At 32.8% G+C, this 72,089-nt stretch overlaps 1 protein-coding gene across 5 annotated transcripts; it reads left to right on the top strand.

Annotated features, from left to right (window-relative positions):
* The first annotated feature begins 1,346 nt into the window (after positions 1-1,346).
* LOC143225803 (LITAF domain-containing protein-like) lies at positions 1,347-39,310 on the top strand. 5 transcript variants are annotated; one of them, XM_076455834.1, is made up of 5 exons: positions 1,347-2,214; positions 21,370-21,468; positions 23,615-23,668; positions 26,200-26,341; positions 37,943-39,310. In XM_076455834.1, the coding sequence occupies exons 2-5, from the start codon at positions 21,390-21,392 to the stop codon at positions 38,049-38,051; spliced, it is 384 nt and encodes a 127-aa protein (XP_076311949.1). In that variant the 5' UTR covers positions 1,347-2,214; positions 21,370-21,389; the 3' UTR covers positions 38,052-39,310. The 5 variants fall into 5 exon arrangements, with proteins under 5 accessions (XP_076311949.1, XP_076311948.1, XP_076311950.1 ...); XM_076455833.1 differs by having other exon boundaries at positions 1,347-1,688; positions 37,943-39,309; XM_076455835.1 differs by having other exon boundaries at positions 1,347-1,629; positions 37,943-39,309.
* The last annotated feature ends 32,779 nt before the right edge of the window (positions 39,311-72,089 follow it).

Raw genomic sequence — 72,089 nt, forward strand, 5'->3', positions numbered from 1 at the left:
ATTTTGGAAAAAAATGTATCTTCAATTTTAATCTGCAAAATAAATGTGCAAAAGACGTTGATATTTCTTTTGATATAGAGGAAATTAAGACTTTAACCTAAATTTTACAGTTCACTAGGTGAGAGTTTCGAATAAATAATGATTTTGACAATTCATGTGTTGTTGTTTTTTTCAATTTCGCGCAAAGCTATACGAGGGCTAATTTAGTAGTGTAAAATAAGAGGGAAGGTAGCTAGTCATCACCACCCACCGCCAACCCTTGGGCTATTCTTTTACCAACGAATAGTGGGATTGGTTGTACAGTATAATGCTCCCACGGCTGACAGGGCGAGCATGTTTAGTGCGACGGGGATTCGAATCCGCAACCCTCAGATTACGAGCCGAACACATTAACCAATCTGGCCATGCCGGACTCCAATTCATGTGACTTAATTATTTTTTTGAAAAATAGAAGTATACGTAGTTTGTGATGCATCGTTTATCGTTTTCAAGTGGGTGATTATTATTTGTTGCATTTGATGTGGGAATGCCTGAGACTTTCCATATAAAATTGCAAGTCATTTGATTCTGGTATTTTTTTTTTTTTTTTCTGTTTCTTCTTACATTCTTTGATGGATTATTTGAAAGTGCTTGTTGATAACAATATTTAAAAGATAGCATTTGAAATGCAGTTTTGTATGATTTTTAATCTGTGTTGGAAACGTCATCGTTCACACACACACTCACACATATGTATAACACTTGATTTTTACCATTTTTTTTTTACTTTCTGATACAAATAATACGCTAGTTAATGCTTGGATTTTAGTGGAACGATCCTGAAGAAGCTGTAAAGCGAAAAATGTAGTGCCTAATAAAATAAAACCAACAACTTGGTACTATAAGGTCGGGGCCCGGCATGGTCAAGCGTGTTAAGGCGTGCGACTCGTAATCTGAGGGTCGTGGGTTCGCATCCCCATCGTATCAAACATGCTCGCCCTTTCAGCCGTGGGGGCGTTATAATGTGCGGTCAATCCCACTATTCGTTGGTAAAAGAGTAGCCCAAGAGTCGGCGGTGGGTGGTGATGACTAGCTGCCTTCCCTCTAGTCTTACACTGCTAAATTATGGACGGCTAGCGCAGATAGAATCCACAAAGCCCTCGAGTAGCTTTGTGCGAAATTCAAAACAAACTATAAAGTCGTTTATTTTTAGCATTGAAATTTCTTCTATGCTTTAATATGCAATTAAATAACAAATATTTATACTCTGTATTTCTGAATAAAGGGCGTCATAACTGCGACGAAGTTCGAACAAGTATTCAAACTTATGTGTTTTTGTTTTCTTAAAATTTTTTGTAGTAGTAAAGTAAGTTTGGATGGATGACACGTAGTAAAGTGAATCAAACGTAACATTAAAGTTTAGTGAGAGTAGTTGTTGACGTGTGAAATTATTATTATTATAAAGCTTCTTGTGATCGATTAAGTATTATGCATACTAATTTTAATTTTCAGTTATATTGTATAAAACCTTAAATATACCAATTACAATTCAGTCATTTCTTTTGAATTTATATGTTCGAAAGTGTAACGCTGAAGGTAGCTTGTAAATTTCCCTCCCTAAAAATGTGTTAAGCATGTGGATATATACACGTATGTATAATAGTAATAAGTTAAGATCATGGTAATCTGATCACTATAGCTTTTTGGAGGTAAATTATTTAGAATTCAACTTTAAGATAGTGTAATGAGTAATGCGTAATTGTAACATAAATGTATTCACTAATTACGGTGACGTATATGATAGTAATAACAGTAATTTGTACTTTTGTAGTTTTATACGCGTAAGATATAAACTTGTTGTTAAGATAGCATACATACAGTGAAGAAACTATTTCATTATTTAGTCCTTCAGCGTCATTTTAGTTCTAAATTCAAATCTGTCGTTACACACCAACTTTTGAAAAATAAAATTGAACCCGTTCGTTATTTTTCGGAAAATATATTCCAGTCATAAACATCTGTAAATAAAATAGGTGACCCTTAATGTTGCTATTAGCAAGTCATTTCACAAATTAACTGTATTGTTAGAAAACAGTACAAAGAAATAAAAGACATGTTATCTTACCCCTTCACACTAGATAATTCTTTTTTGATTGGAAAACAAGTTAACAAGTCTTATCCGTTATTGAAATCCTTTGAATCATCTTAGTACAGTGAGGATCTGAACCCTTTCTAGTAAGTTAATATCCTTTGTTTGATAATGAGATTAAAACTGCACATAATCTTTCAAGTGAGAGTTTACCAGTGGTTTATAGAGAGAGAGAGAATTACCTCCTTTATCCTAATCAGTATATCTACAAAAGCACACAAAATCGTTTTAGTGTTACTGATAACAGAAGAGAAGTGCTTTGATGGCTTAAGTGCCAATATCCTTTTCTTCAGTCATGCTTCTGAGTGGGTTCCCATGTATTTAAACATGATCCAAGTTATGGCAACCCATCTCTTTCACTATCTACAATTAAAGGTTATTTGTCAGATGTTTGTCAACTTGCCAGTTGATTGAAGTCATAACTTAATATTCTCAATACAGCTAAAAATACCCAAGGCTTTATTTTAACATCATCAGCATAATTTTTAATTATGCACCTATTAACAATGAAAGCACAAGGGATAAAAAAGAATTGGTAAATAATTATAAAAAAATGTTTAAACTTCTGAAAGTAGATTTTTCTTCCTCAGGGACAAAGGCAGGTTGTAGATATTCAGCAGATATTGTGAAAACAGATGATACACATTTCAGGAGAATTGTTACATTTTGAGACTGTGATGTGTATAGTTTAGTTGAATTCTTAGACTATTGTATTACTTATTCTTTAAAAAAATTGAGATGTATTCTAGCTTGCTTACTATTCTTAAAATCTCAAAAGTAAAAAAAGTTAGTTTTATTGTAAGTTTATGTGTGATTCACTCTTGTGGTGCATTGACTTGTTATTGGTTAGCATGTCTAAATACATGTAAATGTATAACATTAGTTGCAAGGTAAATAAGAATAAAACATACAGTGAAAGGAATAATTACAGCAAAGGAAATAAGTATTATGCATATAGGTTTTCTACTAAACTGTAATTATGTAATTCAATAAATGGGGTATTGTAAAAATATTTGTAATAAATTTGATATTTAAATTAAAATAGTTTCAGAATGCAATAAACACAGTGTCACATTAATTGAAAGATTTCTAATTTAACCTTACGTTATTCTATAGTGTATTGACTTGACAAGTTTTTGCTTTTTTAAATACTTCAATGAAAGATTATCAGGGATGTATTTAGAGCAACAGGTGTGCTAGTTGGATCTATAATATAGTTTCCAAGGTAATTGTAAATTTTATACTAAAGATGGGGTCTCTTTAGCAGGCTAAGCAGTTGGATGTTCATACTTAGGTCATGGTGAATAAAATTGGGAACAAACGTACTTTAATATAGCTAGGATTACAATGAGTTTAGGATTAGAGCATGAGTTAAATAACAGTTTAAAAGATAAGTGTCAGATATTTAAGATAAACATAGTTTAAAAATAAGCTTAGTTGTTATTATGCTAATATTAGGAGTATCAGTGTTCTTGTTGAAATGGTAGGCTACAATAATGGGAATTAGTGAAACTGTTAGATTTGGAAAATATTGACAAGAGGAATCATTTTGAAATTCCAGATTACTTTGATTGTCATAACAACTTTAAAAGAGGCCAACTGATAAAACAAATAAGGTTCATTTTCATGAGAAATTGTATGATGAGATCAGGATTGTTATTAATAAGAATACTAATCTAACTGTTACTGGAGATTTAAATTTATATATATATATATATATATATATTTGGATATTTGTAGAGTCAAATAATGAGGGAGAGAATGCTCTTGATGTGATTCAAAATGTTTTTGATGTACCATGTGGTTAGAAAATCATGAGTGGATTTATACCATTTTTTGTTTATTGTGAACCACCATTGGAGATATGGTTGCAAGAGTTAAAGTCAAGAGAGGGATATAAAGGGAAGACTGATCATTGTTTAATTAGGTTTGATGTTTCACAATATGATGAGATGGACCTAGATTTTTGAAACAATTTTTGATAAGGTGCTACACTGTAGGTAAGCTAAGGAGATCATACTGATAATGGTAAGGGAATAAGACCAGTTAAATTGACTTTAATGTGGAAGAAAGCAAAAGCTTATTAGTGCAGTTCTGTTAGACCCTTGTTACCAGTGGAGTGCTTTGAAAGGTCAGAACTTTCATGTTCTGTTTTTTGTTATATAGGTAATGCTGATGAGATAAAAGGTTTGCTTTTAATGACATTAAAATCTTGGGTATTTTTAAATGTATTGGAGACTAAATACAATACTTACATACAGTAAGTAACTTGGATTAGTTGTGAGTTAGATATTTGGAAAAGACCTAATTGTTAAATATGATGATTCCCATATTTACATGAGACAAGAAAACTGTAATATAATTGTACATTGTAACTTAATTCAGCCAATTTATCAGTAGTACTACTAACAGTTACATGCAAAGTACATAGCCTGTAGAATGCTGTGTGAACAGCATTAATTTTTGTCCCTTCAGCTAGGTTTTTATACATTACAGTTCACCATACATGGATGTCATGTTTATAATGCTATGTATATCTAACCATAAAGAACCAATCTGAAACAAACATAATACAGTAGTAAGCTCAACATCAGTTATCATGTGACTAATTGTTGAGTTTTGACATTGTGGTGAAATTTGGATTAGGCCATTTGATATGAAATTTTGAATTTTTAAAGGAAAATATGAAGCAATTATAATCCATATTTAATTTATTTCATAAAAATGAGCTCCTTCAGACTCAATACACTTCTGCTAGTGACTGTAAATTTATAAATGCAATTTTTAAAGAATTTAGATGTTCTTTGATGCAGTGAAATCTTCAAAGGGACTTTTAATGGACCTTTGGTTTACAAACACTTTTCCTTCAACAAAATATACAAATGTTTAAAAAGTGATAATCTGTAGAGAAAAATCTGGTAAATATGGTGGATGAGTTAAAAGTTTCATACTGATGTTCATTTAGTTCTTGGACAGTAATGTGTTAGACATGAAGTCGAGTGTTGTCATGAAGTAGTTTGTGTCCACTGATCGACTGTTGCTGGATAAACATCCAGCAGTTTCCATGACACCTTTTGATGCATAATTTTGAGTTCACAACAGTATTTTTCTTCTGAAATCTTTTCTCTTGGGTTTAAGAATGGATAATGAATCCCACCTGCTGATAACCGTCAAACACTCACCATAAGCTTCTTAGGGTGAAGAGCTGGTTTTGATGCTTCTTCATAATCAAGCCATTGTTTGGATCTTTGTTGATTACCGTAAAGGATTAATTTTTCATCACAGGTGACAACTCTATGGATAAATAGGTCATTTTTGTTGCAAGTAAGGAGTGAGGAACAAATTTCTACTTGTTTGATGGTTTTTCCCATCAATTTGTGAGGTAACCATTTACCAAACTTTTTCACTTTACCAATTGCTTAAAATCTCCAGAAACTGTTGAATAATGAGCATTAAGTTTGTCAACAAGTTCTATCAGTTTGGTGAGTATCTGATTCATATCTTCCTCATTAATAATGGCTGTCTGAGGGCAGTCCTAAGGCCCATTTTCAAGGATTGTGCCACCAGAGCAAAATATCCTAAACCAGTGCTGTGCTGTGTATTTATTAGCTGTGCCATCATAAAATTTATGGTTGATATTATGAGCTGCTCTCATCACATTATGACCAAGCTTGAATTTGTACAACAAAATTACACAAATATCAGTTTTTTACCCATGATGACAAAGATCAATATAAATATGATTTAGTTTCTGAAATAAACAATTTAAAGTGAGCTTGAAATGAACTATGCAGTATTCTGTATTTTATGTTTACAAAGTTATGATAATGTATCTTTTTCAGCTATTTAAAAATCAAGTTTCAAATTTGCACATAAAAATCTGATGTTTCATATGCAACAGCTTGATACTAGTAGCTTAGGCCTTTAAAGAGAAGGCTGTCTGTATAGTTAAATAGTAAGTATTTATTTATGTATAATAGTGATAATTAATGACATACATACATATATATATTTTGTTTGTCAATACATAGCTGCATTCAAAATAACAAATAATGTGACATTGATTCTTCATGTTTATCTTCATGTGTTTCCTCACCAACAAGTGGGTTTCTCGTCATCACTGATGATTCTTCATGTGTTTCCTCACCAAGACAAATTGTTTGTACTTAAACACTAAACATCCAGTTTGTTAGAATGGAAGTGGTGATGCCATTGATTAGAGGACCAATCAATAGTAATTCAAGGGTTGAAAGTGATGGTTACTATCATGGTAGTATGTAGGAGATGTTTGAAGATGATCATATTTTGGTGATAAGCTAAATCTATTTCTTCCTACAAATGATTAATGACATATTATTTGGTAATTTAAGCTTTTGAGTAAGTATATTCATCTTAGACCAGACCATAAAAATTATATCAGTCATTTCTGATGAAAGAAATTTGTTAAATGTTGATCTGATGAATTGGGTTGCTCAGAAGCAAGTATCAGAATCCTTCCAAGTATAATAGCATTACTTACCAGTTATAATTAACTTTTTCAGAGACATTATATACTGGATGGTCAGAAGTTGTAAGTTTGTGTAACAGTGAGTATTTCAGTCATTGATTTGAACTTAGCTTCTGTATCAGTTATTACATTAGAAGATATATTGTGTCAAACAGTTGCCTTACAGGCTAGTAGCTCTGCAATGTGTTTAGTAGTATCTTTTCAGACACGATCACCTCTATTCATTTGATGAAATAATCAACAAACACACAAGTACACTCTTGTCCTTTAGCAGTGCATTATAATGGACTACTACTCATAGCCAATAAACCTTGCTGCTTATTTTGGACAAAATAGGCATAATGAGTCTATCAGCAAGTGGTTGAGAATGTCCAGAAGACTGGCATACTGGACAGCAAACACATCTCTTTATGAGCGTTTGGCTGAACATATAAAAAATGAACAGTAAGAATTTCTTTTAACATATTAAGTGTAAATAAAATGTTAGGATGGAAAAGACCCTTGAGAGACAATAAAGGAAAACTTGTACCTGATGATTATGAAATGTCTGGTTAAATTTTGCTTTCCCCTCAATTTGTACTTATGAAAATCTGAGCAGTATTTCTCATCTTGATAAATTGATAGATAGAAACAAAGTTGAACAAGATTTTTGCATTAATGTTGGGTATGTTAAGAAAAAAAGGTGGTGGAGTTTAAAGATTAATAAGGCTTTTGGACTAGATAACATTTCTTTAATGGTTTTTGAAGGAGAATAAGGATTGGGTATGAAAGCTACTTGCTACTGTTTTATGCAAGTTTTTGGATATTGGTCAGGTGCTAAAGAATTGGAACTTATTTAAAGTCATTCCTCTTTTCAAGAGAGGTAAAAAAATTGTCCCAGTAATTATAAGCCTATTGGTCTTACATCAGTTGTGGAAAAAGTTTTGAAAAGTCTGGTAAAAGGTGAAAGATACTTAAAGTTTAAAACTACTGGATAGTCAACATGGCTTGAGTAAGGGAAAGTCTTAAATTACATATCTTTTAACATTCTCTGAAAATGTTACCACATGTATAGTTGATACTAAAGGAGCAGATTTGGTGTATTTAGATTTTCAGAAAGCCTTTGAAAAAGTGCCACATAAAAGGCTTCTAAAAAAAAAATCTTTATAGGCATGGGTGATAACTAATTGGATAGAAGAATGGCTGAATGAAAGAAAATAGAACAATATTATAAATAGAATTAAATCAAAATGTATTAAGTGGTTACCTCATGGCTCAGTCTTAGTATCCTTGTTCTTTTGACTTGCATCAACAATATAGACAAAGGAAAGGTCAATAAAGTGTTTAAATTTGCTGATGATATTAAGGTGTTTGGCATTGTTAGCTGAGAAAAGGATGCTACTGCTTTACAAAGGGATTTAGATTATTTAATGAGTAAGGCAAATAAATGGCATAGGAGTTTTATTCACAATGAAGAAGGGATCTGATTTAGGTGTTCAAGATTGTAAAGAAATCTGGTAATGTTGATGTTTCATCTTTCTTCATACTAGATGGAGAAAACAGTATGACTAGAAGACACAAATATTAATTTAAGACAGGTAGAAGCCCTCTTCAGCTGAAGCAGTTGTATTTTTCTAAAAGGGTTGTTTGTGTCTGGAATGATTTGCCTTTGGGTGTTACAGAGGCAGTAAAATTGAGTTTAAGAGAAAGTTTGATAATTATATGAGAGGTAAGATTTAAGATTTTTTATTAATTTATGTATTTAATTAATAGTTTGAGCTTAGTTTAGAGGGTGGGATAGCCAAGATGGACCACTTGGTCCCTTTTGTTCCAATTCATTATTTTGTCTATTATGAGGCAACTAAGATCTCTGCTGTACAAAAGGTATTTATTAGCTATTTCAAGATGGTTAGCTAATGAGGTTATCATAATAGTAATTTGTTATTTTTACTCATAAAGATTTTGGAACAAACAAATTTAGGTACACTTGGAGATGGTAAGATAGACTTGTTCCATGTCTAACAACATAAAGATGAGCATTTTGGATATTGTTTATTCCAGAACTTTTATTAATTTGCAGTATAATATACAGTTAATAATAGTTGATATCTGATGGAAGACCATCAAGGAATGCATATAGATGACTGGCTTCTTTTGTTCATTCTGAACTGGAATCTTCACAACATACTTCTGCTACTGATAAAATCAGATTATGTTAGTTGGAGAAATCTTTCCTTTTACCTACCCATTCCAGAAGAACGTGTTGTTTGGAGCAAGATTCTCCCTCTAGTGCTCTGCTTCATAGTTTCACCTCTGAAACAACAACAGTTCTAGTTGGATTTGATTGGATGTAAAATACAAAATTAGCAAATTCCTTCACACAGTCACTTGGATGTCAGGTTTCTGGATGCATGGGCAGTTGTGGATTTTAATATGGGTGCCTATTTGGTAGACCAGTTTGTAGAGTATATAATTCTGTTCAATTTTTGGTGAAGGCAGGGTGGACCCTTCTCTTACCATGGGTCAGAAGTTATAATTTCAGTGCTGCTTAGTTTTGGTGAGGAGTTAACTGACTACATATAGTTCATAGTGTCTTAGCCACTCAATATCTTGGATCACATTTATTTTAGCTTTCCTTGTATATCTGTCTCTATATGGTTCTTATGCAATCTTTCTTCACCAAGATTGAGATTCTGGTATATTATGTTTTGGATTTAAACCCATCCTGTTTTTCTCTCCATTTGGGGTTGACCTCCTCACATTTCCACCTGTGTAACTGATACCTATTTCCATACTGTGTGAAGAGTTATAACTGGTACAGAAGCGGTGCAGTTTTTCTTGTTTGTTCCTTTCTCAGTGGGGATCAAACTTCATGGGAGTTTTTTGGATGCTTTCAGAGGATACTTCTTTCTGTCTTTCACACGTGTTCAATGTGGAATTCTAGCTCTACAGTAATACCCCATTTAGTGCTCAGGAAGGACTCCTCAGAACAGAGTTATAAACAAAGCAGCTATAAACAGGGTCATTTTAATATTACATGTATGGAGATACATAACTGAAGGCATTGTTTTTTCTGAATGAAATACAAGTTCATGAGCTCTCAATCCTGTTTAGTTACAGAGCCATAACATAGAAAATCACACCTTTCCTGCCATGCCCACCTGTAACATCTTCTTCAGGATTCATCAATACATATATAGTTCTCTTTTAGGTTTATTACTATATCAGTTATAACCAACAGACTGGCAAGGTGATTGTTCATTAAATGATGTATTATATTATGTTGTTTTATTTACAGAGATTTGTAGATTGCTTCCTAAGTAAATGTTTTCTTCAAACAAGACTGGTATTGTATAGATGGATAATGTTTTGCTGGTTTGTGTTGTGTTGCTAGAAATTCCTGAAACTTTGTGATACTTATGAGACATTTTCTGCTTTTTGTGTTGTTATTTCATGTTCTTTGTTGCATTAGTTTATTGAATAAAAATTACTTAGTTTACTGTTACCATTAGTATGAGAAAATAGTGTTCAAAAAGTTATGGATTTTCATATTTTTTTCTCACATGGATATTGCTTAAGGTGTAGAGTTCTATAATGAATCGTTTAAAGCCTGCTTCTCAGAGTTTTGTGAGTAATGATAGCTTACTGTATCGGAAGTTATTTTCCTATATTGAAATACTTATAAAGCATACATTTTCAGTATAGAAAAATAATAATGTGCTGTTTTACACATTTTTATTTTTTATTTAATTTTCTATACTTTACAAAATTTGAAAGAAATTTTTAAAAATCAGAATACAGGATTATAAAAGTGTTGTGAAGTAAAAGAATACATATAAAAAAATTTTCTTTAGAAAATGGAACTCTATGAGTTTTTAGTATGGCAGAACATTTCCTTAATCTATCCATATTAATTTCTCTGGCTGTTTCATTTTCTGTTTAAAGTATTGCTAGACCATTTAATCTCTCTTGTCCAAGTATGGAATACAAAAATGTTTTTTATTAACTTAATCTTGAAAATTATTTTTAGCCACTCATCACATTTATGTATAAAGTTGAATTGATTCTTAGAGCAATAAACATATGAAAAGTTTTTTTGATTTGATTTTCACATGCATAAAATAAGACTATCTGGATTTAAACTTTTGAGTATTCAGTGTGCATTTAATATTAATTTAAGTTCTGCACACATTTTCATAACAGATATCCATCTTTTCATTGCTTGTTTATATTTATTTCTAATATGTTATAATTTTTGCAATGCTAAAAATATTGTGGTCAGTTTTTTGAGTCTTTTGATCTAAGTTTTTATCTATTGATATCTGAAATGTTTAATATCCAGTAATTAACACACAATTTAGAGAATGAACTATACACAGAGTTAATTAATATATTTCAACACTTAATTTGTATGTCGTTCACTTTGGTTATATCAAACTAATAATCTATAAAGTGAAAAAAATACCAGCAATGCAGTTGAAATGAGTTAATACACTTTTTGTATTGTGTACACAAGAAAAAATGTTGAGTGTGTTGCAGTAAAGGATTTCATTTTTTATTTTGTGAGATGTTTACTCTGTCACACTGTTGTATTTTATTGTTAGTTTAGCATCTTTAGTTGAGCTAAACATTTGTGTGTGAATAGAGAAGTATTCAAATCATTTGACTGAGTTTGAACTGTTCCAGTTGTAATGGATTTACTGTTATACATTTAGTTTCATGCACATGACACATGACTTATATTGTTGGATGTGTATTGCACAAGTCTCATATCTTCTCTAAATTTGAAGAAGATTCTCAAGAGTAAGAATCAACAATATGTTTTATGAAAACACAAGTGTATTGTCATATACATGCCAAATGAGTATATGAAAACAGTCTATAACAAGACACCAAGAGACAGTAATATAATATTGTTTGGCCCCTGCAGTCAGCATACTATAAGCCTCAGAAGCTATAACTGTTATAAATTTTAATTAATGTGAAAACTACATACATTTGACCAGGAATATTTATAGATTCCAAACATTAACTTTGACATTAATATTTCTGCAAGGATATGTTTTCATTGGGAAAAACTTGAGTATGAAGAATAGAGTTAGCTAGCACTCCCATAAAGTAAAATGTATCTGTGTGTCAACATTAAAAGTAATTTGCACCTTGTGGATGTGAACCTGTAACATTGATAAAATATTCAGTTCCAGACTAGATAAAAGACTGAATGTTGTTTGCAAATATGTAAAACTCTTGTATATAGACCAATCTTTGTAATAAGTGTTATTATAAATTGTATTGTTGTTTGTATATTAAAATATATTTGTGCTAAGAAAGAAAATTGTGTGTGTCAATCTTGTTTGCAAATATTATCAATTTGATACATCTTAACATTTAGTCAACTTCTAAATTAAAACTTCCATCTATTTGAAATTATAATGTGTAATGTACAGAGACTTGTTCAAGATAAATTGTGATATGTAACACAGTGGATTGACCAGTTTGATTGATATTATAACACCATGAAGTTATACATAATAGAATTTTGAATTTAACAAGTGTACTTGCATAAGATTTGGTAAGCTTTTAATAAATATTATAATGTTCCACACAAAAAATAAAATTATAAAGTATTTGTGCAAAAAACGTGCTTATAAATTTCCAAAACCTTTAGTGGGTTAATATAAGTGCAAGGTGAATTGTTTGCTAGAAATGAAAATATATTTATCCTAAAGTTTTTTAATTTAATTTGTCTAACCTCAAAAATCTCCTAAATAAATATCAGTTTTTTCCATAAAAACTTTGTATTTTATCTGTTATTTTCTTTACCCCCAACACTTACTGAAGCAAATCATCAATGAACACTGAGATGAAAAGTTGAAAATTATGAAGTAAAATCAACATTACATTTTTTTTATTAATTGAGAATTTAGGATATTCTCATATCCTCAATTAATGATAAGCAGAAGCTCTGCTCATCAGGCTGGTGTTTGTCTAACTGTAATATTCATACCTCATTGAAAAAAACTTAAAAAGGGAACCTTTTCTAAAAAACGGAATTTTTTTTTGTTGGAAGTACAACATGGGCAAGTATTGGATTGTGGTCTGTAGTCATATGAAACTCATTGCATCAAAATGATTCAAAGTAGACAACTCAATGTTTTCTTAAATTTTACTAATATAAATTGTAATATTTTTATATATGTTAAAAATGGTACTGTCTAAAGAAAAACTAATGTTTTTTTAAGAATTCTGGATTGATTTAGGTGTTTAAGGTTTATAAAGAAACTAATGGTGTTGATGCATCTGTTTTTCATACTTAATGATTACAATGGTAGGACTGTGGGACAAGTATAAATTTTGTCAGAGTGGGAGTCATATTTTGTTAAGAGAGTTTTATTTTTATAACAGAGTGATTGATTTTGGAATGGGTTATCTTCAGATTGTGGTGGATACAGAAAATTTTAAGGGAAGTCTTGATAACTGTTTCAATAAGAAGGGCTCATTAAAGAATATAAAGGCTTAGTTTGAGGGATAGATTAGTATAGATGGAACATTGCATATTTAAAAGCAGCTGGTATGGGTAAAGAAAACACTAGTTGAGGAGTGAACAACGTTTCAACCTTCTTCAGTTATTGTCAGGTTCAAAAATAATGAAAGGTAACTGACCACATGTTTGAAGGTGGTTGTGTAATTGCGTGTAGGAATGTAGAAGGTGTGCTTTGATGTTTGATTATATTTATTAATAAAGGTATAAAAGTGTTCCTTTGTATTGTTTTAGGCTTGAGTTGTAAAAATAAGGCTTCCTTAATTTTGTATTTGTTTATGTTTGTTTCTTTATTTAGTATTTGGGTGTTTTCTATGGTGACTTTGTGTTTATTTGACTTGCAGTGTTCAAAAATGTGGGAAGGTGAGTTTTTGTGTTCTTTGAATCTGGTTTCCATTTTACTACTTGTTTCTCCAATATAGAAGTCGTGGAAGTTATTTCCTTGTATTTGATAAATAATGTTTGTGTTGTGTTTGTCAGTGTAGTTGTTGCACAGTATAGATCTTAGTTTTGTACCTGGTTTTTGAATAAATTTGGTATTAACTGGAATGTTATACGTTGTTGCTAGTTTTTGCCAAATGTTGGTTATTTTTCTGCTGATGTCTGGAATATGGGTCATTCCATGTCAAATCATGCAGATTTTGGAAAATTTTCCAGGTGACCTCTTCAGAATGCCTTGAAAAAATTCACGTGTGCTCACCTACCCATATAATGAAAAATTGCGAAAGATTAGATCAATATCTCTAATAGTTTCTGATCAGAATACAGCCCTGTAAAATTTATTTTTTTTTGGCAAATTCATTTTTCAGGCAACTTTGGCAGCTTAAAGCTGCAAGATTAATGGTGGTAGAAGGCTGAAATTTGCAACACTGACTGAATTTATCTTGCAGAATTCAAAAATGGTCTCAAACCAAGTTTATCTCTCTTAGAATTTTCATAGTGAGGCTGTAAATTCACCTGAAAACCCAAAATCATAAAAAACATTGGTTTATTTAATAAGCTATAGCTCTTAAGACTTAATATGATACAAAGCTGAATGTTTTTTACAAATTTCTGATAACATATCAATTGATAAATCAGCAATTGTTGTAAATAAAAGTCTATTAGATCTGTAAAAAATTTAGTTGCATGCAAATTTTTATGATTTAGCTAAAAATAGTCTTACTTCAAGCCACAGTTTGACCATGTCACCAGTTATTCAGCCTTTTCAGATTTTTACCATATATTCTTACATCTCTGAATATCTATAAAAAAAAAATCAAGGTGGTGTTCAACCTACTTTTTGAGTTATCATTTTTTAAAGTATCCTCTGACCATACATTGTTTACTTAAAAAAAATTCAGTTCAGGTGTGTTTATGAAGTATTTGTACAAAAAACTTGCTTATAAATTTCCAAAACCTTTAGTGGGTTAATTTAAATGCAAGGTGAATTGTTTGGTACAAATGAAAATAATTGTGTGCAAATATATCCATACAATTTTGAAAAAATTATGAATGCCATTGAAATATTCTAATCAGCCTTTACCATATATTCTTACATCTCTGAACATGATCAACAAAAAAATCAAGGCTGTAAAAAGTAATAAATTATCAAATTTTAAGTGTCTCTGATATGTACCATTGGGCAAAGGACCACGTTCAGGGCATTCAGTTCTTTCTTGTCAGTCCTGCAGAATTATGTAAAGTTTGATCTACTTGAGCACTATGAAAAATGCAAAACTGTGGCAGGTATTAGGTCACATCATAGATTTATTCCCCAATTTACCAACAAATTGTATATGAGAAATGATGTGTACACAGTTGTAACTGTTGGTAGTAGCAGTGAAAGTGATGCTGCAGTAGCTCAAATAGGGTCTAATGATTGCAATGACAATTATCAGCCAGGGAAATATGTGGTATGCATATATGGTCATGAACGGTATGTGGAAAACATAAAAGATAGATCAGATGGGCATTCCGATGTGTTGGTGTCATTTATGAAGAAATCAAGAAACGAACTGTTCTCATGGCCTGCAAGGTCACTTAAAGATGAAAGCTGGATTCCTTTCCAACATATTCATTGTCTGATAAGTGCACCTACCGTGCAAGGCAATAGTGCTCGCCACTATGTTCTAAGCCAAAGTGATCTTAACATAATCAAACTTGAATTTCAGAAATTCATTCAAGCTGTCTGAACACAGCAATGTTTATTTGATGTTGTTAAGGCTAATTTATTGCCAAAGCAGTTTTTGAAACATTTCATTGTCACGATTATTGTAGTTTGGTGTGACTATAATCTTTCTCAGTTATCCCCTGTTGTAGCACTGTGCTTTTTGTGTCTGATTTACCTTTGTACTTATTATATTATGAATCTTAAACTCAGCCATATCTACATAACTGTAATGCATACACAATATATTTGCATTGCCATGTGATCTAACTAGTTATACCAGTAAACTTGTTCAGAAATGAATTAATTCTTTCTTGTTTCTTACAACTTTATTATTTAACATTGTGAAAGGCTGGTTAGAATATTTCAGTGGGATTCATAAAATTCTGACAGGTATTTTTCAAAATTGTATGGATATATTTGCATACAGTAACACACCTAAACTGAATTTTTTTTAAAATAAAAACGTATGGTCAAAGCATACTTTCAAAAATTATAACTCAAAAAGTAGGTTGAACACCATCTTGATTTTTTTTTTATAGGTATTCAGAGATGTAAGAATATATGGTAAAAATCTGAAAAGGCTGAATAACTGGTGACATGGTCAAACTGTGGCCTGAAGTAGGGCTATTTTCAGCTAAATCATAAGAAGTTACATGCAACTAACTTTTTTTACAGGAGATCTAATAGACTTTTAATTACAACAATTACTGATTTATCAACTGATATGTTATCGTAAATTTGAAAATAAAATTCAGCTTTGTATCTTAATAAGTCTGAGAGCTATGGCTTATTAAATAAACCAATGTTTTTTACAATTTTGGGTTTTCAGGTGATTTTACAGCCTCACTATGAAAATCTTAAGAGATATAAACTTGGTTTGAGCCCATTTTGAATTTTGTGAGATTAATTCAGTCAGTGTAGCAAATTTCAGTCTTCTACCACCATTACTCTTGCAGCTTTAAGCAGCCAAAGTTGCCCAAAAATGAATTTGCCAAAAAAAAAAAAAAACATTAACTAAATTTTACAGGGCTGTAAATCAGAAACTATTAGAGATTTTGATCTAATCTTTGGCAGTTTTTCATTATATGGGTAGATGAGCACATGTGAATTTTTTCAAGGCATTCTTTGGGGGTCACCTGCAGCCATGATTTGACATGGAATGACCTATACATGGTATGTAGCCATCTTTGGTTTTGTGATTTTTTAAATCGTGGAGTATATTTACTTTTGTTAGTTGATTTTGTATTTTGTTTAGGTGTGTGCATATAATATTTTCTACAGTTTATGGAGGAAATTTGTTGAAGTTGATGAAGTATTGTTTTTTTTTGTCTAATTTGTCGTTAATTTTATCTGGCGAGCATAGTTTTATGGCTGTTTATTTGGTTTCTTAGTATGTTGAGTTTTGTTTCATGTGCTGAGTCACAAGGAATGTGTAGTCCAGTATGGGTGATTGTTTTGGTGGATTCCTGTTTTAAATTTTGTATCTTGGTAAATACATTGCATGGGCATTCTCCAAATATGTAACATCAGCCAGCTTGTTCATCAAAGACTTCTTTAATTTCAAATCTAACTTTAATCAACTTAATCATAAAGCCTTAATGGCCAGTTTCAATGTCATCTCTCTCTTTACAGAAGTCCCAACCACTGAGGCCTGCAAGATAGCCTTAGAACTCTATATCCAAGACCCTAACCCATCGATAGATATTCCCAGCAACCCTCGTAGAATTCACCACAATGAAGACATACTTCATGTTCAACAACCACAACTATATACAAACAAATTGCCTAAGCATGGGCAATCCAGTATCACCAGTTCTAGCCAGTATTTTTATGACACAAATTGAAACACAAGCAATTAACACAGCATTATATCCACCACTATATTGGTGCAGATATGTAGACGACATGATTGCAGGATTCACATTTATATTATACACACTTAATTTTTTTCAATCACATTTACTCTATACATCCCAACATTAACTTCACATGTGAACAGGAAGAAGGCAATTAAATATCAGTTCTTAACCTCAAAATTACAAGAACCGATACATAATTTAAAACAGAAATCCACCAAAAAATCACCCATACTGGACTATATATTGCTTGGGGCTCAGCACATGAAACAAAACAAAAACTTAATATCCTAAGAAACCAAATAAACACAGCCATAAAATTATGCTCACCAGATAAAATTAACAACGAATTAGATAAAATTAAACAGTACTTCATCAACATCAACAAGTTTCCTCCACAAACCATAGAAAACATTCTTGCACACTTAGACAAAAAGCAAAATCAAGTCACAAAAGTGAACATACCCCACGATTTAAAAAATCACGAAACCATATATGGCTGCATACCATATGTTACCAACATCAGCAGAAAAATAACCAACATTTGGCAGAAACTAGCAACAAAATATGATGTTCCAGTTAATAATAAATTTATTCAAAAACCAGGCACAAAACTAAGATCTATACTATGTAAAAACTACACTGACAAACACAACACAAACATTATTTATAAAATACAATGTGATAACTGCCATGACTTCTATATTGGAGAAACAAGTAGAAAAATGGAAACCAGATTCAAAGAACACAAAAACTCACCTTCCAGGTTTTTGAACACTGCAAGTCAAATAAACACAAAGTCACCATAGAAAACACCCAAATACTAAATAAAGAAACAAACATAAACAAATGCAAAATTAAGGAAGCCTTATTCGTACAACAACTCAAGCCTAAAACAAATACAAAGGAACACTTTTATACCTATATTAATAAATATATCCAACTTATTAGCATGCCCTCTACATTCCTACACTCAATTACACAACTACCTTCAAACATGTGGTCAGCTACTGGTCAGTAGCCCTCTCCTTCTTTGTGAACCTGACGATGACTGAAAAAGGTCAAAACGCTGTTTGTTCCTCTACTAGTGCTTTCTCTTTCCATACCAGCCATTTTTAAATCTATAATTTTTCTCTACAAGTGGGTTTTTCATCACCACAGGTAGATGTACCAATGTAAAATTCAACAATTGTGTGATGATCACTGATATAAAACTTTAAATTATAATTATATTCAACATGTTTGTTTAGTCAGTGGACAGAGATCATGTTCAGTACCTTGGGTTCAGGTTTTGATTTTTTAGGGTCTTGTACAATCTCTTGTAATGGTCTAATTCTTTGTGAAGACTGAAGAGCATTTAGAGAACCAAGAGTAGGTCTAATAGTTTCAGTACCCTGAAGAAATGTCAGATGAAAATTAAATTGCTCAGAAAAATTTAACATTTAATCACAATTACTTGTTTAATTTTCAATTGTGACTTGTTTTCTTTCTAAAGACAAAAGCCAATTGTCTATTTTTAACAAACTGAATTCACAGTGAACAAATGCCCTAGATAAAAATAATATAGTTATCACATTCTTTCTTACTGTTTTAAAAAATATATAAATATAAGAGTGTGTTATATTATGAATCTATGCTAGATTACTACACAGTGAATCCATATTCTATATGATCCCACAAATTCAAGTTAAACATATAATTTTCATGAAACTTCAGTAATTCAGGAAAGATGAGAATTTATAAATAAAAGAAAAAAGTTGACACAATTAATGTACTCCTGTAAAGAGGAGTAACAACAGCCAACTTCCTGCCCTCTGGCACCTGCCCATTATCCACAAATTTACAAAATACAGTACCATGTGACTCACTTATCCAATCCTTAACCTACTTCTAAAGCCCTTTTGAAAATGTTATCTGGTCCAAAAACCTTATTCTTTAAATTTCTTAGTTTTCTTTTTTTTCCACACAGTCAGAATTAATGTAGTAATCCTTTTTTGTATTGTGATTTCACCTAGCACCTGTTTGAGATATAGAATATTGCCTAAATATCAGTCCAAATCATCAGATATGAGCATTCCTTTATCAATCTTCTATGGCTCTCCTTCTATTCTAACGTTTTACACACCCTTTTATTTAAAAAAAAATCCTTGCCGTCAATTTTTTTATTTTCGTCCAGCCTTTTTTCATTTGTCCATTTTGGCTTCCCAATATCCCATACGACCAACTAATTCCTTGCAGTTATTCCTTTTGTTTTCAATAAGAAACATGTCTGTGTTTAATACGTGATTTATTTAAAAATAATTTTTATGTTCCATTGTGTCTCTAGTTAATTCTGCTACTCATTTTACAAAAACATAATTCTTGTTGCATTTTTTTGAAACTTGTAATGAAAATTTAGTTATTTTAAATTCCCATATGCAGTAAAATGTCAAGTCTAATAGAACAATGAATACTTACACCCAAATTTCGCCATTTTCTACACCCCATCAATTATTTCTATATCAGAAATTAACCATAAATCTAAACAGTGATTACTCCTTGTACATTTCCTAACCAATTGGTGAAAGAAATGCAACCTGAATGTTTTCTAAACAATTTAGAAAAGGATCTTTGTATAATGGTAAATAGATCACTCAAAACATTTAAGCATTATTTTGAAGCTAGGATGTATTTATGACGTATTGATTAGAAGTCAAAGGAAGGGTATGTATCTAATCAAATCACTAGTTAGACTTCACTTGAAATACTGTGTGTATTGTTTTTTCAGAAAGGGTTCAAAGGAGAGCTACTAGGATAATTCTTGGAATGAAAACATTATTTTGTGAGAGACTGTAACATTTCTTATTTTATTCTGAGAAAAGAAGGGGAAAAAGTAACCCTAGTGAAGTTTACAGGATTATCTGCAGGATAAGTGATATATTTAATGGCTCCTGATTTCTTTATGTTATAGAGGTAATAGCACGGAAGTCAAATATTAGTGTAAAATTTGGAAAAATAGACTTCGTTTTACTTAAGATTGTGTTTTTCTAACAGAATGATTGATATATTGTATGAATTAGCTTTAAAATCACAGGTATTTAAGAAGAAAATTAATGACTCTTTGAAAAATAAAGAGTAAGTTTGAATATTTGTTTCTGTTGAGAGAGGTGTTCAAGAACAGCCTTAAATCAAATGGATCCTTGTTTGTTTGTTCTGTTATATACATTCACACTGTTCCTTTCAAAACTGTACTGACTTCTTTGTCTTAAGAATAAAAGGATTTTGTTCTAGTCAAACTCAGCCATACTTTTTCAATGTATATATTGTTAATTAACTTAAAACTGCAGTATACTAATGTAATTAAAAGTTTTATAATGGTTTATTTAAGTAGATGGTTGTAATATGAGTTGGATGTCATTTCAGTTAGTCCCTCTTTTTCCTAATATAACATTGATGTATCTCTGTACACAACACAACTCCTCAGAAAACTTGCTGTGTGGTATAACTAGAATGACTTTAGCTAGTTTGTAGGAGGGTTCTCAGACCTAAGAAGATCATGGGGCAAGAATATTTTGCCTTCCAACACAACTCAGTCCTAATGATGCTATGCAAGTCAAATAATTCACTGAATTGTAGCATAAATCAATTATAACCTTGTTTTCATTTGTTTCACATAATATAAAAATAATGGTAGGTATGTGTGTGTGTAAGGGTAGGTAAGTTCTTGATTCTTTAAATTCATAGTTTTTAATATAGGTGTTGCTGTATGAATTGAAATTGAGTATTAGCATATGGCTGCAGTAAGTATCAGTGTTCTCTATCTCATAAGGAGACCTTTGAAAAGTTGGGTTAGGCAAGCTTTTTGGAGCAGCTATCTAAGCTGTCTTGCCTATATGTATGACAAAGTCCCAACCTCTCCAATGAAACATTTCAAGATTTTGTGAGATTACTTGATTGTTGTAGTTTGGTAATCAGATTGGTGGAAAGATGTCTTTATCAAGAGATAGACCAAAGTAAATAGTAAAGGAACCATGTATTTTGACATTCTGAAATAGCAGTAAAATTAGAATGGTTCGACAATTTCTTGGTTATGAGCCTCAACATAAACACATTGGTGAAAACTAGGATGATCTCATCTTTCCAAGGTAGCACTGCAGTAATTGCACTCAGTCAAAAACTATTACATATATTCCTATCTAATTACAATTTTCAACTTTTTATTTATAGTTGCCAATCTCTAAAGGAAAATGGAACTACATAAACCAACAGGGTCTTATGCAGATCCTCCCCCACCTTACAGCCCTTCTCCTGGAGAATATACTGGAGGTAGGAAAAAAAACCAAACTTGTATGGATGATTCAGTAAAGCCCAAGTTCTGGTTAACCTTGTTCATTATATTTTTTATGTACATGTATACTAAAATGTTTCTCACCTCAGGCTTACTTGTGAGTTCACCACAGATTCAGTTGCTATTGCTGCTGAGTTATTTGTGTTCATGTAAGTTTTATACAGAGTTAGAGTTACTTTAGTGTTGGCAGTTTTAATTTCATATGTTTTTGTGTTCTGATTTTCTGTCCTGTCTGAATTATGTGTAGTAGAATATTTAAGTATAGTACTGCTTTTATTTTGATATACTCAAATGAAAATATTTATCACTGAGTTAAAGGTTAATAATAAAAATAAGTATTGACAAGCTTGTACTATATTTTATTTTATCGTTTCTCATTGTTGCTTAATGTATCTAAGTTGATACATTTACATGAGAAGTCTCAGTGTAGATTAAGTGCTTCTACTATCTAAACAACTAATTCTAGTTATTATGGAAACAGGTTACATGATGTTACATGACAAATCCATATTGCCCCTAATTAATGCTCTCCACTAATTATTACTCCTCCACACCAATCACAGAATCAGCAATCAATACTGGTAACTGATAAATGTCACTTAGACCATGATTTTCCCACCTGTTTTTTTGTCATAGCAGCAAACTTCAAAAATGCTTCACAGGATTTTTTGACACTTATAAACAATGAATAACATATTTACTACAATAGTGAGCATTGATGTTTATAGCTAAGTTAGAAGTAAACAGGCTATATTTACTACCACTTACTCCCAATGTATTTGTTTCTAATAGAGACATTATCATATAACCTATTTAATCTCTATATATTGTCTCTCCCTCCCTTAAACAACTTGCAATGCCCCGGGAGATGCTAACTAGGGGCACTACAGTATTTCATTAAACTTTACACACTAGTTCATATTTTTTAGGTACACTTGTCAAACCTCACCAAAGTTTATGTTTTGAACATATCAGTATAGAGCCTGCAAATTGAGCAGTAAACATCTGGAACTTGGAAAAAACAAAAACAAAGTTCTAAACAATTTTTTTTTCATTTAACTGAGAGCTGAATAAAAAGAAAAGCCACCTTTTTTATGTCTCAACGAACTTTTCAAAATTAATTTATGATGCTATTTTATCTGAAGCTATGATACTTCTTTCAATTGTTGATATAAAATATACATGAGTAAAAATTCTGATATGCCTTTTGGTCACAGAGATATCATTCTCCAAACATGAAATGAAACCTCTGTCAAGGTGAACATCACTTTTTTTCAAAGCAGTATTCAACACAAGAAAGAAAAGTAAATAAATATAGACAAAAACATATTTGACTGTAACAAGCATTTATGTTGTTTTCAGTTTAAAACGTTCATATTTTGGGTAATTTGATGGTTTAGTTTGCCATTTTGTAGACTTTGATGCATTGTATGTATTGTATATAAGATTCATTTTAAAACTGGCATTGGAGACAAAAGTAAAAATGGTGTTATTATCATTATTTCTCAGTAGAGATTGTAGTTTATAGGTTTTACTGATTTTTTTTAACAAGTCTAATTTTTTATGCTTTTAGATTATGATTTTTTTACTTTACCTAAAAAAATTATTAGATAGAAAATATGAAGTTTTTCTGTTTCTTATTTATATGCTGTTTTGAGAGTGAACTATTTGGGTTTATACATAGAAGGTAACAGAAGCATAACCAGTAATATGTTGTTCACTTAATAGCAAGGCATAAAAGCAAGTCTTTTTTTCTTCTAGTTTTAAATAGAAGTAGTTCAGCAATTTTTGGAATGATACTATAAAATGATACACTATTTCGGATGGTTTTGTGAATTTGCCTGATTCCTTTAAAGAATAATAACAATGTGCTCTAGATGTCTTAAACAAGAAAAAAATTAATTAGTAAGCTTTGTCTTGAATTCCAATAAAGTCAGTCTTTACTTTAATGTAAACTTTTCCCCCATTGCTATGATTTTTACTAATGTTTAATTTTAATTATTAACAAATTAACTTCATTGTGTGTTGAAAATAATGAATGTAAAATGTGAATTTTTTTGCTCTAAATATAATGAAAATCAAATCTAATACTTGTCTTCATTTCACCATATTCCTTCTGATTAGGAAAGCAATCTAAATCATCCCCAATGATCATTGGACCCCTTTCTACTAGACAAGGTTGGTTTTATTATGTTACAGAAAACTTATAAGGAAATTACACCAGCTCTTAGTTAGAGAGTATTTATGTTCAGGGGGCAAAGAAATGTAATTTGAGAGCAGTTAACTATAACAAACTTTAATAATAGTATAAGTATCTACCTTCTATTTATTGCTCATCAAATATCATGACACTAAGAAATTATCTAAGAGGAAAGTAGTCATAAACATTCAAAATGTTAACCATCACAAGCGAGTTAAATTGTATACTTTTACATCTGGCCATGAGCCTTATTCTCTTCATGGAATAAAATGAAAAAAAATTATTTATTAATTTAATCTTATTTCAAGTTATCACTTTTTAAACTTTATTAGATAGTAAGTGTTGCAGTGTAATAGTACAGTGGTTAAATTAAAAATTGTTTAGAGGGGAAGAAATCATGAAACTTCCTGGGTTTATAGAGTTTTATATAGGGAATCATATAAAAGTAAGTGCCATTTTGGATCTTGCTCCTGAGTCCAGTTATTTAATATTTTATCTAACACATAAGGAATGCAAAGTGGGTGACATGCAAGTTTGTTATATTGGCAATATATTATTTATTTGTTCACCTTTAAATGATCATTTATATTATTTTCCTTGTAAACATCAACTGTACAAAAGTAAAAAATTATCCTAAAATTAAAAAACGTTTAATTCAATAAATGTTCATGACTCTCTTAGGCTTCACAGATAATCCTGTTGGTTACAAGTTTTTGTGGCATACGTGAGATAAATACTAACATCAATTAAGTAACTATATTTAAAGAACATGTGTACTCATTGTTCAATCCTATTTACAGTTTCCAGTGCAGAGAAAGAGTGCAGTGCAGGGAAAGCTAGTTTCACTGCATTTACACAGTTCTCTACAACCTTTTTTGCAGCCACAGTGGATCAGTTCTTGATGTGACTGTGATGCCTCTGGTAGTGCTCTCCATCATTGTGACCATCCCTCCAGTTGTTGATTACTAACCCCAATCATCAGGGTTACATGATTCCTGCCTAGCTAATCAGATTGGTTACATGTCCAGCCTAATAAGCTGCTAACTTTGCATGTTCTAGAAGGACAGATTTGGGGGGGGGGGCATGTTATCAATATTCCTCTAGCTCTGTTTTAAGCTGCTTTCCTCTCTATACTTGTCCTGTACCACATTAAGTTGTTTAACATTCTGAGCTTGTCCAAGTATGTAGGCTTTGAACACTATTGTAGTGTAATCCATGAAAATCTTGCACTTCTTGTCATAGATTTTTTTGAGTGCTAGAAAGGATATATGACCTTCAGCTGGATTACTTTGCATCACACTTTTATTTCATTAAAACTCACCTTTTTACAGTTAGGTATGGATGAAATGCAAATGCCAGTAACAGTACTTTATGGTTGAGATCTAAAATGGGGTTTGCCTTTATATAGCTCTTCACATATTGAAGTGTATGTCTATAAAGATTGATGCTTCTAAATGTTAACAGTTCTTCCATACATCTCTGCTTAACTATTGAATTATATCTTTCAAACAGTTCTACAGTGTGAATTATGGTTGATGTAATGAAGCTCCAAATGTCCTTAAGAATAACTATAAGAAATGTATTACAATAGCTTAGGTTACCAAATTTTTAAATTTTAGTTATTTTTCAATTAATATGAAATTAACACTTCATGTTTAACAGAAAAAATTGTAACTCACAAGCTTCAAAGAAATGTGTAATTGTAAAGAAATGAGACCAAGCAAGTAATCATCTGATGTTCATAAAACTTTTATGCAATTTTTGTACTTATTTTGGCAGTCTGTTGAGGTAATGATATGAATTATTCATATAACCACTCTCATGTAATCTTTACAGTAGTATATATGTTATACTTAAAAATTTTCAGTGAAAATTAAAATAAAATTTTAATTTCATGAAAGTTTGATAGGATAGTTTAAAATAAATACAAGTACCAAAATGGCATTGTGTGCAGGTTACCACCTAAGTAAGGTATGCAGTAATATTTTATGTTACACAGTTGTGAAGACATTCACTGAATATATTGACACACACACACACCAAAGTTTTAACTAAAATTTTCTTAAAGTTGAAAGCTAGGAAAATAGATCTGAAATTAAATGTTAAAATAGTTTTAACAATAATTCATAAAACATTTGTGATTCAAATTACAAATATGCAAACATTATTCAATTGTATATTGTATTTTATATCTTAAGAGTAGTTTCTTTTGTTTCTGAAACCTTTGGATTGAAAGTATTTTACTGTGTACTAGTACACAAAATGAATTGAAAGGTAATGGATAAAGGTGAGCATTTAGCCAACAAAATTTTATAATGTTAATTGTCTACATACTAGTATGTGTATGCAGTTTTTTTATTATTTGCATGAATAGCCAGATTATTGCCTTGTGATATTACATGATTTCACTTCAGCCAGTTGGGATGCAAGTTAATATATAAATAAGCAACTAGTTAAATAATGAAAACATTGTTTTTAAGCTGAAATCACCTTTCTTTTATGCCATCAGTGACTGTAATCAACATTGCTCAATGGGATCCTTACCCCATGCAGATGACTTGTCCATATTGTTCAGCCCAGATTATGACTCAAACTGTCGTTTCTTCTGGTCTTTCAACATGGATTTTGTCGAGCACCCTCATTTTATTAGGGTGAGTTCACTAATAAAAGTGTTTTAAGGGTACATCATTTTGTTTTTGTTTTTGCCTTAAGTGAAGCTTCTTTGATTAGGTTTGTTTTTAATGTTTTTAAATAACATGAGTTATCCTTGTGAACTAACTGTTAGTTTATTGTTTGTATATATATGTATATGGAATTTAAAAAGGGCAGCCATAAAGCTGTATAAGAGAACAACTGCAAATTGAGTTACTGAAAAAAACTGGAGGTGAGGTGAAAATTTTGCAGGTTTTTCATTCGGTTGTGTAGGAAGTTCAACAGTATTAATATTATTGTTACTAGTTATAGGCTTAGAAGTTTTACAGGGTATCACAATCTTTTAAGAACTTTCATGTTTATATTTTAATTCCTTGTGATATTGTGTAGGGTAATAGTAAACTGCCTTAGTGTATTAACCACTATTGGCTTTACCTCCCATTTGTTTAAGTTATTACGTATAGTTAATATTAGTTGTATAACGTTTCTTTGGATAGTATGGCAGGAATTCACAAAGTTTGCAAACTAGTGGACCCCCTTCAACTTCTATACTGTATTGGCAAACCACTTCCTGTTACAAAATATTTTTTATCATGGGTAATTGGTGTATCATATAATACATGTATTTTACTACCTTTACAGCTTGTTTCTAGTTTCAAGAAAAGAACAATGAAAAGAGAATTATGTATGGATAATTTAAAACAAATCTTATGACTTGCTTTAATGTTAAGGATGATACAGCTTTGATAAAACTATCTTGTGAATTTTTGGTTCAGTGTCTGACAGTTTCAAATGAAGATCCAGCTTCACATTTATATTATTCCTATACTTTAATTTTATATGCATCAATCCAATTGGAAATCAACTGTCTTATTTTTGTGATCAGCAAGCAATGGTACTAGGTGCACAAGTATACATAATTTATGTTAATTTCAATTATTAATTTTGGTATTTATATATATAACCATATTAGTTTTATAAAGTCTTGTCATTTTAATTTATTTGTTACTCTTTCATTGAATGATAATTTCATAAATTTGATAGATCACTGCAGACCCCCTGGATCTGCAGACTGCAGTTTGGGAATATTGTATTATACCATTACATTCTTACCTTTTCTTGATAACTTTCTTTGCCATGTTAATTTGTGTTGTACTTTTATTTCTGTACATTATCATTTTTATTGAACTTTCTACTTTCTAGAGTTGTATTGTGTCACCTTCTCAGTATTTATGGAAGATTTAGTTTTTTTTACTTCCTGTAGCTGTATCTGATTGTTATGTGAGATAATTAAAGTAAGAGTGGTAAAGCTTTTAGACACACTGTATATTATGTTTTATGTGTTGTTGTTTTTGTATTACACAAAAATTTTTTTTTATATTTTCATAGACAGTCACAGGCATCATTTTATTTCTTTATTTATTATTTGTCTTCATAAAACTTAATTTTTTGTTGTACCATAAGAAAATTATTGCTACTAGTATGATACCATTTAAACAATAATATGTGTTATATAAAATGTCAATGATGCCATTCACCTCTTTAGACAATAGGGGTAACTTAAGGAGTTTTATTTGGTCAAAAAATGTTCTAGGGAGAATTTGAGAAGAAATAGGCATGTTATGCTGAAGTTAAGTTTTTCAAAAAATATTTAATTCTATAACAATAGTTAAAGAAAAACAAACTAGTATTTCTGTGTTCCGTAAGTAAGGTGTACAATATTATTTATCTTTACTTTCATTAACAGTATTGATTATACAATCTGGTATATTGAATGTCATTACTTTTTTATTTTTCATGATTATGCTTTCATTAGAGAAATTGTTTTGCATTTGCAAATTGTGAGTCATTTTATACTGAGAATTTCACAAGGTCCTCTCATATTTTGCAAGGAGTTAGTGATCATGAAGTTTTCAAGTTACACAGTAGTGCTGTCTCTGCACTTTTCAGTGTTGAAGCCTGGAAAAATATATAATTTTTTTTGTAAACAGAGATAAGGCTGATTTCCATAAGTATTGTGTTTTTGAAAATTCTGGTAACATTGGAAATAATTTTGGCAGTTGTAAAATTCCCGATCAAATGGGCATTACCACATAGAGGACATCACAGTAAAACAGATCCTATATTGAAAAAAGAGACCTGTTGACTACCTAGTGCTAATTCTTGTACTTGGACAGTTTGATGTTCTGTTGAATATGTGCATTAACATTATAAGAGATACAGGAAACTTTGAAATGAAAGAGAACTGAAAATTCCTTTGGATATGGAGCTGTACAGCAATGTTGTACAAAACAATAATAAACAATATTTGCCACAGTTTTCTGCATGATGGAGATAACAATTGTTGATGAAATTGGAGACCAGAAATTCTTTGTGCAACTTCATAACTGTCAGGATACTTTTGTTGTTAAACAGGAGATGATAGCTTTGTGCTATATGACTTAGGAGGATGTGAAGGAGTGGCTTTTTGGTGTAAAGGTAATTGTTGATGCTTTTGATTCCTGTCTGTATCAATCACTAAAATCAGTCTGAAACAGTTTTCTTGCAAATGTAGAATATAATTGGTGGATGATTTTACAGAGCTGCAAGTGGGCATGGTCCTTGTAATGGTGTGTAGAAGTTCATCATGGAAGTGGCTCCAAATCTGGTGTACATTTGGTGTTACATATATTTCTCAACATTACTGACATAAAGAACCTTATCAGAGTTCTTCACAGATATGTTACTTTTCAAATCTTGTATACTTATAAGCATATGGCCAGATATATTTGTAGAACAAAGAGTAGAATCATGACAATTGAAAAAGTTACATAAAAACAGGAGAAACCCCATGGTAGTAAAAACAAGTGGTTCTTGAACATTTGTTTACAACCTTGTTTTAGATTTGCAGCACATCAAGGTGTTCCTAAAAGTTTAGGGCCAAAACTATTTGAAGCTAATGCTAAAGCAGAGTGGTGTGATTTCGAAATATATCAGTTGTATTTCTTGCTTCTTTATGTAGACAGAATTTTACAACGTGCATTAGAATATTTTCAGACTATAGGTCTGGATTACCTGAAAGCTTGGAACATGGTAGAGTAAGCTGAAAAAGTACCTGAAAAAATTAAATTTTGATGAGATGGTCAAAACTGTTTTGTTTTGCCAAAAATTTAGAACTTTTTCAAAATCTTTGCAAGAGGAGCTTTAAATAGGGAAGATTGAGAAAGAAATGGTGGTGGAATACATGATAGTTCCTTTCAAGTCCATAGATTTATGTACAGAATTCTGCAAAATTTGCCTAATGTGTTGCAACAAACTTTGGTACAGATATTTATTGTAAAGTTCAGCATTTTCAAACTTATTCCTAGCCTATGAGCCCATCTGATTTAATCATTTTCCCAAGATGTGACTGAGATTTTCTCTCATTAGTGACAAACTATATGTTAAAATACTTTTTGGGCAGCTTTTGGTTATCTTACTGAAGCTTTCATCTTGCAAGTGTTGATGTGTACAGAGAAGGATTTACTTGAGAATATTTCTGAAAATTACTTCTTATCATGTGAAATATGTGTTTTGAGATGTATTTCATAAGTGTGTATTTCCCTCATTTTCATTATGAATTTGTGGCTTATTCTAATTTTTCTTTAGAATTTGAGTCCAGTTCACATTTGGGACATGTTATTAAATTATGCATAATTCCACCTTTAACAGTTACTCAAATAGATGATTGTGCTCACTTAATTCATTGATGTTGTGTGTTTACATAGTAAATTTAATCAAAATCTCATAAGACACAAGTGTAGTGAGTAAATGTTATGAAAATATTCTGATATCATTTTTGTACTTATTCAAATAATAAGAATCTTGTAGGTTAGAAAATATTGTCTTTGATACAAATTACAAGTAAGGGGGAAATAATTACAAGAAATACATTTTTTTAACGTTTTTTCTATGTATGTCGGCTCAGACTTTAGCTGCACTATTTCACTACTTACATGCTCAACACTTTTATTGCCCTGTTTGTTTGTTTCTAGAATATTTTAAGTGTATTTTTTCAGTCATCATCTCTTTGTTGTAATATCCATCACTGTCTGTAATAAGACGGTACAGTTTGCTTACAGGTGACTTAAAATGTGAATTATAAAAAAAAAATATCCCTTGCTTTGTCATACAGTAAATTAGGTTTGCCATATAGCATGAATACGTGAATACAGATAATTCAACAACTTACACCAAAGACTAGACCAAAAAAATGTATATGATTGTTAGTTTTATGATTAATTTATTGAGCAATGCTCATTTGAGTGTCGCTTCAATATACTGCATGCTTTAAAAAAACTATTCATAAATTTTATATTATATGAAATACAGACAACATGAGCCTGTGATGGTTTTACATGTTCTACATTAATTTCTGTACACTGAGTCTGAAAATGATATCCATTTTTTTTCCATCTTGTACAGATTTTTTTTTCACAAAACATCAATTGTATTTTTCAAAAGTGAATCATTTTCATTGATATTGGATCATGTTTTGTTGTGATTAAAATGTTAACAACCACTAGCTATAGATTTATCTAGACTCATTGTGAAGTGAGAATCTTATCAATCATTCTAGAACCCAAACTTGACAAACATAATAATACAAAATGTTCATCATGGTAAATGATGTAATAATTTGATCTAAGTAGAGGTTGTTTTTTCTTCCCAAGTGTAACAGATCCTTCTACATAGCTGAATTATGAAAAATTGATAATAAAAACCAAGACATCTTTTATGCAGTTTAAATTTGCAAGCACATCTTTACTTTCACTATAGCTTTATCCCAATTAACATTTCTCTTCCCTGCCCATTTAAGCATGAGTAGTAATCTTACTGTGCTTACTCCAGCTTGTATACCCCACTATATTTAACAACAATTTTACTTGTTTGCTGTGGGATTCTATTCAGTGTTGAATGCTCTCTTCTTGAGTCTGGAGCTGGTTGTCTGTTTTCTTTATTTTACAAAATAAAGAAAATGAAATTTTGAAGTTTATCACAGTAAATTCAGAAATATTTTGTGCATATTTTTCTTCTTTTTCAGGATATCCTTCATAATTTTCGTTTGGAACCCACACAGTGACAGCAGTTACCTGGTCAAGTATGTTTCCTTTCAAATTTGCACTAGCTACTTCATGGTTATAAAAAATATTTTATTGGTAGCAGCATGCTCTGTCGAGATGGGGTGCTCCATGAGACCACCTTGTGTGCTTTCCAGCTGGTAAACAGTTATAGTACGAATACATTAATGGACCACCACTTATAAACTATCATGACTGAAGCTGAAGGGAATTTTGCTCATCTCTGCTGACCCCTAGATTAAATAAAGCAGGTTCCTGTTTTGCTTTACAAAATAGGAAATGTGGTTCACCTATTGCACTGTCTCCAGAACTTCATTTCTCAGGTCTCCTCAAAGCAAGTATCTCCCTCATTTCTCCTAGTAGAGCATGGGAGTCCTTACCACTCCTAATTTCCATTTACTGGAGTGTTGGACAGAGGTTTATTCCTCCAGAGTGATACTTGAACTAACTATTTCACTCAAGAAGAATCCAAAGCTTAGTTCTCTCCTACCAATAACCCTTAATGGTTTTCCCAGATGAATGGCAAGAGCAGAACCAGCCTATGCAGAAAGCTCCTTGTGAATGTTGTTTGCATTATCTTTTTAATTTCAGTCGCTTGACATGTAACGTTCTGTAACTTGTAGTTGGGTTCCAATAATACCACATTATTAAAACAGACAAAATAAACAGCAGTCCTCATGCTCTAGCCACCATGCCTTGTTTTTAGATTTGAGTCCACAGCCCCATAATTCCAATAATGAGACATGGGGCCTTATCCACCTGGTTGGGGAATGTCTGAACTCATGTTCTTCTAATGATATCAGGGTTTTACTTCTGTGGCCTTGTTGGTCTTTATCACCCAGGAATGATATTTTTGGTTGTCTGGGCAGAGAGCATACCTGTTATAGGAGTAGAGCTTGACCCTCTCTTTTGTGCTATTACTATACCTGATTTTTACATATTTCTTTTCTATGCAGATGTTGTGTGGAATTTGCTTTCAGTTACCCCTCCAGCTTCTCATTGTGGGATTCTAGCAAAAGTGTGAGAGGAGGTAGTTGTGGCTTGAAAGTTAATATTTACCTGTATCAAATATATCTTGGTTTAGTTTCATGTATGGGGTCCCATTTTGGATTCTTAGTGTTTAGATTTTCCCCCCGTAGGACTCAAATCCTTGGTTTTCCACCATCCTCATCTTGTCTCTCACTTTGGATATTTTCCCTGGGACTCTGGATGACCAAAGCTGATGTGATGTAAACTTATCTTCACATTTCCATTGCTACAGAGTTGCACCATTTTCTTTTGTTCATCTTGGATTCACCCATTCAGACACATTTAAGCAGATGCTCCCTATTCAATGTTGACCAGATTGCTCCATTTCTTTATCGTGTAATGGCATTTCATAATAGATCTATGAGTTCTACTGGTTCTGTCAGAAGGTCTCCGTCTTTGGTTATAGTCTCCACCCCTTTCCCAGTTACTCTTTCTCATCTTCATGATCCTTCCTCTCTCAGTCATCTTACAGAGACCATTTAAAACTTTCTACACAAAGAGCTATATTTTTAGTTCTCACTGAAGTTTTATTCCCATCTCTATGTGATCACCCAAGAGATGGGTAATTATAGATCTGGTACACCTGAATTCCTTTCTGGAATTCTCTCACTTCACTGTAGAGTCTTGGATGTTTTTTCCAGGACTCTGGATGACCAAAGGTGATGTGATGTACACTTATCTTCACATTCCTATTGCTACAGAGTTGCACCATTTTCTTTAGTTCATCCACGAGGGTCAAGTGTTCCAGTCAAGGCACTGTTGTGCAATCTCTCTTTAACTCCTTATGTGGTCTGTTAAGTGTTTCACTTGTTCTTTAATTTCATTTACTGGGTCAATGCAATCTTCATTATATGAACAACATACTTCTGATTGCCTATTCCTGTTAGCAATCAAGTTGGAGAAGTCTATTCTTACTCAAACTCAATATCTATTTCATTTTGGAGTTTTATTTAATTCACACCTTAGATGGGCCCAGCCTTCTCCTCTTCATATTGGACATATGAAATTGGCAGTCGTAAAGCTCTCCTCTCATGGCTTGAGAGGTTCTATTTCTTTTAAGGATGTGGGCTTCCTTGGAATTTCATCCCAATGGGATGAGATTATATGTGTTCACTTTTGTTGATACTTCTCAATCAGTAGAATTTTCCCATGTATCCCTTGAACCATCCTATTACTTTTCCTTTAGTGATCATAGCAGAACTAGTTTGGTGACTCAACAGGGTTCAAACCATGGTGGGTTTCCCATTCTTCTACTTTGTCCAGAGTTACATCTCTTCATGGATGCATCTTTGACATGTGAGGGCTTTTCTTAACTGTCAAGATTTCTGGTCTGTGGTTTGTAGAAGAGTGTAGAATTCACATCAACATCTTTGAGTTTTTGGCCCATTTCCTACTACTCCTGTGAGAAAAGAGGATTACGATCAAGTCTAACAATCCCATACTTGTCAGTTATACAACCAATCAAGGTGGGACCAAATCCAGATCTCTGTTTTTGGACTCTCAGTTTTCTTTTCTGGGCCCACAATCACTGTATGGTAATGTTAGCTTACCACATCCCTGGAGAAATGAATATGTTTACAAGTCCTGTATATCATCCTAACCAGATTCTCCCCACAAAGTGGTCTCTTCATTCATAGGATTTTCAGTGGATGTATTCTCAGTTGGCATCCAGGCACCACCAAACTGTCTTCATGCTTGGCATTTCTGTGATTTCTTGACTGACTCCTTAGTTAACATCTTATGTTTCCCAACCATCAGATCTTCTTCCTTGACTGTTTATCAATAGCATTCGTCTCTTTGCCATAGTTTCCATTCCTGCTATCCTTTTGTTCTTCAGCTTTCCTAATTCTTTACTTGGTTGTTTGATGAGGTCTTATCCATTTTATCTGTCTTGTTATTGGGTAACCCTATCAAACACTTTCCATTTCTTTTCAGTTTCATAACATCTTTTTCATTCCATTGCTTGTTCTTCACATCCCTGCATTGTACTGGAATGGGACCTTAATGTGGTCCTTTATGCCCTTTCTTATTCTTCCTTTGTTCTGCTTGCTTGTGAATCTCATCATTTATACCATTAATGTTTTTGTACTCTTTACCATTCCTCTTTTGTGATACTCTACCTTAACTGGTTCTTCCTGCTCACCACCTATGCAGCTCAGAAAGGTAATTTCTTTTTCTCACCCATTTCTTTACTATCAGTTTCCCACATATACTCCCATTCTAATGTGGATAGTCTTCTTTGTTCAGTTTGATCCTAGAGGTGTTATTTGGCCTGTAATGCTTCCTTTTCAAGTTCACATATCAGATAATTTATTTCTTGGAACACTTCTCTACGCTGTCACTAATAGTTAGTAATTCTCACTGGTTGGGTTCATCATCTCATCAGGATGGCACATTTGGACTTCTTCATAAAAGGTTGCCATCTCCATAATGTCTTTTTACATTAGATTTGTGACATTACCATGTTTGTAGTTGCTCACTTTTGCCTACCTTGGAGGAACTTACCCAGGCTGGTATGTAGACAACTCCTAAAACCTTCATCACTCATTTTCTGCTCAACCTGGCTGTTTCTTTACATGGTAGATATCATCATCTTCCCATGGTGACCCCTCAGTAGCACAGTAGTATTTTATCTACTTAATCAGATCACACTTAATAAAACCAATGATCAAATATTATTTTGCGCCAGCCTACTTAGGATTCTCCTCATAATTCTGGTTTCAGGATAACAATACCTTATTTTCATGGTTGTTTGCAGTAAACACCTCTCTTCTTGTTAAAGCTGGTTGAAAGGGTTCTTTCCAGCTTCTAAGATTTGGCTTGAAAGACTTCATCTGCCACTCTCTGTTCCTACAATTGGGCAAATGCTGTTTATCCTCCTCATAGTTCTGGATAACGGATTTCTCTACCCTAATTTTTGGTTTAATGAAATATTATTTTGCCCATAATAGTAGTTACAACTTGACGTTTGCTCTTAATTTTGAGTTGATACAAAATCAAGACCTCATAATATCAGGTTTGGTTTGCCATACTTTTTGCTCCCACGGTGATTTTGGGAATTTGTCCAATTATGATCATTTTCTCACTTTATCTTTGTCATACTATACTCTGTTTATTTATGGTTGGGGATTTTGGATATCAATTACGTGATCCACATGCTATTTGTTATTACCTGTCTATCCAGTTCACGCCTATAGTCTTACTTCTCCAGTTACTCTCAAGTTGTGAGAGTTCTATTTTAATGTCTGGCCTTGCTTTTTTTAGTCTATCTCTTCTTTCTTCTCATTCTTTTGGATGTTCTTTTTCTCTTGATCCCCAGCATCCATCTTCATGGGTGTTTTCTTGCGTCTCTTTGAGCTCTACCATCTCCTTTGTGTCTTCACACCAGAGAGATCTTGACATTGAAAGGTTCTTTACTTTTCTTTTTCTGAATAAGAAATTTTCTCATTTGGAAACTATGGTTTCTCTTTGTACCTGCATATCCTTCAATTTGGTCTGGTGGATCTGTGGTTTGTGTATTCTGATCCCTTATCTCACATTATATCTCAATCTCTCCTACATGATCCATGGTACTCTGCTCACCTGAACCTGGCTTACATTTTTAGTGATGCCGAATTTTCTTGTGTGTGTAGTTGGAAGGGAATGAACAAAAGTGTAGTCATTCTAAAATAATATATGATATAAGTATTTTTCATTAAGATAAGTTCCATATTTCAAATATAAATACATAGGTTGGGCTATCAAGTTAAATACAAATAATTATTTAGTTTTTCTTAAATATAGTAAAACATTAATTTGTCTAATTTTGACATTTCAAATGCACAGCAAATATTGAACTTGGAATTCGTTCTTGTTCATGTCAATTACACAATGTAACACAAATTTTGTTCCTGGATAGTATGTGTTATTTCTTAATTGCTTATGTTGTAAAAGTACAGAAAATGGCCATTATTCCCTTCAAACTTCGCTTTTGTTACCTGGATAATAAAATTTAGAAATTAACTTATTTTTTTATATAAAAATGGGCAAATTTGTACATATTCTTTTACATAAGGTCCGAATAAAACAACATATGAATCAAGATTTACATGCATTTGCACTAAAGTTATACAAAAATGAGCAATAATATTTAGAAGTGAGTGGTTTATCGAGATTTGCGACTGTAATGTAAATCACTTTCATGTATCAGCCCCCAAATATAGTCTCCCATCATATTTTCGTTATACGCTCCTTGGTAGTGGCGTTCAAAGTCCAGTATATCTTGGTAAAAGCACTCGCCTTGCTCCTCTGAGTATGCTCTTATGTTCTCATTGAATTTATCAAGATGAGCGTCAAGGATATGGTCTTTCAGGGACATTCTGTAGCCCATATTGCCATAGTTCTTCACCAGAGCCTCAACCAGTTCCACATAATTTACGGCCTTGTGATTGCCCAGAAAGCCCCAAACCACTGCAACAAAGCTGCCCCTAGGTTTTTTTTCCCCTTTCAACTGAGCTTCTTGGGGAATTCTGTACACTCCAGGATCTTCTTTATTTGTGGTTCAACGAAACACCAGTTTTGACCTTTGCCTCAGACAGCTTAGGGAAGAAGTCTCGAAGGTACTTGAAGGCTGCAGACTCCTTATCAAGAGCTGGGACAAATTGTTTCATAAGACCCAATTTTATGTGCAGTGGTGGGAACAACACCTTCTGGAGGTCCGCTAGTGGCTCACACTTGACATTGTGCCTCCCCACAGAGAGCTCGATCCGTTGTGGCCAGTGCTTCCTGTTGTAGTGTGCTGCGGTGTCCCTGCTATCCCAAAGGCAAAGATAACAGGGAAACTTGGTAAAGCCTCCTTGGAGACTCATCAGGAATATCACCATTTTGAAGTCTCCGATAACCTCCTAGCCATACTAATCATACTTCAAAGCTTCAAGCAAGGTCTTGCCGCTGTTGTATTCCTCTTTGAGGTGCGCCGAATGAGCCACGGGAAGAGACGGATACTTATTCCAGTTATGAAGCAGCACAGATTTGAGGCTTGTACAACATTTTAGAAAGTTCTTGAAAATTCTTGTAAGTTCGAGAAAATTTTCTGTCAGCTACTCAGCACTAAATCTACCTGGAATGTTCTGGAAAATGGGTAAATTTGAAAATTTCATTACCCAGGTCACAAAAGAAATGTTTGAAGAGAAAAATAGGTCTTTTCCATTTATTTTAAGCATAATCAATTGAGAAATAACAATTTCTGCCCAAGAAGAAGAAAAAGTAAAAAATTTGTTACATAGTGTTACTTATTATGGATGAAAAGTAAGGTAAAGATCTCACACTGTCTGTTTTGAATAACTACCCGAAGTCAATGTCAATTTATTATATGTTTAACTGTATTACTAGCTCTTTACATAGTTCATACACAGTGATATTTTTTTCTTGTGTTTTATATAAGTTAGAAAATAGATTCAAATGACACAAGTTTATTTTTTTAATATTTAATAGGTGCTGGCTTGGATGTTGCTTGATTCCATGCTATATTCCAGAATGCCAGGATGTAAAACATTATTGTCCTAACTGCAAGATATACTTAGGGTCATATCGTAATTTATAAGAACATTTTGAGTCCAATTATATTCTTGAATTTTTAGATTTATATATTTTAAGAAAACATTAATTCATGTGTGATACAAAGTTAAATTTTTATATAATGGGAAAACTGGAAAAACTCAGTGTAATTCCAAATTTGCTGTTATTTGGTATCATTTCGGAAGACACTGTATTTAAACATGTAAAACAAATCACTAACTATATAAAGCTTATTCTATTTGTCATTGTCGAGAACACTTTCACTCCTTTTTTGGTAATGCTGAACGATATGCATAATCGCTTAGCAATAAATTATCACCTGACTGACCTTAGACCAACTATGGTACTTAGGTTGAATGTTTGATATTTATATTGATTTGTTATAAAGGTTTTTCTTTTTTTATGTATATACCTTTGGTGGTATAACAGCGAAATAAGATTTACCAAGCAGCCTTTTAACTGAACCTTACTCTACATTTATGTCTTAAGTTGGATTACAAAGAGGCCGACTGTTACTAACATTATAGAATCAGTGTTTAAAATGTTTTGAGTGGTGAATACGTGTTAATAAATATTATTTAGGTATTTTAACATATATTTCATGCTTGGTCTTAAAACACAAATACAAATAAACTTTCATTATTACAAAACCTCTTATCATTCGTGCAGTCGAAACAGTTGAAATGTCCACACCATATTTTCTACTTCTTGCATACATACGTTTGTTTACTGTAACATTTCCTTCCTCTGTATAATTTTTACTAAAAATATGATGATTAAAGAATTAATTTTGAAATTATCAATATATTTCAGTACGTTTCCATTAGCGAAGTGCTTTCAGTTTCATTTTTTTCTTAAAGTAAATAAATAAAAAGTACATGTTTAGTTCAGGAAACAACTGTGATAAAAGCGAGTACTTTGGTTAGGACAAAACTGTAGGTATTTGTAACAATAATTTGTTTAATCCATGAAAATATTTCTCAGTGTAAATGTCGTATTTAAGCAGTAAAGTTCAAGTAACAGTAAACTGAAGATTCAAATGTTTTCAAATTCTCAGTCGCTGTTTTAAGGTATTGTTACATCAGCCACCAGTCTTCAAATAGTAAGTGTAATTAGAATTCTGTGTTACAAAAATGAAAAATAACATTCAAATAATATACCAAGTAAATGAGAAGTACATCTAAACTTTTAGTAAAATTTTATTTTTTTCCAAATGGATATTGAAGTTAAGAAAATTCATACTTTTTTCTACTAACCTCACGGCCCGGCATGGCCAGGTGGGTTAAGGCGTCCGATTCGTAATCTAAGGGACTTGGGATTCAAATCCCCGTCGCACCAAACATGCTCGCCCTTTCAGCCATAGAGGCGTTATAATGTGACGGTTAATCCCACTATTCGTTGGTAAAAGAGTAGCCCAAGAGTTGGCGGTGGATGATGATGTCAAGCTGCCTTCCCTCTAGTCTTACACTGCTAAATTAGGGATGGCTAGCTCATATAGCCCTTGAGTAGCTTTGCGCGAAATTAAAAAAAACAAAAAACAAATAATCAGTGATGTCGAGAAAACCCACTTGTAGAGAAATATATATGTAAAAATGGCTCGTTTGGGTTGAGAAAATATTTTACATAGAAGAGCGAACAACGTGAACCTGACGATGACCGAAGTAGGTCGAAACGTTGTTCGCTCTTCTACGTAAAATATTTTCTCAACCCAAACGAGCCGATTTTGCATATATAAACAAACAAATAATACTAACCTCACCAAGCATACGTTTTCCAAATAATCATGAAATTTTCATAATTTGACAACTGCAACTGACAAGCTTTTATCTCATTAATAAGCTACTGTGAAAGAGCTATTTAGCTGATCATAATGCGCCTTAGGTGTGTGCTACGAGATCGTACGTAATAACAACCCAATGCACTTTGGGATAATACTAAAAAATAATGTACAGCACGGATTTGTATTTTGCGTCACCAAGTCTGTATTACTTCATTTGAAACAATAGGTTTGTTTATTAAGTTATTTGCTCCTTTCACTTCCAGTGTTTGTCGAGCCTAAAAGGAAATGTTAGAACAATTACATCTATGGGCAGCTTTAAAATTTGATAACTTTTGATGCATCGGCAGCGTGGACTTACTATTTCAATATTCCAGAACAAGGCTGTAAGACCTTAGTGTTCTTTTACTTTTAATTCACATGCAATGAAATGTGATTCGAGATTCGCACGAATGAATTAAAAAAATCACATTTAATGGCTGATTTTGGATACTTCAGAAGTATAATCGGAGAAACAGAGGGTTTCATTTAATTATTGTTGAACAAAAACCTAAACAGTGGGATATCTGTGCTTTGCCTACCACGAATATTAAAACTGAGTTTTGGTGTTGTAAACATGCAAACTTATTGCTGTTGCTGCACTACCAATCAAGAAAGCAATGGAGATAATTAAGTCGTTTATATATAAAGTGTGAGAAATCCTCTTCGTGAAAATAAAGTTAAAACAGGCAAACATATAATTACATTTAGACATTTATATTATTACTTATGCAGTGATTGCTATTTATATTGTGGTCTGAAAATAGGTAAAAGATGCAGTTAATAGGGTTTCCCATACTCTAAATTTTTCTCCCCCATCCCAGTGGCACAGTGGTATGTCTGCGGACTTACACTGCCTTAAACCAAGTTTCGACACCCGTGGTGGGTAGGGCACAGATAGCCCTTTGTGCTAAATAATAAAACAACAATAAATTCTTGGTGGGCATGTTTCGCACCCACCATCTAGTGTTCCTCGCTTATTTTAATAGAATCACCCATGTGCTTTTAAAGATTTAAAAAACAACAACTTTATTCTTCCATCTTTGTCGATTTTTGTAGTTGTGCCATCATGCAATACGCTACTCAAATCGTTGAATGAAGAAAAACAAACACTGTTCCTGTAATGCGTTTCTAAAGAAAATTAAACAGAATAACTTCAGTATCAAGACAAAAGTTGTAGTAGCTGGCTTCTAATGAAACTACTAATAAACAGCTTCTGTACTGTGCCTGGCTTTTCAGTAAGACCATCAATGAGTAGTTGATATCTGCCGAGATTTGTGAGTCTTAATATGTGCAAGAGCTTACTTTTTCTTGTAGGTACATACAAGACGTTCTATATATTTTCCAAGAAGCCATTTAATCACTTGGAGAGCAAAGATGCATTATATGTGTAGATTTTGCCTAGATTCAATGCGTGGTCGAATATCCTAATGCAGATGAAATTTCTTCCTCTTATGCTCCGATAGTGGTATACTCTCCTGGTAGCAATGCAGCAGCATCATATGTCAAACCACATATCGTACATACATTAACTCCCTTGGTAGCCAAGGTATCTTTCAGGATGTTAAGCAGATCTTCAGCAAATTAGTGTTTCACGTGCAGTACTTTTAGTAAGTGCTTCATAACACAGATTCTAACACACGTCTTTACAATTGACACTTGGCTTCGATTGGCGACATCATCAGCGCAATCCACGGTAATGCTAAAATATTCTGCCTCTTGTGTTTCAGTAGCAATGGTTTGGCATTTTTTCGTCAGCGATGTTTAATATGAGCCTGTTTTAAACTTTCGACTTTCTTCTTATTCATTTTTCCAAATGTTTCCCAAGCATACTATTATATTTTATATTCAATGAGCTACAGACAATTATTGCGTTGTAAAGTAGCATCTTTGACATCTTTGTATCCATGACAAAATAATTATTGTTTGGCTAAAAGCAATTTGGTTTAGATGCATTTAAACACAAAATCATACATTTTTTGTCGTAAGCATGAGGACTAACAGCTGAACCCCTGGGTGCGCTAGATAGAGAACAATGTCTGTGAGAAATGTAAGCACATTTAAATATTTGATAAATTAATTCTTATAAAGAATTTCTTCTTGTGTAACTTTCATATTCAATAAAACATTTATAGACTCTTTAGTAGCAGAATTAGCTGTGGCAATGGCAGCATCCAGGAGAGTAATGGACGTCTTATGCTCTTCTATAAGTTGTTTCTCGTTCTTCCAGTACGAGAATCCCTTTCTTGTAAGGCATGTATGCTTATAAATTTTAGTCATATTTATGAACAGGAGACAAATGTAGAAGATCACTAGATGATCAGTAGGATAACCATTCACTGGTTACGGGAGCTCCAGTTTTATCCTACGTGAAACACCATGATTCATGAAATTAGTGATACGCTTTCCTGAACTTATACTTGTGAAAAATCCCTGATTCAACCACCTAAAAAAAAAAACATACCGAAAAAGCAATCTATAGGACATGCCTGTTTGTTTTTATACGAATTTTCGTTTTAATCTAATATCAAGACACCACCCCTAATCTCTTGAATGTTCTGTTTACCACTTAGCTGTGTTTCTGAAATTAAATCTCCAACCTCTAAATAATTTACAGTTGTAGTATTATTAATATTGTGTGTAATGCCAGTAGCAAAAGCGATTTTTGTTTGTTTGTTTGTTTGGAAATTTCGCACAAAGCTACTCGAGGGCTATCTGTGCTAGCCGTCCCTAATTTAGCAGTGTAAGACTAGAGGGAAGGCAGCTAGTCATCACCACCCACCGCCAACTCTTGGGCTACTCTTTACCAACGAATAGTGGGATTAACCGTCACATTATACACCCCCACGGCTGGGAGGGCGAGCATGTTTAGCACGACGCAGGCGCGAACCCGCGACCCTCGGATTACGAGTCGCACGTCTTACGCGCTAGGCCATGCCGGGCCTAGCAAAAACGAAAGCTGCTGCTTTTTCCAAAAGAACAACTGTGGTTTTGTTGTTATAATCAATCAATCCACATTTTCCTGGTCTTCTGTTCTTTTGACTTAATTTTCTGTATTTGGGAATAACTCATTCTAACTTATTCGTGATGACGAGAAGCCCACTTGAAGTAAAAATGTATCTCAGAACGGCTGGTATGGGTATTAACACTTTTACTAATAAAGCAGAGAACAAAGTTTCGAACTTCTGAGGTTATCTTCAGGTCAACAAACTTTGTTCTCTGCTTTATTAGTAAAAGTATTAAAACCCATATCAGCCATCCTGAGATATATTTTTAATACTAACTTACTTGAAACTTCTAAGTTCGTGTTATGTTAGTCTCTTTTGATAATCATTTGACAGAGCTAAGGATACTGATTATATTTGATCATCTTTCCTGATCTTTGTGCAAGCATTTTCTTTATAGTTCGATCACGAAGTGTTGGAATTGAGGTTTTTCTTCTAGTTTGTATTTAGCTTTTGTCTTTCTTGCTACCGAGTCTTTCGTATTTTTTGTTTTGTTTTTTGGTATCTGCCACTGAAAAATAATTTTCTGGTGTATCAACCACATAAATACGCGCATAAGGACCTTCCCTTTAACATGTTCTTTTATTAAATCTTTGTTAAATTGGAGGTGAAAAACCAACCATCCCATTTTGATCCTAGTACACTTCACTTATGTAATATCTATTGAGTCATGATATTAATAAAAGTCTTGTGACAATAACGTTATTATTATTTGAAGTTTGTTTAGCCATTTACCTTAAGAAAACTTTAGAAAGTTAAATATTTTTGCGAGTCAGTGAATTTTGTACACGTGAAGATTAAAGATTGTAGTATTCTCAGATGCTCTTTATCCGACTTTGACTAAGTTGTTAAAAAGAAATATGCTGAGGAAAATATAGTGAAACAATACTTATTTATTTGAGAAAACAATAAGAACCAGTATATTTACGAAGGATGGTATATATATTGAAGTTTCAAGAAATGTCTCTTAAGCATCAATCTGTTCTAAACTGAGAAAACATAACAATATATATAAATACCTTAAATAATAACGGTATTCTTCACAGCACATGTATGCTACCTCACCACTTTTAGTTATTCCCATAGACAGTGAGGGAGGACGTTTTCTCAAGATATCACCTGATCTGTCAGTGTTTTTTGAAACGATCTTTTATACTTTCACATATCATGACTTACTTTACATAAAAATATTTATATAAAAGAGCGAACAAGACAGCATGACCCAGAACTGTAGGTAGCAAGGGCGAAAGGAACTTAGCCACTTTCTTAACCAGTTTTGTGTAAAACCTATATTTGTTTGCGAGTACGAAAATTCTGAACAATATTCATGTAAAGTTTAAGAGTTCATCTTACCTGATAAAGCTATCCTTAATTTTGAGCTGATAGACTAGAGGGGGCAGCTAGTCAACAGCACCAACTGCAAAGTTTTGGCTATGCTGGTCTAAACGAATAATGAGATTTTACCGTCATTATTAAAGTGCATCCACAGATCTAACAATAAATGGCGAACCACGAATCCTCGGATTAACACTGCAAATTTTCTAACCATGTCGCCATGTGCAGTCCTTCTAATGCTTACCTGGAGGTTTTTCATTTTAAATAATTATTGTCACTCATAAAGTTGATTTTAAGTGTTCTTCTAAAAGTGTTAAAAATGTTTCTAAAATTTAACACACACTTAGTTTGGTGTTTTTAATTACACAGAAGGTTTAAGGCCTGGCATGGCCAGGTGGGTTATGGCGTTCAACTCGTAAGCTGAGGGTCGCGGGCTCGAATCCATGTCGCACCAAACATGCTCGCCCTTTCAGTCGTGTGGGCGTTATAATGTTACGGTCAATCCCACTATTCGTTGGTAAAAGAGTAGTCCAAGAGTTGGCGGTGGGTGGTGATGACTAGCTGCCTTCCTTCTAGTTTTACACTACTAAATTAGGGACGGCTAGTGCAGATAGCCCTCGTGTAGCTTTGCGTGAAATTAAAAACAAACATACAGAAAGTTTAACAATTTGCATTAGATTCATACATAACTTAATACACTATTAGGTCCAGTAGATAAAACTAATCATTCAACGAACACCAATCACAACTTAACAAGCATTTCATCGTAAATTCTTTATTTATTTTCATTGAACATATACAAAATATAAACAACAAATTGTTTTCCCTAATATTTAACCTACATAAAAATATCGCAAATATGTATTTTTTAACTTATCAGTAATTTTTCTGTATATCAGGACAACGTCTTGATTAAAGAACATGCTCTTTTTTTTCTAGAAAGGTAAACTAATTCATTTTAAAATTGCAAAAACGAAAACAAACAAAATTGAAGTACAAACGACATACATTTAGGCGTTATATCGTATCAACAAAGGTAAATAAATATGTTTCGCCTACATAGTTTAGAAAAAGCTTTCCTAAGTATAGAAAAATAATTCTAAACCTGTTGTTAATATAATATTATTTTTTGTTGTTAAAACACAAAGCTATATTCGCTAACTGCACTATGTGTGCTACGAGTATTGAAACTTTTTATTTTTTTACGTTATATGCCTACAGACTTACCATTGAATCAATGTAAGACTATTAATATAGTAATGTGTGAAATAGCAATTGAAAACTATTAATTTCTCAAACCCTCTAACAACAGAATGGAGAAAATAAAGTATAACATAACATGCACACAAAGAGCAGTCCCTAATTCGAGTTCATACAACGCTAGTAGTTTCAACGTAAAGATTAAATTGTATGAACATTTAAATCGCTAATATAATGTTTATTTACTTTGTAAAAAGGCAACTGGAATATCTGGAAGAGAACTTAAGGCATTGTTAAAATAATTTTCAGCAAGAACCTATTAGGCAAAACTAGTTTTAAACAAAGTTTATTTTAGTTAACTTACAATTTAGGAAAACTTGTAAAGAAATCACTTAAAAGTCACCACAAGCTGTTATAAATTATTTTCTAATATATCACATGAATTAAGAATCCGTGTAGGCAGGTCTATGGTACCACAAAAAGTTATAACATTTAAGTAATACATTGTGATAACACTAATTTTTCCACTACTTGTATTTTCGTAACCACATAAAAACTACATCAATTCTCTTCTTAGGAAACTAACCAAATTAAAATAAGAATAAAGTTGGGTATACGGTACTAACAACTCCTATTACGTAAGACATTCTTAATCGACTGCTGTACCAGGGTAGTATTTTAAGGTGATACAATTCGTTCACAACTCCAAGGTTGAAGCAAGTCAGCGTCGAAAAGGTCTACCACTTCAGATTCGGACTCGAATTCACTGATCAAAGTTCCACAAGCAAGTGTCTCTGGGGAAGAGGTGTCAATTAAAAGACCACTCTCCTGAACAACGTCTGTCATGGGGATGGGATTAAGTGTTGGGAATTGTCCTGACGCTACACAAGCTGGGGTCAAAGTTAATCCAATTACTGACATAGTTCTTCTCAAGCAATTTAGAAATATTTCTCAAATATTCATTGAAAACGTAATAAGCTTAGGAACTAATGATGTTAGAAAAACACGCAGATTCAAAACGTCTTGATAGAAATGAATAAAAATCCTATGACCCGAGATCTTTCGAAAACTCTCGGATTATAGCTTTTTATTCATTTCAGCTTAGGAACTAAGATGGTTATTCTAATATGTCTAAATATCAGATAAAACAGGTATATGTATAAATTGTTTCTGTTTCTATGAATTATTTATTTGTAATTAAACACAAAACTACACATGGGCTGTCTGTGTTCTTCCCACGAGGGGTATCGAAACCCGATTTCTACTGGGGGGAGGCACATGTATGATGCAAATATTATCTACCTTATATGCTTTGTTTGTTTGCAGATACGTACAAAGCTATGCAATGGGTTATCCGTGCTGTGCCCACCACGGGTATCGAAACCCTGATTTTAGCGTTATAAGCTGTGTAAAGTCTTCTTAAAATTAAATTAAAAAAAATAATTGAGATTAGAACTAAAAAGCCCTAAAAGTTTGAAAGGTAACTTCCTGAAAGATTATCTGAAAAAGTCATAAAATTCAGCCAGTCAAAGTTCAAACTCGTACTCCTTGCAAGTTAAACAAACAGATGAAAGTAAGTTTGAATCCAAATCTGTTTCGGTTAGGTTCTTTGTGTTTGTGAAGAATTTCATCAAAAGTATATTAAGGAACATAAAATAATTGGATTAAAAGCTTAGATTGTCTTTCAGTTTGGGCTATATATAAAACCCATCTCACTGCATTTATAATACATATATTTATTTATATTTGAAATGCCGTATATCATTAACTCACATTTGCTTTAGACTAAAGTTATAATGCAATTAATGCTCATTACATTGAAAACGAATCATTTAGAACCTCAGATTTCGGGCTGGAAAAGAGAATGAAGGAAACGGTTTCTTGTGCTAAATCAAAACCCTCGCACAAGAAATATTTCTATTACGGTTATTTTGAATATTATTATTGTTATTTTCCATCACAGTATTCTAAATAGTGTTCGTTTACACAACAACACACACAATTACCTGTAAATGAAGACCACCCTAGGAAAGTACTACTAGGACTCTCTTCAGTCAAAGAGGCCGAGTAATTATTGCACGAATACAGAAAGCATCCATCTTGATAAGCATGGCGGATCGGTGTCATGAATTCTACTTCTACTTTTCGTTCGGGTTTTCCATATAGAATCATCTCAGCACTTTCCGAGAGAATTTTTCGTTTTAGCGATGCACAAGAAACTATTGACTGAGAAACTGTTGGTTCCTCTTCTATTGAATTAGGTTGTTTATTTTCTTTATTATGTTTCTCGTCTAACCCTGAAATGTTTTTCACGGACGTCACTATTTCATCTTTAGTTGAACAAGCTTTGGAATTAGAAGAGTTGTTCTTCTCGAAGAAATGCGGATATTGAAACTCGAATTCATCCAATTTTCTCTTCTTCTACAAATATACATAAATGCAATATTTTCGCAGTGAAAATACAAAGAAAAATAACTGAAACACCTGAGAGTAGTAATATCTGAAACATAAGAATAACTGAAACACCTGAGAGTAGTAATATCTGAAAACATAAGAATAACTGAAATACCTGAGAGTAGTAATATCTGAAAACATAAAATATCTAAGATTTTTTAAAATATCTGAAATGTCACAGTTTCTTAGTGAAAAAACATATTCACAAAGAAAGGTTTACAAATGATTTTGATTTTCATTCAAGTCAGGTTGTTATTATTAACAAACATAAATCAAAATAATCCCTGAGATTAAGACCAAGGTTTTGAGAAACCACCTAACACAATAATTATAGTGACGTCACTCAGCATCAGTGCCATCATTACGTCCTATTTTATAGAAATACAGTATTGGGAAACAAACTTTTCAATGACTCACCCAATGAAACCGCCGTCGGGTTGCATTACACCCTTCTCTGGGAAGTCTTCTGATGTTAGGAACAACTTCCCACAAGTGGCCACGACTACGTTTCTTCTTCACCTTCCGAAATTGCGGGTTTATGGAAAGATTGTGTCGTACAGAGTTCTAGAAAAAAAAATTGAATAAAACTAACTTATTACTCATATGTTACATGAAGAATATTTCATTCGATCGAATATATTGTTGTTACCCTGGTGTGAACGTCGTTACGAAATTTTATAGTATATATATATATACACACACCCAAATACTTTATTATTTTTTTCATAATTTTTATACCTAAGTAGTATGTATGCAATGCCAAATGAATGAGTAAAATAAAGTTAATCAATATTAATTCAGTGAATCAATGTCTTTCAACAATGAATGATCAAAGTCTTAACCAAAGTGTTGTTTGTTTCTCCAGATTTCTATTGTTGTAGCTGATATTGTAATATTGTATTTTTATTCAGCCTATGATAACCTTAAGTCTTAATGTTATTATGAGTTTATCATAATTCTAAATGTTTTCAAATGGAACAACTTACCTTCCACCGATTATCCGATTCTTTAAAAAACGGAAAATGTTCTCTGCGAGAGAGAAAGATGCAAAATTGTTAATAAAAACATGGTTTCAGACACAACCTACGACAAGAAATGAAAAACACGGATAGTAGAAACAATTTTGAAATCAAAGGTACAGTGTTCATAACAGCCTCTAACAATTTCTGAGTGTAATGTACATCATTTTGTGAAACGAAGAATGAAATTAAAGTAAAAGTTGTCGGTTAATTAAGCACATTTTTGAAGAAAAACAGTGTGGTATAGGAAAATACCAAATGTTTGCTACTTAGTTAATAGGTAATTTGTTGTCTTCAAGTTTGGCTTCAACATAGAAAGTCAACAGAGAAAATAACTTAAGTTCTCTTCATTCACAGTTGATGTCCCAACTTAAATAGTGTATGGGAAAGATAAGTCTATGTTACATGATATAGTATTCATCGGATATCTTTCTTTTGCAAATTTATTCTGTTTACACTGAGGGAAATAAATGTATTTGAGAATATCACAGAATATATTAGTACATTAGTATTTTTGTTATTCTTGTTTTACTAATAATTATAAAACAAGGCCTAACTAAAGGAACTTTTATCAGAATATAAGTGAGCGAAGCATCTCTTGATGACCTGGCATGGGCAGTGGTTAGGGCGCTCAACTCTTAATCTGAGAGTGGCGGTCAATCCCACTGTTCGTTTATAAAAGAGTACTTCAAGAGTTGGCGATGGGTGGTGATGACTACCTGCCTTCCCTCTAGCCTTACAGCGCTAAATTAGGGATGCCTAGTGTAGATAGCCATCCTGTAGCTTTGCGCGAAATTCAAAAACAATCAAAAGAGCGTCGGTTGATGATTTGGTTGCTAGAGAGGTTCATGGACAATTAAAATGCTTTTTCTTAATTTGAAAACAAAAACGTTTTCTGTAACTCTAATGAAAATTTATATGCAAAAACGGCTCGTTTGGGCTGAGAAAACACTTTACATAGAAGAGCGAACAACGTTTCGACCTTCTTCGGTCATCGTCAGGTTCACAAAGAAGGTCGAAACGTTGTTCGCTCTTCTATGTAAAGTGTTTTCTCAGCCCAAACGAGCCGTTTTTGCATATAAATTTCTCAACAAGTGGGTTTCTCGTCATCACTGACTAATGAAAATTTAATATAACTTAATATTTTAGTATTGTTTTGAAATAAATATTAAAATATAGAATCCTTAAACTAAAACACATGACAACCATTTCTTGAGAAAACAATTTTAAATTGCGTAGCGATATTAAATAATTACGCATCTCTTCCGATTGCTTTATGCTTAACATAGGTACAAAGTATCAAGTCAGAAGTCTGTCTTTAACTGTAGCTTATTTTTTAAACACACTTTGACCTGATTTTTTTAGTATATCGTGTGAGTTTTTTTTTCAAATTTTCAAAAACAGGATGCCAAACAAAATGGATAAATTATATTAAATATAAATTTTAGTTCACGTTTCTTTGACGTTTTGCTTAAACAATTTAATTCCATCAAACAATAATATACATAAAGAAAATTCATTCTTCCAGAATGTTGATAACTTTAAAATATGACATAAAAATATTATAAATTACCATTAAAACCCAGACACTGAAATATTCATAGATATATGATGTGTCCAATACTTTGACATTTTCTTCTTAGCTTAAAAGCTATTTTCAGGTCATTTATGTTTTTCGTAAAATAAAAGAACCTCCTACTGGAAGACATTACAAAATGAAGACATAAAACATAAAATTTAATTTTTCAACCTGAACGGTTACATTTAAGCATACATTGATTAAATGGTCATGTCAGACCTATAAGTTTCAGATATAACTAGCTGTCCCTAATTTAGTGCTAGCAGCCAAAGAAAGAGAGCCATCGAGCAGCATTCCCTGTCATAAGGGTTTTGTTCGGTTGTAAGAACGAAATAACGAGTTTGACTGTCACTTTTAAAACGTGTTCACAGCTAAAATTGTGGAGCCTGTTCAGCGAAATCACGTCTCGAAACTATTCATAGCCTGAAATGCTAACCACATCACTGAACTTACATTATCCATTGGTAAATTCCAGATACAGTCAAAGCTCCTTGGTCTTCTATAGCTTGTTCTATCAGCTCGGTGTATGTGTGCGCAGGTTTTAGGGGACGAGTTGATACTGATGTACAGCCTCCACAGCGGTGATGAACAGATGCTGGTTGATCGTTTGTGGTATGTAGTAAGCCGGTTGTAGCTTTGGGTTTCAGAGTGCCACCTGAAACAAAAAAGAAATGTCCCAACAATTAACAAGTGATGAAACTGATAAGCTGCGGTAATTTAAGAACATCTATTAATCTAAGAATATCTATTCCCTAACATTATACTAGATTTACTATTAACAATGGAATATTAGCTCGATAGCTTAAACGACTTGTTCACCACCATGTTATGACCTCTTTTGGCCACACAATTGAGTAAGTTCTTATCTACATCAAAATTACGATAACCCAAATGCACTACTCAAACTTTACTACAATTGAGGCATTTGGTCAAATATCTGTCACGCGTTTTAAATAATCTAACTCACTCTGTGGTACTCCAACGTCCTCGATGCAATTAAACATCACCAAGTTTAATATTTTCTGTAAACTTTAACAATTATGCCGCTGTTTAAATTAGTAAAAATATTTTGGTTCAAGCTCAGAAAAGAGTGGAAAATATATTATTACTATTCACGTTAAAGATATATCATTTACCAATTTCTTGGTGGCACCATCTGTCTGATCACGTGGTCTACAGCACTTTCCAGAAAACTTTCTGCACTTGAAACGTGTAATTGTAATCCGTACAGATTATAACTCTTGCATGATTACCATTTCCACGCCTTCAATTTCAACAAGCTACAATTATTTCCTTGTTACTAAAAAGCTCCTCACCTCCTCTTTTAGAAATAAATCACTATTATATAATTTGTAGCCTGGCATTTTAGAATAATTCCTATTAACAATGTTCTCCAAATATTATTGTTCTTGTTATACTATAGTCTTCCATTTCAACACAACTCATCTATTTTTTTCCTAACATTATATGGCCAAGCGTGTTAAGACGTGCGACTCGTAATCTGAGGGTCGCGGGTTCGCATCCCCGTCGCGCCAAACATGCTCGCCTTTTCAGCCGTGGGGGCGTTATAATGTGACGGTCAATCACACTATTAGTTGGTAAAAGAGTACCCCAAGAGTTGGCGGTAGGTGGTGATGACTAGCTGCCTTCCCTCTAATCTTAAACTGCTAAATTACGAACGGCTAGCACAGATAGCGCTCGAGTAGCTTTGTGCGAAATTAAAAAACAACAAAAAATCCTAACATTATAATACTAGCAACTACACTTCTTCTTGACTATACTAAGTTTATTTGTAAACCTGACCACATATCTCAAAAATAACGTTCCCCAGTGGCGGAGCAGTATGTCTGCAGACTCACACCGCTAGAAACCGACCTTCGATATCCATTGTACCTTATTCCAAACAAACCATTTTTAACTTGTTATGCTGTAAATTCCCTATTCCAGGGTATTCGTTACTCTATGAATACATTTTATTTCCAGTCTCCTCACCACAATGTAACTTTAATTTAAACCATCTCTAATAAATATTTTTAAAACCTACCCAAACACTCGACTACCTAGACTGCTAAAGTGAAACCCATCTTTTTGATATATTTCACCCTTAACCTTACATTGGTCTAATCAGTTCACCTGTTGTTCTAAATACTTCTGATAAGTGTTTCATTTAAGCATATTTCTATCCTTAAAACTACAAAAGGAATTATTTATACTTTGAAAGTTAGCACTCTGATGTACAACTTTCAGTATCATTCGATTCTACAGGGTAGCCCGTAAGTCCCTACCCATCCATATGTTGTTATGTTATATTCAATTACGCATGTATTTAAATTTGTTTCTTTTTTCAAAGAAATATGGCCGATGTAAGCCCATTTACACTTGAAGAGCGTATTGTGACAAGTACGTGTGTACATGAGCGCAAGAATACTGGTGACACCACACAGATACACTGGATACATAAGATACAAGGATGGGTAGGGACTTACGGGCCACCCTGTACATGAATTACATATGACTGAACAATTTAATTTTTAAAACAAAGGGATTTAAAATATACGACCGAGCACTTATTTATCAGTACTTAGTTATTGTGCGCGACTGGGAAGGGTTAGACTCACTTCGGACCTCTTCCTCTTTCCTTTACAGTTGTTAAAACTTCAGTATGATAGATGTTTATTTAAGAAATCACTGAACACTGGTGTAAAACAATGAATTTCAACATTTATTTTTGCTTCTCTAATTCAGAGTCATGTCAATAAGTAGACTGCTGTAGCATTTAGTGCTGTCATACTATTTCTCTTAAACAGTTCTTTAGAAAACGTTAGTTTTTTCACAAGAAATAATTTTTAGTTTGAGTATTTCACATATACATACCTTTCTGGATACACAAATAATACTAATTTAAACGATGTGTTGATATTTAGTACAGGTGGTGTAATTCTTATAGCAAACATTAAGTGGGAAGAGATAATTAGGTTTATCATCGTCGTGTATTAATTATATAGCGATCTACTGCGATTAATGAACCATTTTTATGTATTTATTTATCAAAATAAGGGAACGATCAATCTATAAGTCTGCCTTTAGTTGGTTTGATATGCCTGCGTATTTATGTACAAAAGTTGTATTTGTTAATATTCGTACTCTGTAGTCTGTGGTGATTATTCCGTCTTGTATAGTTAGCCATGTCTTTACGTGTGGTAACAGTATTAGTCCAGACAGGGAAGCCATATTCCATTCTGTAAGTTTTCATACTTACAATGTTGAACTTAAGAGGTTCAATTCCCCTCGATGGACACAGATAGTTAGTCCACTATGCTTTGCTATAAGATAAAACATAAACAAGCACAGTTATATTGCTGTTACGTTTTTTTTATTTATCTCTTAATGCAGTTTGCTTTTTTTTATGTCTTATTTATGATTTGGGAAACACGTTTATTCTACGTTAATACTGAATCATAAGTTATATCTGATAAATATACCGATGGGACAAGATTTAGAATAGTTCCATATAGGTATATTTCGGCAAGTTTTTTTTTTATATTTTAATCGATTTTGGAAAGCTTTTGTTTGTTTGTTTAGAATCAAGCACAAAGCTACTCAATGGGCTATCCTGCTCTGCCAATCATGGGTATGGAAATCCGGTATCTAGCGATGTACAGGCATACCGCTGTGCGACTGGAGTATGATTTTGGAAAGAGAACTAGATTTGTTTTAGGAACATTTATTATCATATTATGTTTTAGAGAGTATTAAAAAGTTTGATTCAGAATAGACTGTAATTCATATGTGCCATCTTTCAAGTCTCCACACATCGTCTGCAAATTGTGACGTTAAACTAAAATTACAGTAATTTAAAGTCATGTCTCTCACAAAAAGGACAGAAAGGAAAATGTTAACTACCTCTCTCTGTGGAACAGCTGCCTCCGAAGAAAAGTACTCAGAGTACGTGCCTTCCACATTTACTCTACATTTTCTATTTTTTAATAACCTAGACAACCTGTGACTGATACCTGTTTATAATTCTGATTGTTAGACTTCATATTTTAAACCATTATGGCATATAGTGTTAAGTTGCTTTCTCTAACGTAGAGAAATTGACACCTGTGTTAAAAATCCTCATTTACCGCTGAGCCATCGTTGAACTTGGTCCAAGAAAGCTCGCGTGACATGACTGCTGCTAATCAAAACCAAGAGAATCAGAAATGACTTTAATTCACTTCAAAGGTAAACTTCATTATTTCGAAAAAAGTTACATTCAAATAGATGATATTTTTAAAATCATCTGAACATGCTTACCTTTTACATTTAAAAGAATCAATGGCTGTGCATCATCAGTTCCAAATTCCTCATTCACGATCAGTTTATAATTATGATCATGATGTACTAAATTGACTGTTTTTTCACTATTATCAAAAACATTGTGAAATCGATAGTTTAATAGCCATTCGATATTTTCTTTTGTAAGAGTCAAATCATCAGATTCTTCACCAGAAGAGATATTTCCAGACTGAAAACAATCATTATCGTTAGGCCTATTAGTAAGTTTACCATTTATTTTTCGCGCATGATGCTTAGGCCTAACGTTGTTAGACTTCATCGAAAATGGTTTGGAGCTGAATCTATCGATATTAACATAACTGTTATCATTTTTTGTGTTATTGTATAGTTTTGAACCCATGTTTGGAATATGTTTTAGGTCATTGCTTTTCTCATAGTCATTAAACTTGAACTCACGTTGATCTGGCGACGTTCCTTCAGGTAACATGTCAAACTCTGAAAAAGTTTCTTGCGAGTCAGAAACACTTTCCCAACCTTTGATTTGCGTTATAAAAGCTATCTTTGATTCTTTTGTCTCGGAAAATAATTTAATACCTTTTACACTTTTAGATGTACGCTGATCATTTTGCAGACTCGAAGAATATGACAAACCGTTCGCTTTATCGTTAAACTTGGAATTAATTCGTTCTATAGGCTTATGATGAATGAACGCTTTTCTTTTTGCTTGAGCTTGCTTACTGCTAACTTTAGTACGATGAAGTAACTCTTTAGGATAGTCATAATCCCCAAATAACCTTCTTTTTGCTTTGCTCATATCTGTTCTATTTTTCCACGTTTAAAACTGAACACGAAGCAAAATCGTTCCCAGCTTGAAAAAATAAAAGAGCCGCGCCAGTTCTGTATTACTGTTACGACCAAGCAGACGAATTTAATCTGTATCTAGAACAAACTGCACGAATGGAGCGTGAAAAACAGACGTTAGCCAATTATTTCATATAATATTTTATTATAATTTTACACTAAAAATAATACTGCTGGTTAGAATAGGCTGAGAAAAATATGTGAATCTATAAAAATGTCATGATTTGTTTGTTTGTTGTTAAGCACAAAATTTGAAGGAAAATGATTAATCTAAAATGCCTTTATATATGTATATTTTTTCAGTTTTCACAAAACGTGTAACATACTGGATGGAGATAAGTCAACTTGTTTACGATAACTGAAACCTATTGTCTCAGCAAGTTTACTAAAGGAAGTAAAGACTCCATCTTTGTCCAGCTTTGCAATTGAGTTTGCGCTATGTATATATATAATATATATATTCTCAATGAAAATTAAGAATATTATAATATAATTTTCCCGAATGTATATTAACTTTTACAGTGAAAGAAACTTGCGCTATTGGCACGATATGGCACTCTTAGCAATTATTAAAAAATACATACATATAAACGTACTGTAACGTATTGCAATTGATCTCGAACGAATGTTGAATTTATTATGCTACGTATTACGATTTCAAATAAACTGAAATTTTAATTTTAATTTAGATGTTAACTGAATGTTAATATGTTTCAAATTTCTGATATTTTCCAACAAAATTAATAAACACACAATTTTCTTTCTTAACACAAATTAATATACTAAAAAAAAGACACACAATTTATAATAACGGTTATGACAAATAGTTATAGTTATCACTAGTATATATCTACGTATAAGGATATTATAAACTTACAAACAATATATGGTATTCTATATAGCCTGGAACTGAATATTTAATCGACGGTCCAGGTCCACGACGAGCGAATTAATTTTATACTCTTACACAGACACAATTTTATTAAAGGGAATGCTAGATAGCTCTGTTCTTAATTGACGGTTTACATACTAATGTCCAAAGTTAATTCTCTCAAGTTGAATGGTTCGTAACGTTCGAAATCTATAAACGTTTCTGGTTAAATATTTGAAGATTATATTCTCAAGACGGCTGATATGGGTATTAACACTTTAATTGACACAAAGTACAGGCCTTCTTAGGTCACCTTCAGGTTAACTTTTTCTTGCTTAGCAATCATTTTACTTCTCGCAAATAGAACATCAGCAGTTGAACCAGATTCCTCTCGTCCATCATTGTCACTCACCAACGAATTGTCAGTAAGACAGTTATTCACAAGGTCCATATCAAACCCAAAAATGTATAGACAACTTTATAATATCGTCCTATAAACAAGTGTTTTCATTTATTTTTGGCTTAATCTCTTCGCCTGAGCTCGAGTCACAGCACACGAGGGAAACACGTCTGGATTCTCCACGACAATATTATCCTTAAATGAAACAATGATCGGCTCGCTAACCATCTTGGATTTGGTAACATCTTTTCCCCCAGCCAATTAGTTTTACAACAATAATAATAACATCCTTAATTTGCAGAATAGATCTTACTCCAACAACAACATGTCTCGAAACTAGGTCTGAGGCAAAATAAATGTTATGAGGAGGAACACTAATAAAAACAACCTCAATACCCTAAGCGGTAACAGACTCGTCATTGGCAGAACTTGAATCTAAACTTTCTAAAGGCAATGTACCGCCTAAGAACAATGATTGAGTCGCTCCAGTATAACGTAAAATACGTATGGGCATGGGATCAGCATTGCTATTTGTCAAATTTCTCTCTAACCACATTAACATCGGGTGATCTCGTGAAACTAAGGCCATACATTGACACAAATGTACTGAGTGTTGCCTCCTTTTCTGTTTTCTTTTTTCAAACTCCAACAGTCGAACATAAAATTACCAGATTTATGTAGAAATGGGAGATACATCTTGATAATATTTATGTTTTATCCTAACTGTCCGAAGATTTAGAAGTAGATGTACTGGATTTTTTAGTAGAATCGTCAACCTTAATGTATTGAACAGATACAGTTTTTTGCTGTGGTTACAATAAATTCTTTTGATGAAAAGTTGCTGTATGTGTTAATGCAATATTCTGAAAGAGCGGCTACTTCCTGTAGTGTTTCAACTTTCTTTTCATCCAAGTAAGTTTAAGGTCGTCACTCGCACAGTGTTTAAATTCCTCAATTAGATATAATTTTCTCAGTTTATCAAAACTGTTGCCAATATGCATAGAATTACACCATTGATCAAAGATAAACGTCTTTTCGTGGGCGAATTTCATAGTGTATTATGTTGCTGTGATAACCTTGAAACTTTTAGCGATACGTTTCCAGTACTAATACGTATGCTTTGACAATAGGTGCTTTAACTTTATTATAATACATACAATGTTCTGGAGACAGAGCGGCATAAACTTCGTGTGCTTTACCAGTTAAACACGCTTTAATAATAATGACAATTTTTCGGTAGGCCATTTCATAATTTGGGCAACTTTCTCAAACTGTTGCCAGCTTCAATTTCATTAAATGATGGTGCTTTTATATATCGATTTAGTTCAAAGTTGTCATTTTGCCTTGGTTGATCAGACTTAAGTCTAATTTCCATTTCTCTCAGCCTAATGTTTTCCTCGGCTTCGATACGGGCTTGTTCAGCCTCAATACATTTATTTTTTATTTAATGTGGACTTGTTTTACCTAGAGACGATTACTTTCTCTGTCCGCTTTGACACGGACTTGCTTTTTTTTTTTTGTTTTTTTAACTTCGCGCAAAGCTACTCGAGGGCTATTTGCGCTAGCCGTCCCTAATTAAGCAGTGTAAGAATAGAGAGAAAGTAATCTAGTTATCACCACCCACCACCAACTATAAAGCTACTCTTTTACCAACGAATAGTGAGATTGACCGTCACATTATAATGCCCCCATGGCTGAAAGGGCGAGCATGTTTGCTGTGATAGGGATTTGAACCCACGCCTATCGGATTACGAGTCGAGTGCCTTAACCACCTGACCATTCTGGGCCTGAGTAATACATCTTTAGCAATATACATTATATACATTACATTGAAACAAACGTAGATATTAAAATAAATGTATTACAGTAAATCACTTACAGATGAAAAAGCTTTTCCTGGTGACATTGCACATAATGAAACTGGGACCAGTAACACCACAATAGATTTGCAAGTTTGCACTTATAGTTTCATACTGCCAAATGAAGCTTCCGCTACATATAACAACCCGGTTTGTCAATACCACTAGGCGTCGTGATGTGACGAAGATGTACCAAGATACTGAACTTCACCGTTTTATCAAGCTGTTCGGAAAACTTTCACATTGTTCAGAAGCAGTCGTTTAGTTGAAAATGCTCAATACAAAATTGAAGAAGTGTTCACAAGGGCTTCAGTGAATTGATATGTCGTTGCTTGATAGTTTACAAACACATCGTAGAGGTCTAATGGATATTTCGTTTATTAATTTTATCAGTAGTTTTATTAGTAGTTTAATTTTATTAAGTTTCTTTGTTTGCTTATATTGTTATAAATATGCATGTTTCGAGCTCAAACCAATATATAATGCTTTCCTACATTGAAATATACTCTAATATACTTTTCCTTTTTTTTTCAGAATAAAATCTATGGACATAAAAATCACGTTCTTTCGATCAAATACATATTATTGATTGGGGTTGGGAGAAGTGAGAAAGCAGTTAGCTTTCGGTCAGTTTTTAAGAGAGTAGAGGGGTGCAACAATCTAAGTTAAAGAAAAACGATTGGAGTGAGACGCTTCCTTTCTAGCTTATTTCATTTAGATGTTACAGGACTCCCAGTGTTATGAAATATTATAATCCAATCTACAGAAAGCAGATGTGCAAGGTAAAAAGAAGGGTACCTGTTCGACCTGAGTTTGAAAAAGAAAGTAAGAGACAAGAGATAAATAAAGAAATGAAAAAAAAAAGGCTTAGAGATATATATATCTCACGTGTTTAAGAAAATAATGTATAAAAAAGAGCATCAAACTGTAATCTTCTATTATTATTGATATTACAAACATTATCATTTATTTATAATAAGTATTTATCTTTCTGACTAATTATATAAATTTTATGTCATAAGTTACTGTTGATAAAAGTGTAAAGCTATTACGAACATTCTTAGCAATATTTTTTACATTCATCTGTTGAGGAAATCGTTCTGAATATAGATAATTGAAACATAAGAAACGGACGTTTGTTATACTGAAAAAAATACGAGTTTCCTTTTTTAGAGGTTTCTTAAGTTTCAAAATACTTTAATAAATAAATATAACTTATAAACAACCGTTTTTTTTGTTATCTAATCAAGACTTTGTGTGTTTAAATTTCATTGTATAACAGTGTTCAGTGACCACAGACTTGATTAGTTGATGTCAGAAAAGTATATGTTGCGTTTTAAATTCACGAGTAATAAAAGGTTATGTGAATATATTTATCATTTAATGAAGAAAGTGGGATACAAAAATGTGTTACGTGATAGTATCTTTCTGAGAGCGTCAAAAATACATAATTGCTGTAGCGTTTAACGACAAGTTATTTATAATTATCAATATGGTTCAGTATACTTAGGCTTTAAATCAATTCTTTGATTTACCTGTTCGTGCCAGAAATGTTCAATAACAGCGGAATGGTTTAGATTAATTAAAAGTTATCGGTTTAAATAAGCCTCATATTTAATAAGGATAAACTAAAAGAGTTAATTCAATCTGCATCCATTCTTATTTAATAAACCCTCTGCGTTCTTCCCGTAATCCACTTGAAAAATTTTGTTTTCTGATTATAAGCGAATAAAATCCTAAAACTGCATGCGTTCAATTTAATTCTATATACTTTATGACAACATGATATTTCATTTCGTCAGTACTGCTTAGGTAGAAATGTATTGAACTTCCAACATGGTGATGAGAAGCCCACAACCAATTAGATTGAATTCTCGAGGGAGAGTCGAGGAGAGATTTTTTGTTTACGTACTCTACCCGCCCTCCAATATCCTGGCCTTTGATGGATGTAATTTTAGTTCGACTTATTCACCACATCCAGCGAGTTATATTGCACTTGGTGACGCAACGTGACATGAAAATCTTCTTTTAGACACGTTGTAACCACACGTCAACTCCAATCAGAAAACTCATTCGTTACTGGTACCTGTTTCATCTCTCTTCGTTAGGCAAATATAGTTACAAGTCAGGGAAGACAAAACAAAAATATACGAAAGGTGATTTTGTTGTCTTGATCGTAAAGTTTGCTAGACTCAGTCTTCAAAAATACTGAATGTCTTAAATCGATACGTGCGGGTTCTCATATGTTGCAATACTTATAACACTATAGTTACACGAAACGGTCGTTTCTGCTGCAGTGCAATCACTTGTCACGCGAATCTCCCCATTCCCCATCGAAGAAGATTATGTATGAATTGTAATTCGCTATTCTCCGCATTCAATGCATAGATGATAAATAAAAGTGGAACACAAAATACTTTACAGGGAAACATTATACAATTATTTGATTCTTTGATGTGAACATTTTATGTACAGTATTAAAAGCGTTTGTATAAAGCTAAGATATCTCTATACATAAAAACCCTGAACTGAAAGATACATATCTCTTGAAAATAATGTAAACTTCATACAGACTTATTAAGAAACAAGTATGGAAATTTGTTTTTCGTATAACCTAGATTCAATATTCTTAAATCATAAAATGAATTAAAATATTTTAGAAAATATAATTCTAACGCATTTGAAGATGTTCGTTTGGATTATTAATTAACATATTACCACGTTTAGTTTTCTAAGATCCTAAGTTTTGGTTTTTCTCCTCTAACATTTCATACTGATATAACACTTGATATTATTTGAATGATTCTTTTGAATCAAAAATAAGAATTCAAAGTAAAATACCCTTAAGGATATCATTAATATTTTTACCGGTTGTTCTACGCCTGGCATGGCCAGGTGGTTAAGGCACTTGACTCGTAATCTAAGGGTCGCGGGTTCGAATCTCCGTCACACCAAACATGTTCGCCCTTTCAGCCGTGGGGGCGTTATAATGTGACGGTCAATCCCACTATTCGTTGGCTAAAAAAGTAGCCGAAGAGTTGGCGGTGGGTGGTGATGACTAGGTGCCTTCCCTCTAATCTTACACTGCTAAATTAGGGACGGCTAGCGCAGATAGCCCTCGAGTAGCTTTGTGCGAACTTCAAACCAAACCGGTTGTTCTACAAGTTAGATTAATGTTCACTAGTAGGCCTATGTTCATGGTAAGTGCCTAATAAAATAATTTCACTGTAAAGTATCTCTAGCACTGCATCGTAAACATTAACTCAAAATGTACAAAAGCGAAGTTAGTAACTGTTTCACATTAACCTACCTAATTTATATTCTTGCTCGTTTTCTAATGTATACTCTATCATAATTAGAAACTCCACTGAACAATTGAATAATCAATCTTTTTTCAGTAGTATTGCTTTTATATGGCTTAGACTGTTTCCCAAATTTTTGAAAAAGTGATAAGCCCTGTAGATAACGCCCATCACGCTACTTCAGAACTACCACTGGCCAAACAACAGTACAAACGTTTAGAAATATCTAACCGTAAAATAAAATCTTACATAAACAGACAAAATAGTGTTTCATTAACCCAACACTTCCATAATTTAATAATAAAGTAATATCTGACAATTAGCAACGTCAAAATTCATAAGTACAAACATTATAGCTATTGAATCATTAATTAAAATATTGTGTAATTAACTGTATAGCCCTCAAATCTTTTTTGGTGTTCTTTCCTCTTAACTCATGATACGAAGTTGAGTTGGTCTCTTACTTTTTGTGAACAGTTCTAATGATATCACGGGGAAGGGGAGTAACTTTAGTTAGATGGTCGAAGGAATTCATTGATGGCTTTATCTTAATATAAACGCACGCGCTATCTCAAAGACCGTCTGAATCGAAGATTTTACAGCACATATTTTTTACAGACATTTTACGACAAGAGAAATATTTTCGAAACAAACTCGTCTGTCTTTGAGATTTTTCATAGTTCGCATAAAATAGGTGAACGTTTTCAGAATGCGTCACCCTGAGAATGTGCTATTATTTGAATAATTCGATACCATGCAATGAAAACTTTACCATCGTGATATGATTCTACTAAGATTGGGTTCTATTACCGTTAAACAACAATCTTATTATATCGAAGTACCTAATTTTGTAGTAACATGGTGCGATACTTGCACATAAGTTGTCGATGACGTAAAATATTTTGCACTAACTGCTTCCTTGAAATACTGGGATCTACCTATTTGATTGTTTGTCAAAGTTCGAGCTAGTGACAGACATACTGGACACTTCAACATGTCGAATTTACCTCTGAATGAGTATTTTTCTCAGGTTGACTAGTTCGCTGTTCTCCTGATTAATTACTTTAAAAGACGATCACGATGTCTGATTTCAATCTCCTGTCCTCCTGTAGTCTACAAACTACATCACTAATTCCTCTGACGAAAGCACGGGACCCTTCCAAACATCTACATAGCCTTGTGGATAGTTCTTTCTTGCAGCGTGGGCTATCATTAGTATAAAGTTATCAGTCTTTACATTATAATATGTTTTCTACTTATTACCAGCTGGTTTAAGAATTTATTTGTTAAATTCATATTTTACATTTTTGCTGCCTACTTTGTCGTAAGGGGCTGCTGAGTGATGGTCCTTAGGGCGTGAATACAGAAGTCAATGACACTTCAAATGCTCTTCGAAACATCATTGATACTGTTGTGTTGTCTGCATGTTAGTATATCATTGCTTAATAATTCATGAGTAAGAGTGGAGCATCTTGATCCTATATCCATATAAACAAGTAGCTGGTTGATTTAATGCTGTACAGTTTTATCTCCCATCCATTCCACCAGAACAAAGAAGAAGCAATCGTTCTGCATTTTGATTCCAAATATATAAAACCTCTGTAAGCGAGGCAGATTCAAAGTTCTGTTTGTTCTAAGACTAAGTGAAGTTCCATAGGCACTTCAAATTTTGAAACAAATGCATTGAGAAACGTTCTAGCTAGAGTTTGTGCATACCTCTGTGGTCATTTAATGAAATTGACCATAATTACCAAAAAAGTACTTATTTTCCACTGTTGTTCTGCGGCAGAAGGTAAAGCACATCGACAGTAATTCTCTCAAGGGGTATTCCACTCAGCAGTCCCTTATGACAGGTTCTACCACGTCCCAAACATTAAACCTAAAAGTATTTCTAGTGAGCTCGGCTACGAGTATTTTATTCCGTTGCGGTATAATAATTACCATCCTTTGTTACTCTAGGTTTCATTAATGTTTCATCCTTGTAATTATTACATAAACATAATCGCGACACAGCAAGAGACAGAATACATGTTATTGGTTTACTGTTCTTGATGTACTCTAAACCTCGGAAGCTATATCTATGATTAACGTTTATTAACCGGAAACTTCAAATATTTGACCAATAACGTTTATAAATTTCAAACATTACGAACCCTTTAACTTTGACAGACTCACATCAGATATTAATATTTTTACAAAAACATTACATAAATTTAGTGGTGGAACAACTCGTGTGGCCAGTGAAATAAAAGGAATACATATCTAGCTAGCTCCCTATTTAGTTACTTGTATCTATATCAATTCGAAATTAATTCACTCATCGTGAACCCTCAATGAAGATATCAAGGACGTTCCCGATCAGATAGAAGATTCAATATTGTTTGTAAGTTTGTAAAACTTTTGTATATAGAACATTATTTGTAATTTGTAATAACTGTTATTAAATTGTATTATTGTTTGTATATCACTATATATATTTATTAAAAAAATAATCTGCGTGTATCAATCTTCTTGGCAAATATTATAAATTGAATACATATCGCCATTTGTTTAACTTATAAATTTAAATTATCATTTAACTTAGTTTCAGGGTTTATAAAATTGTAATACGTAACAGACGGTCAAGTTCGCTTTTGGCTTTTTGTACAGTAGTTTGTTTTAGTTATTGTGAATGTCAGTGATGTATTAATATAAGGGCCAGAGTTAGTTTTTATCAGACCATAATAATACATTCGTAATATAATAGTTTTACGATGTACTGTAATATCTAGCTATACGTATCTTATTTATTATACTTAATGTAATTGTTTAATGAGAAATTTCATAATTTTTCTGAGAATGTTATTTTTATACAGTTTTGTGTAAAAGTACTTCATTGTCATATGTTGGATTCTGTAAGGTGTGTTGGAATATTTATGTAGAAATTTGGCTGTTTTACTTCTTGGTACTCTATATACAGCAGATAGTGTTTTGTGATATATTGTAACAGGCTGGACATGCATATTCCAGTGCTGGTCTTGTATATGTTTAGTATATTTTGAGAATGTTTATAGTTGATGTTTCTACTTCACAAACTCGTGACATAATTAACGCATTTCCATCTTTTGTTCTACATCCGTTTTGTTTTCTGAATTACGCGCATAGCTACTCGATGGCTACCTGCGCTAGCCGTACCTAGTTTTGAAGTGGTAAACTAGAGAGGAAGCAGGTAGTCAATACCACCCACTACCAACTCTGGGGTTACTCTCTACCAACGAATATTGATTTTCATTATAATGTCCTCATTTTAATGGAAGAGAAATTGTGTTAGATAGCAGGTTTTGATGTCACGACCCGCAGATTACGACTTGAATTCCCTAATCATTAGACTAGTTTCTAATTTAACATTGTTGTAAGATTCGTATGGCTATTGATTAGTAGAGAAATACCTGAACTTCATTCTCCGAGAAACAGTTAAAAACTGTTTGTTACTAACATATCAACAACAGCTAGAAATAATAAGACATATCTCGGTTCGAAGGTATATTGGTGTCAGAGAAACAGTGGCAATCTCAACATTCGCCTTGCTTGATGAGGGATAATAGTACAAACTAAAAGCAACATAGTTCTGCACATAAAGAACGACAAATTTTAGACAGCATCGATTGAGACGCAACAACAAACCATTTCCGACGAGAGGAGATGTAACTTCGAAGCCGTGTTGGTGACAATGGCTTCTTTCGTCAAGGAAAATACTCTTTACTCTAGTTTAGGTGGCTCTAACAAAAACCCAAATAAGGTCACTAAACTATAAATAAGTGAAGAACTAAACGCGTTAGTAGTAATGGCAAAGAAAGTTTGTAAACATTAAGAAGAGAAGGCGAATTGATGAGAATTTTAATAAAACAAAAACACGTCACAAGTTACTAAAATATACAGTGAAGAAATGATGACCATTACAAATACAGACAACCAAATGGACACCAGCAAGAAAACACTGACTGAAGATCCAGGACATGATGAAACACAAACAGAAACTACATTGGATAAAAGCATAATCATTAACAACAGAAAAAGTTTGGCACCTATACACAAATACAGGCCTAAGATCACACACATGGACACTAATGGTTCAAGTCGTCACGCCAGATAAACAAGTAAAGCCATTGTAAAATAAAAAATGTGATAAACAGTAACACACAGCCACAAGATATACAAAACACTTACAGCCACTCAAAGATTTTATTATCATTCAAAGTATCCCTGGTTCATATAAAGAACCACAGTCAGCAGTGGAAAAAAAATCGCTTCAAACCAAATATTGAGCTTTCAGGAATCAAACATCTAGCTGAGGGCGAAGTCCTAGTAAAAAAAAACCGAGACGGCTGACTTCAACAGTCTCCTCAGAAAATGACCTCGGAATGCTTTTAAACCTGAACAGTTAGCAATAATTTCTACGATAAGAGATTCAGATTAGAAGAAAAGGCGATTCTTTCACACCTAATAAATTCATCACGTTTACTGTCTCCCATTACTGAACATAGCTTTACATTGTTTGTTTGTTTGTCTTTGGAATTTCGCACAAAGCTACTAGAGGGCTATCTGTGCTAGCCGTCCCTAATTTAGCAGTGTAAGACTAGAGGGAAGGCAGCTAGTCATCACCACCCACCGCCAACTCTTGGGCTACTCTTTTACCAACGAATAGTGGGATTGACCGTCACATTATAACGCCCCCACGGCTGGAAGGGCGAGCATGTTTAGCGCGACGCGGGCGCGAACCCGCGAATTACGAGTCGCACGCCTTACGCGCTTGGCCATGCCCGGCCTCATATCTTTACAACCAAAATAAACTGTATGTTGCTAAACATGACAGTCGGTAAAAAACGAATTGTAATAGTGAAAATTAGATTCTTCTCACATAGATATCGAAAAATTTTGAACATTATAATATTTATGGAAACTAATTGTATTAATTAATTGTAATAATAACAGTGTCATTAATGTGATGCATTATCATTTATATGTACTTCATAAAATATCGTAATTTCTGGTTGCTTGGGTGCTGTACAAAAAAATGTGATGTTTTGATATTACTTACCAGTTAGAGTTAACACTGTCATAATATAAATGTTGGGGAATGTGTTAAATAGTATGATGTTGCATCATACTTTGGAACAGTAAGTACCGTGAATACCACAGTGGACGTTTTCAATACTTGTATGTTCTGTGATATCAAGACAAAAAATATGGTCTACAGGAATAGACATATCTAATTTTTCACATGAATTTTTTTTATAAAGAGCGTTCACATACATTACATAAAAACATGTCAGACATTTACCAACGTGATTAGATTTATCTCCAGAGACTGTTAGTCAAAAGTGTATGGCCTGCTTAGACCATATTTATTATAATTAAGTTGGTATTATTCATACTGTATAATCGAATAATAAAGTTTTAGTTTTTTTAAATGTGGAAGAAATTGTTATAAGATTTACGAAAATCAGTAAAGTTCGTTATAGTAACAAAACTACGATAAGAGGATAGTCAACCGCATTGTTCGTTTTAAAGATACACAGTCGTTAAACTTACGTTCAGTCGATATTAAATGTACGACGACTTTTTTGAGTTAAGGGAATGTCCAAACGCATAGTAATAAGACTGATGACATTTCTGTACAAATCTTTTTTTACTGATTCTTTACTACAGTTTTCTAACGAGGAAAAGCGTAACAGTTTCTGGTCTGTAAACTTTGCAAACCACGCAGTTGTCAACAAAACCTTTCGCGTGGAATTAGAGCTCGTGGGGCCGGCTGGAGATCTAACAAAGCCTCAGTCAAAACAATATAGCAGTCATTAACGTTACTTCATTTATTAAGATACTTAACTTTTAAGTGTTTTGTTTATGCATGAAGAAAGTTCGTTTGTAAGCTGTGCTATAAAATTACAAAGTTTTATGAATTTTCATTTTATGGTATGTTTTGTATTTCAGGTGAATATAGAAAATTATAAAATGGTTGATTGGTTAAACAGAATGTTATTTATCACATTTAATTGATTTTTGGCTAAGAGGCTAGGGCGCTAGACAAGTAATCTGAGGGTCGCGGGTTCGAATCCCCGTCGCACCAAACATGCTCGTCCTTTCAGTCGATGGGGCGTTATAATGTTATGGTCAATCCCACTATTCATGGATCAAAGAGTAGTCTAAGAGTTGCTGGGGGGGCAGTGATGACTAGATGTTTTCCTTCTGGTCTTACACTGATAAATTAGGGACGGCTATCGCGAAATTCGAAACTACGGCTTTTGTTAACCATTGTTAAAGTTAAATATAAGGATGAAAAGAGGGCTGCATACATAGAGATTAGTACAAGAATATGTTTTAAACCAAACACAATTAGTGAATGTATGGATGGGATGAGCCAGAAACAAAATGGCCAACGCATATAAATTGCTCATCCTAGTCTCAACTCTCTCTTATAACAATGTTAGAAAGTTTTATAAATACCTAACTTAGGTTTTGAGGTTTCCAAAAGCTATTAAGACCTTCAGTTTAGCCGAAACATATTGTTAAAATATAGAACTGGCGAGTATTGTAACAGCCAAATGTTCTGTTGATTATTCTGATTCTGGTGTCAGAAAGGCTAACTCATTATTTCTTGAAGGTGTTCCAATGATTTTCAAATCATAATGTTACATTATAACTTGAGAAACGAAGAAGCAGTATAGCATTTCACTAATTCAACACATGATTTCCATCAAGGCAACTCATCACATCAGGCTAAAACTGTTGCCTTTATAGTGATTGTTATTCATTATTACATAACCATTGATATTGTTTTAAAAAAGAGAGAAAAGAAGCAGTAAGAAAGGTTTGAAAATAAAGGATTTGTAGGGATGATAGTGTTAAAAAGTAAAAAAAAAACAATACAAAAAATCCATACGTAAGTAGTCACTAAGTCACTGTTATAAGTTTGTAGGAATTAGCCACAGCAATAATTTATGGATTATTTGGTTTAGAAGTTTTTATTGAAACCTGAATTCATGTAAATGAAGGGAATTCAACATTTGGTTGTAGAGAAACGTTTTTTCTTAGAAAGCTAGTAATATGAGGTATAGTTTTGTGTATCCATTCCTACCTTGTTTCTATAATTTTAGGTATTGCCTTCCTTATTTTTCAACATCTTTTGTTTATTTTCTATATACATACATATAGAGTGAAACAGTAAACTTGTATTTTACATCATTGTATGTTATTTAAGGATTTAAATAATTACGATATAACGAAACGGTAATTGTAAAACGTATCTTATACAAAAACTATACTACAGTTATTTAACTGTGAACTAAACCGAAACTTAATAAAAACACAATCGGCATGTGGAGTAATAATGTAACTATCTCGTTCAGTATTTATAAAAACGGAACATTAAGTACAATAAGCTTCTTTCAAGACAGATAATTGTAAAAGTATGTAATTTAAATAATTGGTTATCCTATAATATTTGCCTCGTTCAAATGATAAATAAATTAAGGTAGTATGTGTAATAGAAATTAACATATGTTTTATTGAACATATAATTCAATTTAGACTAGAATGTTGGTTACGTAATCACATGTTGAGTCACTCTAGAATGAGCTCATCATTCTACTGAACTAAAATTATTAGTTGATAGAAACGCCATCTGCCATAATAGCGCTAACCTTAATAACACAGTTTGTTATCTGCCTGTAGAACCTCAGTTACATAATCTGCCTATCATTCGTTGTAAAATATGTATTAAACATTTCAAGTACGGTAGTATTTAAGAGCTGGGATTGACACACTCTCCAAATATTTCATAAATCAGCCTATCAATTTCATATGTAAGAAACACAAAAAAACGACCATTCAAAGTATTGATTACGATTTATTATGTGCATTTATACTAATAATGAGCTAAATATGTCACTAACATTTCCGGTGTGTCAATTCAAAAGTTTCTAAAACAGCAACTTCTCCGTCTGCTACCAACTAACCTACCTGTTCACGTCAGAGGGTCTGGTGTCTGGACAGTTTGGACTATCAGTACAAGATTTCTTAAGCTTACTTGGCTAGTCTATAGGTATCCGATTTTGACATTCCAATAAAAATCCATGTATATACAGGTATAATATGAATTGTAAACATATCATGTGCCTACTTAGATATATTATCAACCCAACGGATGGCGCGGCATATCGATAAATAGACACGCGACAGCTTCTAAAGGTAAATTGTATACTTTGTTCAAGTATAACATAAAAGAGAAATTATGAATTTTAAAATGAAGTAGACTTTCTAGATTCATTCATTTATCTGTAGGTCAAAGATTTTGTTTTATCAATTTGTGATTGTGGTTTTCATTTTTGTAAAATTTATAGCTATAAGGAATATAGCTATGGTGAAAGTTTATAGGTGTATCCATTCCAGGGACATATAGAAACTGAACAAATAAATAGGAAACTGAAATGTTAACGGATAGTAGATGTCGCTGGTTATTCGTATAATTGCTATCAGAAGTATTTAAAATAAAATAAATGATGCAATAAGAAAGTACACAAACAAGTAAAGTGACACTGTCCAAGTATATCAGCTAGATAACGGCTAAGTGATTAACTTAAAGAACACTTGACCGAAGCCAAATCACCCTGCTGAAGAATTTGAAGACAAATCTCAGAGTGTCACTTGTCTGAGTCCTGACAGAAATCAAAATTAAGTTTCTTGGTATCGTTCTGATAACTTGAATTATTTTGCTTCACTGACAAATCAAATGCTTATATTGGACCACGTTACTGAATATTATTTTCTTCTGTATGCTATTCGAACACGTTCATTGATTTTCGGCATACTATGAATCACTAGGGACAGAGCTTTCAATGGATATCTTTAACCATCTAACTGAAGTGACCTCCATTCCAAGAGGTAAGATACGCAGCACTAGTAAAAATGTAAGACGTTTTCCCAATTTCGTATCATAAGTCACGGAAGCGAAACACACACACACACAAAATATTGGGTGATTAGAGAGTAAATTACATGTTTTATCATACTTTGTTTCACGCATTTATGTTAATTGACAATAGTTACTTTATCGTTAACTATTTAATTTAATGAATTACTGTTCTCTTTATTTAATGGAACTGTTCTAGAGGCTTCAATTTAGAGAAGGGGTAGTATATTTGTAGACTATATTCCCCCCATGTAGATGCTTTTAAAGTATTGTATTGACATTTGGTCACAGGGAGGTTTGACGTAGAGTGATGGGCGCGCTTAGCAACCAGAACTTCCTTGAAAAGCTTAATAAACAATTTAAATGGTGTAGAAAAGCGAGTTAGGATAGAAAATATTTATTATTACGTTTGTCAATGAAATCAGTGAATTATTGATGGAGTGTCTTTCAGCCAATGATTAAGTCTATAACATGTGTTGTTTAGTGTTAAAACAGTTTTTAATTGAATTTTGTACATTTTGAGTTTACGTTTCAAATGCAGTACAAAAAGAATAAAAAATACTTTAGTATGGTAAATAAACAAGCTCAATGAAATCGTTTTATTGGTCTTTATTATGAACATAGGCTTACCAGTAAGCATTTGTTAATCTAACTTATAGAACATGTTGAGAAAGAAATAGAATATTTTTCGATATAATTTAGAGTATTGAATTCTCAATTCTTAGTTTTTGCTGGATAAGTTTGTTTGTTTGTTTGTTTGTTTTACAATTTGCGCAGAGCTACACACGAAGGTTATCCTCGCTAGCCGTCCCTAATGTAGCAGTGATATTCATACTACTGTATGAATTGCCACATGAAGAAATGGAAAACATAGGATTTTAGAAAAAAAACAAAACGTGTATAAATGTCGAAGCGATGGCTTTTAAAAATAATGTGTTAATTCATTTTCCAAAAGAACACCTTTAGAACCGTTAAAAATGTGTTTGTTTTTAAAATATTTTATATTACAGCTTTAAAAATGTAGTATGTTTATTTACCAGATTTATTTCTTAATAAGTTGGTATGAAGTTTGTATTATTTTCAAGAGTTATGCACCCTTCAGTTAAAGGGTTTTATATAGAGAGGCATCTTTGT

Source organism: Tachypleus tridentatus, chromosome 9 (assembly GCF_004210375.1).
Source record: "Tachypleus tridentatus isolate NWPU-2018 chromosome 9, ASM421037v1, whole genome shotgun sequence".
In the NCBI taxonomy this organism is placed as follows: Eukaryota; Metazoa; Arthropoda; class Merostomata; order Xiphosura; family Limulidae; genus Tachypleus; species Tachypleus tridentatus.

Bases quoted from the DNA above. Each gene is read 5' to 3' on its own strand.
- LOC143225803 (XM_076455834.1), top strand. From the start codon at position 21,390: ATGGAACTACATAAACCAACAGGGTCTTATGCAGATCCTCCCCCACCT. The intron at 21,469-23,614 runs GTAGGAAAAAAA...CCTTCTGATTAG, and splicing joins TCCTGGAGAATATACTGGAG to GAAAGCAATCTAAATCATCC. The intron at 23,669-26,199 runs GTTGGTTTTATT...TTATGCCATCAG, and splicing joins ACCCCTTTCTACTAGACAAG to TGACTGTAATCAACATTGCT.